General features: G+C 40.8%; 2 protein-coding genes and 1 long non-coding RNA gene across 3 annotated transcripts; all 3 read left to right on the forward strand.

The window, feature by feature from the left end:
- Positions 1-1,007: 1,007 nt before the first annotated feature.
- LOC117509984 (hemicentin-2-like) lies at positions 1,008-30,038 on the forward strand. Its single transcript, XM_034169592.1, has 11 exons — positions 1,008-1,160; positions 15,748-15,899; positions 18,671-18,824; positions 20,213-20,405; positions 20,850-20,944; positions 21,882-22,068; positions 26,659-26,756; positions 26,922-27,075; positions 27,208-27,326; positions 29,470-29,637; positions 29,905-30,038. The coding sequence occupies exons 1-11, from the start codon at positions 1,016-1,018 to the stop codon at positions 30,036-30,038; spliced, it is 1,599 nt and encodes a 532-aa protein (XP_034025483.1). The 5' UTR covers positions 1,008-1,015.
- Positions 30,039-34,009: 3,971 nt separating this feature from the next.
- On the forward strand, positions 34,010-34,690 carry LOC117509840. The gene is made up of 3 exons (XR_004560556.1): positions 34,010-34,039; positions 34,288-34,402; positions 34,485-34,690. It is a non-coding gene; the product is annotated as an uncharacterized LOC117509840 (long non-coding RNA).
- An 11-nt stretch (positions 34,691-34,701) lies between these two features.
- On the forward strand, positions 34,702-39,347 carry LOC117509839. Its single transcript, XM_034169482.1, has 5 exons — positions 34,702-35,694; positions 36,473-36,627; positions 36,739-36,808; positions 36,898-37,099; positions 38,812-39,347. The coding sequence occupies exons 1-5, from the start codon at positions 34,865-34,867 to the stop codon at positions 39,298-39,300; spliced, it is 1,746 nt and encodes a 581-aa protein (XP_034025373.1). The 5' UTR covers positions 34,702-34,864; the 3' UTR covers positions 39,301-39,347.
- The last annotated feature ends 26,255 nt before the right edge of the window (positions 39,348-65,602 follow it).

Consider the following 65,602-nt stretch of genomic DNA (forward strand, 5'->3'; position numbering starts at 1 on the left):
TTTGTTTTTGGAATGTATTTACACGGTATAACTGTGGATAATGGTGCGTCACATTCACCCACTGCAGTGCCCAGCAAGGTGCTCAGCTTTACATCTGGAACAACATGGACATTAAGTGCTCATTGTCACTGTAGTGAGGATAATAAGAGTAAGACAAGTGCTCTGTTTCGCCGTATCAAATGTAAACACCCTATCAAGGTGGGTAGTATACAGGCCCTGAGGCCTGTCAGGTTAGTAGTTATCCCCAGATATCACAGCATGATGCATATAAGAGTCTACAACTCCCCCTGGGTGAGAGACCAGACTATTACACGCTACCTGTCCAGCCAGTGGCGGTACTCATTTACAGCTGGGTGGACTGGTTTAGGTGAGTGAGGTAATTTTTCCAGTTCACTTGAAAAAGATTTCAAAGTTTTGACACATTTGCATTTTGATGATGACCTATGATTTGACTTTGACCTTAGACCTATGACCTTGACATGACTTGCACTGGAATAGGATGATCCATTGAGTGTATTTACCAAATTTTATTAAAATTGCTGTTTGCATTTTGAACATATTGCCAAGGACTATAGAAAATGACATGATTTGAGCTTGACCTTTCAACAATGACCTTGACACAACCTTTGTTTGGACATGATGCTCCACTGACATTATTCACCAAATTGGAGTGAAATTGCTCTTTGTGTTTTGAAGATATTGCCACGGAAAGTAGCTGATTGCGTCTGATGTGACCTTGACCTTTGACCTATGACCCAGAGATAAAGTGTGCCATGAGAGGAAGATCCACTGAAGTTAAGTCTGATCAAAATTAATCTTTGCATTTTGGAGATATTGGCACAGACAAACAAAGCAGATGGGCACACACGGGTATTAGAAAAGGTTGTTACCACTTTATGGTGAGGCTAGTGTTTGGGGACTGGGCAGTAGGAAATTAAAGACCAGGTGCAAACAGAGCACACAGGATATATAAGTTGTGATCATTTGCTGTGTGCCTTGTCAGCAGTGACCATGGATGAAGCCATGTGGTGGTATCATCATGCCTCTCAGGAAGCTCTGGAGTAGGACGGCTATCTCTTTCTCCATCTCGACGCTCCTCCAGATGACTTCCCAGCTGTGGTTTCTCATCCTCTGTAGCTTGACAGCTTCATCCCAGCTGAGTGAGTGAATAAACATTTCAGTGTTCCTGATATAAACCAATCCTGACACATTCACATGAGGGATGTCTGGTTTCACGTTAGTTGTGAATGACGTTAACCACATTGCTCTCTATAATGCTGCAAGCAAGTTCTTAATTAAATATAGTGAATATTAGAACACTGGTGAACAAGGCCTCGTGACATCACCAAGCTAAAGTCAGTATGGAGTCTGGATGTGCATGAGCATGTATGTTGCTTGTTCAACCAACACATTTTCACTCCCAAGTCGTCACATTTTTATATTTTATCAGTGCCACTTTGCATAACAATGTAAGGAGTTAGGTAGCTCTGTTGCATCATTTTGTGATCGGTGGGAAGACGGATTTTTTGACAGCTGCGTCATTTCTCTCTGACAGCACACGGAATGATCTGCTTCACTTCTGCAACATCAGGGAACATTCATTGATGTTTTGTTTATATTAAGTTTGTAGTTAAGGTGTCCCTGTCCATCACACAGTGACGGGGCTACCAGACTCATTATGTATTGACGTTTGGCCAGAATGAACCCTTTGCATCATAGATGACGTGGGTCTGAGAGTGCACTAGTTCAGCATATATTTGACCTAAAAAAAAATCCAGATCTGTGGAAGCGTGTTCATTCATCAGCCTTCCAATGACGTTGTTCCGGGGTGATGTTAAGTTAATAATTATTTTTAATCATCAGGGACCTATCTCTCTCTCTCTCTCTCTCTCTCTCTCTCTCTCTCTATATATATATATATATACATACATACATATATATATATATACATACATATATATATCAATCAATCAATCAATCAATCAATTTTTTATATAGCGCCAAATCACAACAAACAGTTGCCCCAAGGCGCTTTATATTGTAAGGCAAGGCCATACAATAATTATGTAAAACCCCAACGGTCAAAACGACCCCCTGTGAGCAAGCACTTGGCTACAGTGGGAAGGAAAAACTCCCTTTTAACAGGAAGAAACCTCCAGCAGAACCAGGCTCAGGGAGGGGCTGATGAGTTATACATACATACATATATATATATATATATATATATATATGTATATATATATATATATATATATTTATATTTATATATACGAGGTCGGTTAGAAAAGTATCCGACCTTATTATTTTTTTAAAAAACCATATGGATTTGAATCATGTGTGATTGCGTCAGACCAACTTGAACCCTCGTGCGCATGCGTGAGTTTTTTCACGCCTGTCGGTTGTGTCATTCGCCTGTGAGCAGGCTTTGAGTGAGGTGTGGTCCACCTCTCTCGTCTATTTTTTATTGCGAATAAATGTCTGAACGATTTGGATCTTTGCTGCATCAATTTTTTTCCAGAAACTGTGAGAGACCTCCAGGTGGACACGTTCAAAAAATTAATATGGCTTTCAGGGACGATTTTATGGGGATTAAACAGATTACGGGGTGTTACTGCCGCTTTAAGGATGGCCCACAACTGCTGAGAGTGCGGCGTGCTCCCAGCCCCCATCGACAGGCTGACACCCCGCTGGAACAACCAGATCATTTCCAATGTGAAAGCTTTGTTGATCCGGGACCTCGTCTGACTTTCACAAAAAGGCAGAAGATGTGGGCATCAGCACTTTTTCCGGCACATTCCACCGTTACAGGAGTTTTTTTCATGGAAAGAAAAGTGGAGGGACGTGCCACGGCTCCGTTCATTACGCGGGACAAAACCACTTCGGTGTTGGTCTCTCGGGACAGCTTTCAGGTGGATTTCAGACGGATTACGGTTGCTTTCCAGTCGTGTGAATATCCGATTGTGATTGTGCATGAGCTGGACATGCCAGAACATGTCCCGTGAGGCTTCATCACGGCTTGCTTTGCGCCGAGTGGCTGCACCGCGACGCACGGAACTCCTCCGCACGTCTGTCTTAATATGCCGGAAAAGTGCTGATGTCCACATCTTTTCACAATTCCTGTGCTAGTCAGATGACATACCGGATCAAGACAGCGTCCAGTTTAAAAATGAACGGCACATTTCACTGTTACAGGAGTTTTTGTCATGGAAAGAGAAGCTGCTCCACCGCGCGTCGTGGTGCAGCCGCTCGGCGCAAAGCAACACCGTAATGAAGCCTCATGCGCATGCGTGAGTTTTTTCATGCGTGTCGGTGATGTCATTTCCCTGTGGGCAGGCCTTGAGTGAGATGTGGTTCAGCCCTCTCGGCTGAATTCCTTTGTTTCACACGCTGCTCGAGACGGCGCGAGTTGCTTTATCAAAATTTTTTCTGGACCTGTGAGGAATATCCGAGTGGACACTATTCGAGAAATTTAGCTGGTTTTCGGTGAAAAGTTTAAAAGCTGATGAGAGATTATGGGGTGTTTCTGTCGCTGTAAGGACTTCCCACAGAGCAGGACATCCTGCAGCGCTTCCAGGCGCCGTCGTCGGTCTGTTTCGACCTGAAAACATCCTAATTTAAGGCTTAATTCACCCAGGACGTCGTGAGAGAACAGAGAAGATTCAGAAGAGGCTGGCATGAGGACTTTATGTGGACATTCCACTGTTTAAGGACATTTTGTAATGAAAGACGTGCGCGCAAATTCGCAGAGTCGTTTCCGTGACGACTCGGCGAATCTGTGTACACCGCGACAGGAAAAACACCTCCGTGTTGAAAACCATTTGTAAAATTCAGGCGGCTTTTGATGGCTTTCAACAAGTGAGTAACTGAGAAATTGTTTAACAGCTTGGGCATGTTCCAACTTGTCCGTTAAGGTTTCCAACGGAGGTGTTTTTCCTGTCGCAACCCCCCGCGGTCGGGTCCGACCTGACATGCGACTCTGCCCGCACGTTCTTTCATTACAAAATGTCCGTTAACAATGGAATGTCCGAATAAACTCCTCATGCCGACTTCTTCTGAAAGTTCTCTGTTCTCTGACGATTTCCTGGGTCAACAGAGCCTGAAATGTGGAAGTTTTCAACTTGAAACGGTGAGACGCTGCTGCCTCGAAGCGCAGATCGCCGTCAGGCGCCGTGGGCCGTCCTTAAAGCGACACTACCAGACCAAAATCTCTCATCAGCCGTTAAAATTTTTACCGAAAACCAGCTGAATTTATGGAATGGTGTCCACACAGTTGTGCCTTACAGCTTTTGAAAAAATTTTTATCAAACAAAGCAGCAGTCTCTGAGCCATTCCTAAACAATGAAAAATCGACAAGAGGGTGGGCCACTCCTCACTCAAAGACTGCCCACAGGCGAATGACGTAACCGACAGGCGTGAAAAAACTCTTGCATGCCCACGAGGGTTCAAGCATGTCTGATGTAATCACACGTGATTCAAATCCATATGGTTTTTGAAAAAAATAATAAGGTCGGATACTTTTCTAATAGACCTCATATATATATATATATATATATATATATATATATATATATATATATATATATATATATATTCTTCCGCTTTATCCAGAGTCGGGTCGCGGGGGCAGCAGCTCAAGCAAAGCCGCCCAGACCTCCCGATCCACACACACCTCCCCCAGCTCCTCCAGGGGAACCCCAAGGCATTCCCAAGCCAGCCGAGAGATGTAGTCCCTCCAGCATGTCCTGGGTCTTCCCCGGGACGTGCCCGGAACACCTCTCCAGCGAGGCGTCCAGGGGGCATTGTTGGGTATTTTCTCCTCCAAACATTCTTAAAACCTTTGATAAGACAAACAGAGTCAAGAAACACCAGTGAGACAGAAAGTCAAATTAATCACGTGCGGAGTGCAGCCAGGCTGTACACCAAGGCTACACTAAAGTCTGGCCTGTGCTCCCGCTCTTTTTATTAGAGAAGCCCTCATTACATCATAAAACTTGTCCTAAGGGGGGGGGGGGGACAACGCAAGACAAGTTTCTTCCCATAACAAACACATACGTCAATAAGTGCAGCTGTAAGGAAAAACAGTTTCTTTCTTTTACTCTTATCGTCGAAGGTCAGCACATCCCGTTCGTCTGTTGCAGTTATCAGCTGTTGTGCATCTGCCTGGAGTGTCCTGGTCTTCACACTAAGCATCACATCACAACAGTCAAAACAACCTTCAGTTCTTTTACTCCCAGTTCAGCCTGACCCCATCATGCTTCACTCCCAGTCGTTAGCGGCTACAAAAACAAGTTGTATAATAATAATAAGTACATCCAGCTCTTCATTCCCAGTTCAGATTGACCCCAGCATGCTAAAAACAAGGTTGAATAACACGTACATTCTCAGGGTTAGGTGCAAAACAGCACAATAACGTTTTCATAAGAAAGAAGACAAAGGTACAAATGTTTAACAGTGATAACACTCAACAAAAATATAAACGCAACACTTTTGGTTTTGCTCCCATTTTGTATGAGATGAACTCAAAGATCTAAAACTTTTTCCACATACACAATATCACCATTTCCCTCAAATATTGTTCACAAACCAGTCTAAATCTGTGATAGTGAGCACTTCTCCTTTGCTGAGATAATCCATCCCACCTCACAGGTGTGCCATACCAAGATGCTGATTAGACACCATGATTAGTGCACAGGTGTGCCTTAGACTGTCCACAATAAAAGGCCACTCTGAAAGGTGCAGTTTTGTTAAATGGGGGGGGGGATACCAGTCAGTATCTGGTGTGACCACCATTTGCCTCATGCAGTGCAACACATCTCCTTTGCATCATCCGTGAAGAGTACACCTCTCCAACGTGCCAAATGCCAGCAAATGTGAGCATTTGCCCACTCAAGTCGGTTACGACAACGAACTGGAGTCAGGCCGAGACCCCGATGAGGACAACGAGCATGCAGATGAGCTTCCCTGAGATGGTTTCTGACAGTTTGTGCAGAAATTCTTTGGTTATGCAAACCGACTGTTTCAGCAGCTGTCCGAGTGGCTGGTCTCAGACGATCTTGGAGGTGAACATGCTGGATGTGGAGGTCCTGGGCTGGTGTGGTTACACGTGGTCTGCGGTTGTGAGGCTGGTTGGATGTACTGCCAAATTCTCTGAAACGCCTTTGGAGACGGCTTATGGTAGAGACATGAACATTCAATACACGAGCAACAGCTCTGGTTGACATTCCTGCTGTCAGCATGTCAATTGCACGCTCCCTCAAATCTTGCAACATCTGTGGCATTGTGCTGTGTGATAAAACTGCACCTTTCAGAGTGGCCTTTTATTGTGGGCAGTCTAAGGCACACCTGTGCACTAATCATGGTGTCTAATCAGCATCTTGATATGGCACACCTGTGAGGTGGGATGGATTATCTCAGCAAAGGAGAAGTGCTCACTATCACAGATTTAGACTGGTTTGTGAACAATATTTGAGGGAAATGGTGACATTGTGTATGTGGAAAAAGTTTTAGATCTTTGAGTTCATCTCATACAAAATGGGAGCAAAACCAAAAGTGTTGCGTTTATATTTTTGTTGAGTATATATATAAAATCCTTAACATTTCCCACCTGTTTATCGCCTGTTAAACATATAGTAGTAGTTATCACCTAGCTTAGCACTTCTTTCTTGAGATTTTCACTAAGAGGTTCATCATGGTACGTAAAGCATCTATTTCAGTGTTTTGAGCTGTTACTATTTTTTCAGTTACATTCATGAACAGACCCAATCGATAATTCAGTGTTTCAATCATTAATGAATTTTTTTCTTTTTTTTTTTTTTTTCCCCACTCCTATCCAGGGGAACAATGAATGTGCTATTTTATCTCCTACAGACCACAATTTTTGGTCCTTTGGTACATCCGAGCCCCACATGTGATCATGTGGTAACACATCTGGGTATATCAATCTCCTCCGTCTGGTGCTGCCATTCTTCTCTGTGGAGGTCCTTGGCACTACCACATATGTATGGTCAGTCACCTGGGTAGGTGCACACACACCACCCCAATTTGGTGGGAGACTCATGTACAGTCTGGAACCACAAAGCCAATAGATGTCATCATACACCGGAGTACCATTTACAGGTGGTAGCAAAAACTTACTAACATAAGCACATGATTCATCCGTTACCCATGGACAGGAGCCTGTATAATTACATCCCCGTCCAATGTGAAGAAGATAAGTACCATCCACATATTATGTTTTGGTTAGGCTTAAATTATTTGATAAAACATACGTTTGGGTACACAGACGTTTCTTAATTTTACCTACAGTTTTATTCCCTGTCCCGTAAAAGCAAATTGGGAATGGCCGTTGTGATGACAAGTTAACGTGATGATATTTTTGCGTTTCCCTTCAGTCTAGCCAATGGAGCAGCACTTGGGCACGCTTGTACGTCCTCTGTTGAAATCCCTATCATATAAGTGGTTGCACTGAGGCAAGTGGTGTTAGAACTGCCCCCGAAATACAGTTTGATTATGCATCCGTATGATAAGACATTCTGTCACCCTAGCAGGGTACGGTTTAGCCGTCAGAGCTGGGTGTGTTGAGGATATAGGTATTTGCGAACAAACATAACAATTAGTAACGTAATTCCATAGCCAATAAATGAACATCTCTGTACCACAAATTAGTATGGTATATATGAGGGTGTCCATCTGTCTCATTCACATTATGAATAAACCTCTTCTGACGTTGCTTGCGTTGTTCTCTGGCTCGGTCCACAGTGAGCTGCAATTCTTGGGTCAACCACCAGGCCAGGAATCCGAGGAGCACGAAACACACTAAGATCACAACGCAACCGGCTACCCTACCAACAGTCCGGCAGCGGCGGCGCTGAGCACGCCGCTCCGGGGTCTGCTGTAGTTCAGTCATGATTGCTAGGATACAGTGTTGTTAACCACCTCACCTAATAGTGCAAGGATCTCCCTGCTTCACTGGCATTGAGACAATCTATTGCTAATTAAATAGACTCCCTTTGTAGCCAGACTTCCCCTTACACTGTGGAGGCAGCCAACACACGCTGTATCTTACAGTGATGTATCCACGTTGATCTCTCCGCTATCTTTACTGCAGTTGGTGTTGTTAACAGCACTTGGTATAGACCTTCCCAACGAGGACTGGACCAGTTCTTCCTCTTAATCACTCTGATGAACACCCAGTCTCCTGGCTAGACTACTGGAAGGCCGTCCTGTGGAAGATCAAAATTATTCGGCAGTAAATGTGTTTAAGTTATCTCTTTCTGTGTTAATGTCTTTTTCATAAAATTTGCTAATGTTTGTTCCTCATCTGCTGTTTTAGTATCCATGTCAAAATTGGTAGACGATATGGTCGTCCATAAAGTATCTCAAATGGTGTTAACCCTGATGGTGTTGGTGTTATTCTCATATACAATTTTACTAGGTCCAAACATTCAATCCAGGTTCGTTGTCTCTTCTATACATTTCCTTAATCTTATTTTTATTGTGCCCTTTGTCCTTTCCACTAATCCTGCACTGTGTGGATGATAAGCACAATGATTTTTGAGATTGACCTGTAGCGCTTCTCCTACGTATTGCATTATTGTATTAACAAAATGCGCTCCATTATCTGAATAAACTGTTTCTGGTATTCCAAATCGTGGAATGATGTCTTTGCACAATGCCTTAGCCACTGTAAGTGCATCTGCATGTTTTGTAGGGAACAATTCTACCCATTTTGAGAAGGCATCAATTATGACTAAACAAAATTCCTTCCCTTCATGTTTACTCAGCTGTATATAATCCATATGAATCACTTGAAAGGGATATTGTGGTGTTGGAAATTTGCCTCTTTGGGGTCTCAAATTGCCTTGTGAATTGTGTTTTGCACATGCCATGCATGCTCTACAATGCTGTTTTGCATATGCATCGAACCCATAAAGACAAAAAATAGATTGCAATTGCGATATCATACCCCCTGATGAGACATGCGTCACGCCATGGCTCATAATAGCCGCCCATTTAAACATATTTTTTGGCAATATGGGTTTCTTTTGTGGTCATACGTACAAATCATTTGCATACGTAGCTCCTTTATTTATCCACATCTGTTTTTCTCTTTCAGTTGCCTGCTGTTGCATGTCAGCAAGCAGTGTACGACCTAAATGCAAATCTGGAGTGGTTTCCTGTACAACAAAAATAGAAGAAGTTGCTGCTGCCTCTTTTGCTGCTCTGTCAGCAAAATCATTTCCTTGTGAAACTATATCAGAGCCTTTGGTGTGAGCCGCACATTTGCATATAGCAATTTGGTTAGGCAATCTCACAGCCTTCAGTAGTGCAGTTAGGAGAGTGGCATGAGTCACTGGCTTTCCAGATGATGTCACCATTCCACGCTCTTCCCACAGTTTTGCAAACACATACACTGTGCTGAAAGCGTACTGGCTGTCTGTATAAATTGATACAGCCGTACCTTTAAACAGATAGCAAGCTGCAGTTAAAGCAACTAATTCAGCTGCTTGTGCTGAAAATGACGATGGCAATGAAGCAGAATCCAATACCTCTGAATTTGTGACAACAGCATATCCAGATTGTGGTTGTCCATAAGCATTTTTAGTGGAAGAACCATCCACATACACAATTGTACTGTTTGGGATGGGTGTGTCCCGGAGGTCCGGGCGTGCTTTCGTACAGACTGTAGCTGCATCAAGACAATTGTGCGGCTCACCATCCTCAGGTAAAGGTATCAATGTGGACGGATTCAATGTTGTACAGCGCTCTACCGTAAGGTGTGGTTGTGATAATAGCAAGGACATGCACGAAAGATGTCTTGCTGGGGACAAAAGGCTCATGTTTGTCTGCAACAGAAGTGCAGAAACTGCATGTGGAACTTTCAATGTCAGCTGATGGAATAGAACAACATTACTGCTACTTTGAACAGCCATAGAGGCTGCAACAACAGCCTGTACACATGGTGGTAGAGCACTTGCCACTGCATCCAATTTAGATGAGTAGTAGGCAACTGGCCTTAATTTTGAGCCATACACTTGAACCAAAACACTAGTCATGAACTTATTCTTACAATCAACTGTTTGAATGAATGGTTTACTATAATCTGGTAGTGCCAAAACTGTGGATGACACTAATGTTTGTTTTACTTTTACAAAAGCTTCCTCAGCATCTTTGTTCCATTCCAACACAGTTGACATTGAAATATCATCCTTGTACATCAAATCAGAAAGTGGACTAGTCAACTCTGCATAGCAGGGAATCCATGCCCTGCAGTAATTAGTCAGTCCAAGAAATGACATCATCTGCTTTTTGGTTTGTGGTTTTGGAGCGTGCAAAATTGCTTCCTTCCTGTCAGACAGGATCATGCGCCCTGTGGCTGATAATTCATGTCCTAAATATTTTACTTTATCCCTACACAACTGAACTTTGTTTTTACTCACTTTTGTGGCCATTATCAAATAAGAAACATAATAATGCTACTGTGTCAGTTATGCAGTTTTCTCGTGTGTCAGAGGCAATCAAGATGTCATCAACATACACCAATAGTTGGCTATCTGCCGGTGGAACGAAATTGGCTAAACATGCTGACATGACTTGAGAATAAATAGTTGGACTCTCTGCGTAACCCTGCGGTAATCTGGTGAATGTATATCGTTGTCCTTTAAAGGTAAAAGCAAACCAGAATTGACTATCTGGGTGTACTGGCACAGAGAAAAATGCATTACTTATGTCAATTACTGAGAAACTATTAGAATTTGGTCTCAGCGAATTTAACAAGGTGTGTGGATCTGGAACGCATGGTGCTCTTTTAATCACAGCAGCATTTACTGCCTGCAGATCTTGAATCATTCTCCACCCCACTGAGGGCGGAGCCTTTTTTACAGGAAATATGGGTGTGTTACATGGTGAATCTGGACATGGCACTATTACTCCTGCTGTTAATAAATTCTCTACTACTGGCCTGATTCCTTCAATTGCATCAGGTTTCAATGGATACTGTCTTACACATGGTCTGTATTCTGTTTTTGGTCTTATAACTACAGGTTGTGCATTTTTTTATCAGTCCTACGTCTGAAGAACCTGTTGTCCACAATCCTGATGATACAGAAGAGAGAAGATCATCCTCTTCAGGACTCAACTGAAACACTCAGGATTGTGAAGTGGACACATCAATGTGTGTTCCAGCTGTCAGCACCAATGAGACATTAACTGGCACTTTATACAATTTAGTTGATGGGCTGAACTCCGTTCGTGGTCCAACTCTGCTCCAATCAGTGGCTGACAAAGCTGTTATGACTGTCAGTCCCAATTCTTGCCATTCTGTCAAATATGGCTTACAAAGTGACACATGCAAAGGCATACCTGTGAATCTCAATTTTGAAACATCTTCAGTGGCACCTGTTACTGTTATGACAGCTGTTGAGTTGCCATCATGAATCAAATCGGTCATTGTCAGCTTCACAGGTGAAACGTTTTTCAATTTGTTTTCATAGTCACCATCCGGACCTGGAGGATCTTTATGCCACATTGTGACATGCAGGTCAGGTGGTGACATCTGTTGTTCAGGATTTTTTAGTAGGGCTGTCGCTTGCAAGACGACATCTTTACCCCATCCTGCAGCATCTTCTTCTGAAATGTCAAATGTATAGTAACAGTGGAATGTGGGGTCATCGCTTTCTTCTCTTACCATGTTAACGCCTCCTGTGCGTTCAACAACTAATTTCCCTTGTTCCACAATTATGGACAAGCCCAATGCAGTCAATCCGTCTCGTCCTAAGAGGTTAACTGGACATTGTGGCATGTTCAACACTGACATAGTACATGTCAGGCCTAATGGATCTGTCAACGTTATGGGTTTAGTGATAGGGACGTCTGATGTTTGTCCATTTGCAGAGCGAACCCTAAAACTTTCGTTGCTCAATTGATGGACAGGTATGTTGTCATTACATGTGGTTCTACATGCTCCTGTATCACAAAGGAATGTCACTGGTCGTCCATTTACCAACAAAGTCACTTCTGGTTTTGGTACCAGATTTCCCAGTAAGGCACACAGATCCATATCACAATCAGACTGCCTATCTGATGTGGAATCATAGATTATGGATTCTAGTCATTGTGGATACTGTGGCTGCGGAGGATTATTCCGTTGTGGAATTCCTCCTGCTGCTCCATCAGTAGGTGGATTCGGACAGTTTCTATACATATGTCCCTCTCTCCCATAGTTCCAACAAATCAGGGGACCACATGGTGGCCCTCCCTGCCTGTGCTGCTGCCGCGGTTGCCATGGTCCTTGACGTTGTGGCTGTCCACCTTGTCTGTTTTGCCATGGCTTTTGGGGGCGTTTGCACTGCTTCTGCTGTCTTAAGTTACCCTGTTGGTAATATATTTCACCATCTCCGTGTGCTACATACACTCCTTTGTCGCTGTTTCCTGTCTTTTTCTGCTTTAAGACTTCTTCTGCATGACAACAGTGGGTGTGTGTTTCTTCCAATGTGCCTGTTGGCAGTCCAATCCAATGTTTCTGTATCCAAGCTTTTATATCCTTGTTGGAATGTTGGATCAGAGCGTTTTTCAATTGTTGTTCATACACAGGTGTTCCTGGCAATATGCCACTGTGGACCCTAAATACACTCTCAAATCTGCATCTAAACTCTGTCCATGGTTCTCCTTCTTTCTGTGTTGTCCTGGTAATTTCAGTGTAATTTATCTTTGGTCCTAACACACCTTTTGCACGTGTAATCATAGCTTCCACTCTTGTTTTCAAGACTAGATCATCATGTGTCAGTGGTACGCCTTGTTGGTCTGCAGGATTCCAGTCTCCGCGTATCTGACTCCATTTAGGGCCACATGCTTTCATCCACACCTGTTGGACTTCAGGTCCATTAAGGTGGTAAGAATTTCTAATGTTTTCTATATCCTGCATAAATCCCTCGATATCAACATGTGGCGATGGTATCATGTCGACTGCTGCTTTGATATCATCAGCATTCCATGTTCGATATACGAGCATGGTTGATCGATGTCCTGCTGTTCCTGCACGAGGATTTGGTACTTCTATCATAGGATAGGCACCTCCCTGGTCACTGTGTTCCACCATGGGAGGGGCTGTGGGCACTTTCGCTTGACTACGTGTTTGTGGTTTTTCTGGTTTTTCACTTTTTACCTTAGGTTTTACTGCTAAATCATACTGTGGTGGCGGTACATCGTCATCCTCTGGTAGAGGAGATAAAGGTGTTGTTGTCACCGACGATCCAGCCGGCGGTGGTTGTTGAGGCTGTTCTGGTTCTCTGTGCTGAATTATCACATCTTCTTCTGCCTTACCTACAGCTTTCTTTTTCCTTGCTTTCTCTAATTGTCGCTTCTCTGCTCCCTTCCGTCTGTTCTCTGCTTCCTCCTCCCAAAATGCCACTAAATCTGCCCCTACTTTCTGCATCTTTTTCTCATCACCTTTATGTTCCTGTTCTAACTCCTTCTTTAGCTTCTGTATACTGATCAGGTTCAGTCGTCCATCAAAGTCATGTTTATTTATCCAGGTCTCCAATTTCTTTGTTGCTTTTGGATTTTTTGCTTCCATAAATTTCCAGTCGTCAGTTGATAAATTTTCCTTATTTTTAGACGTCTTACCCCCCATTTTTATTATCCCTTGTTATAATTTGGACTTCAGACGGGGGCACACCTAGGGTGTTCTAAATCTGAAGTTTTCACTTTCTTTGGACGTGACAATTAATTTGCCGTCGTGTGGTTGATTCCTTTCACCTCCCCGTAGGAAGCGGAATCACTTGCCTCTGCATCCGCACACACGGTTGTCACTAACGTTGTCCAAAGTATTACACTTTCACACAGTTATTCTATTTACACTTACACAAAACACTATTTACACATAAAAACACTTTTTAATAATCGTACGCGTATTCTTAGGCCAGGGGAGCTCGCCCTCCCGTGAAATTTAACTAATGTCCTGCATTAGGGGACTCCGCCGTCCCTGCCAGATTTAACTGCTTTTTTACAGTGCACGTATTTCTACCCGGGATTTCCTTTACGTATTAAAACAGAGGAGTCCGTACCCTCCTTCTGGAATTTAACTACGGGCGTCCCTCGCAACCGTAGAGGAGTCCGCCCTCCTCGCGGATTTTAACTGCTTTACATTAACAGACGATTCCACGCCATCGCTTACGGAGTTTAACTGTTTTATGTGATCTGATCACCACTCACTCAGTACTGTTACAAAGAAATTCTACTCACTGACTCGACCTCCTGTCTGTCTTCTTCGGGAAAATCTCGTCAACCAGACGATGCCAACGGTGGTCGACAATTGCAGACACGATCAATCGATCGGACCTTGGCCAAGGATTTACGTCTGGACTTGGCGACCCCCGCCGGACACCTCCGGTGTTGTTGAGATCCCGGACGAGCCCCCAGTCAATGTTGGGTATTTTCTCCTCCAAACATTCTTAAAACCTTTGATAAGACAAACAGAGTCAAGAAACACCAATGAGACAGAAAGTCAAATTAATCACGCGCGGAGTGCAGCCAGGCTGTACACCAAGGCTACACTAAATTCTGGCCTGTGCTCCCGCTCTTTTTATTAGAGAAGCCCTCATTACATCATAAAACTTGTCCTAAGGGGGGGGGGGGGGGGGACAACGCGAGACAAGTTTCTTCCCGTAACAAACACATACGTCAATAAGTGCAGCTGTAAGGAAAAACAGTTTCTTTCTTTTACTCTTATCGTCGAAGGTCAGCACATCCCGTTCGTCTGTTGCAGTTATCAGCTGTTGTGCATCTGCCTGGAGTGTCCTGGTCTTCACACTAAGCATCACATCACAACAGTCAAAACAACCTTCAGTTCTTTTACTCCCAGTTCAGCCTGACCCCGTCATGCTTCACTCCCAGTCGTTAGCGGCTACAAAAACAAGTTGTATAATATTAATAAGTACATCCAGCTCTTCATTCCCAGTTCAGATTGACCCCAGCATGCTAAAAACAAGGTTGAATAACACGTACATTCTCAGGGTTAGGTGCAAAACAGCACAATAACGTTTTCATAAGAAAGAAGACAAAGGTACAAATGTTTAACAGTGATAACATATATATATATATATATAAAATCCTTAACAGGCATCCGGAAAAGATGCCCGAGCCATCTCAACTGACTCCATTCGATGTGGAGGAGCAGCGGCTCCACTCCGAGCTCCTCCCGAGTGACCGAGCTCCTCACCCTATCTCTAAAGGAGTGCCCAGCCACCCTGCGGAGGAAACTCATCTTGGCCACTTGTACTCGCGATCTTGTTCTTTCGGTCATGAGCCAAATCTCATGACCATAGGTGAGGATCAGAACATAGATCGATCTGTAAATCGAGAGCTTTGCCCCCCTACTCAGCTCTCTCTTCACCACAATGGCCTGATACAGCGACTGCATCACTGCAGATGCTGCACCGATCCGTCTATCGATCTCACGCTCCATCTGTCCCTCACTCGTGAACAAGACCCCGAGATACTTAAACTCCTCCACTTGAGGCAAGGACACTCCACCGACCTGAAGAGGGCAAAGCACCTTTTTCCGGTCGAGAACCATGGCCTCGGATTTGGAGGTGCTGATTTTCATCCTGGACGCTTCTATATGCATATATCATGGTCCCCAGAGGCTTAAGTTGCCAGTGTTTACCATACAGATAATGTAATTACTTTGCAATGCTTATTTTTAGGGTTATACTGATGTCCTTTTGCTGCATTTGCTATGTTTTCCAGGGTTAGAGGATGTTTTCTTTAGTCCTCAGGACCAGACAGTTATGGAAGGAGAAGGAGTGTTTCTCCAGTGTGTGTCCGGAGAAAGCTCACCTCCTGCAACCATCACCTGGCTCAAAGACGGCAACCCGGTCACAAGAGGCAGACAGATTCACGTAAGCAGTGTGTGTGTTGTTTTGAAATGCCATTCCCAATGCTCACAAAGCACTGTAAAACCTGATGAGTTAGTTGAACTCAAACCATCCTGCTTCCTACCATCATCCAGGTCAAGGAGAATTACCTGAATGAACTCAAAGAAGCCACTAAGCTTCTCCGGGTACTGGGCAAGTGACTGTACTGAATGTGCACATGCAACTAGTACACAGGCATGGCAAACGTGAAACTGTAGAATATTGTCCATGATGGAGCCTGTAATGTCTCAATTTTCAAGCAACTAGAAAACTCACATAATTTGCATTTCCACATTTTTGTCAAGCAATTAACGTTAGGTCTTCCTACAAGTCTGCTCGATAAACTTGTTTTGTCCACAGTTTTGTCCAAATGAACTTATATCAGTAGCCAAGCGGGAAAATGTATGGAACATGCTAAATGGAGTTAGCTCCCGCTTTACCCTCACCCCGATCCCAATACGCTTGTTCTGTTCTTTCAACAAAAAAACCCCAAAAACCTATACAAAGCTAGACAGCAACACATTTAAGTTACCTGTCAGGAATGCAGGCGAGAGTGAGCAACGTAGTCCTCGAGAATCACTGATGGCCGTGCCGTAAAGTCTCTGTTGGGAAAGTGTAGTGACACGGACCCACAACAGGGGGCGTAAATGAACGGACAATGGAAGGAGTCAAATTATAACACTTTACTGTTGTGAATGACACAACTAAACACAGCAGATTACAGAATGTGCAAAAGTCAATAAGGTGTCGTGTGGGCAGGCTCGACGATAGGAGACGCCCGTCTGGAAACGAACCGGAACCACATGATTCCCACTGCCACCGAACCCGAGGAATACTGGAGCCGCCAAGTCCCGAAGTCCCTAGGTGGCCACCTTCATGGCGTGTCGGATCTGGTACTGCTGGCAGAAAGCAAAGACAGTCAAGGGTGGGTGTGTGAACACCCAGTAACAATCCTGGTGGGAATTCCACCTCCACCTCTCACTCAATACTTGCAGCGATCCCTCAGAGGAAAAAGAGTGCCGTCTTGCACAGCCTCCACAAAAAGGACCGGTACTCCTGCAAACACTCACAATAAACTGATTTACAAAATATCACAAAAAGGCTGAGGATATTACCTCTGGTAGAAGATGATATCTCGGCAGTGTGGTGGAGGTGTCTTCCTGCTTTTATTCCAGATGTGGATTTGATGATTAGTGACAGTTGTCACGGATGATGGGTGACAGCTGTCACCACGGCTTGTTCCTGAGGCGGCAGCGCCCTCTCGTGCCTGAAGCCCGCACTTCAGGCAGGGCGCCCTCTGGTGGTGGGCCAGCAGTACCTCCTCTTCTGGCCGCCCACACAACAGTCTCCTCAGGTTGAAGTTGGTTGTTAGCGGTTGAGTTCGGTGCTCGACGAAGGCTCCGTCTTCACGTGGCCTGTGTCGACTGACAAATCCAAGTTGCTGGACAGGTCTAGGCAACAGAACTGTCTGGCAAACTGCTAGCAACGGTGAGGCACATCTATGCTCCGCACGGCCAAAGGCTACGATGCAACTGGTGTTTTCGATATATACATTTAATTTATCTTCGTCTTCCTCCCTCTTTAGAATGGCGGGTGGCAACCATCAACTTAGGTCCATACCGCCACCTACTCTATCGGATGTGTCAACGTTTAAATGATCTCATCAGGTCTTCTATTTATATTACGTGGCCTATGACGTAAATATACTGTACAATCGATCTCAAATTGTAAACTAATTTATACATTTTCATGAATTTACCATACAAGGTACATTATAGAAAACTACAAACTTTAAAGTTACATGCATTTTTTGTTTTAAAAATCAATTGTCTGAATTAAAATAGAGATAATTACTCTTACTAATAAAAGGACATGTTAATAAATCATTTAATATTTTTTAAATCTTATTTCATAAAATACACTGCAGAAATCAAATGTATTCAAATTGCAAAAAGTACTTTTTGACCTTTAATACAACTGCTATATACATCATACCAACGTATATCTTAAAAGCAGATGCCATTTCTCTTCACCTCACATTTTCAAACAGGCTGTACTGTCTTGTGAATACCTATCTTGTCAGATCTTGGACACTAAGTGGAGAAGGGCCTGGACCTGGATGGGAGACCATGAGCGAATACCGAGAGCCTGTGGTGTTTGGAGTGTCCGCTGGCTCAAGTGTGCAACAGCGCTTTTGCCAAACTACTAAGGGCAGCAGCAGCAACCCTTTCCCTGTTAAGCACTCTGGGTGACTTATGTCATGTTAAAAGCAATATAAAAAACACCAACAACAACAACAAAAAAAAAAACTAAAATGACAACAAAAGCCCATGCAAAGGACTTACAATTCATGTCACAGAGGTTCAAACTACTATATTAAAAATATGACAAATTTAATTAAAAAAATTATTAAATAAACAAAAATGACAGCAATAGAGTAAAAATGCTAATTTGCAGCCCACGAACAAGACACAATTTTTAAAATTGGTATGAACTTTAATAAGAACTTTAATTTAAATGAGTTAATGGAATGAACTGGAAATACTTAACCAAGACTTAATTTCTTCCAAAACTTTAAATGCACTCAAAGCATTTGAGTTGTTATAACAATATTTCATTTTTGAGTTTATTTAATTAATAGAAATGAGTGACTATAACTTTTTTCAAAGTTTGAATTGCGTTAACTTTATTAATTTAATAACATGTACTGTTTGGTTTTACAGTGAGATAAAGATGACAATATCTCCTTTATTCAGGGTGAGTATGGAGGTGGTCACCAGAAGAAGACTTCAGGAACTCTGCATCTTTTCAACACAACCCTAGAGGATGATGGGATATATATCTGTGTCACCTACAATCCTTTAATGGACATCAAAAAGGAGAGCAGGCCGGCTAAAATAACTGTGCAAGGTGAGTGTGTTTTTAGTAGAAGTAGTAGGTCAGAGGTCCTTAAAAAAAAACTTTAAAAAAATTACAATCTCCACAAATTTGTTTGGGAAAGCTAGATTGCAGTTTATTTACAGTGCAAGTTTTCATAAAACAAGTAATAACTTTTATTAAAATTTAAATATAAAAGTAAAATTTAAAAATGAATTGCTGAATTAACTGATTTAATGACAGTTCATTGGCTAATGTGTATTGTCACTATATTGGAAAAATATGTAATAAATAAGATACGAGAGGCAATTGAGAAGTTTTTGAGCCTGTCCCAGAAAAAGTAGGGCGTGGTTCTCCATTAATTGCATTCGGAGAAACCAACATTTCTCAAGAATGTGTGAAGTTTTCACTCACTGGGTGTAATTTCCCATGACCCAGTACCCAAATGCTATTTTTTTCTTTTGTCTCCTGCCGCATAAGAAAATTGGCGTTGTAGTTAATTTGGCTGTCATCATAATTTTATTACTTAGTGATGATCTACAACATCTTTGTTTTGTCAAGTGCACGTGTCAAGCAGTACACTTAAAACTACATCAGCTTTATGTTTATTTGTTTATTTGTATGCACAAATGAGTTATACAACGTGACCATTACTGGTTAATTTAACTAATTACCTCTGCCAAGGAGGTTATGTTTTCCGTCGCGTCCGTTTGTTTGTTTGTTGGTTTGTTAGCAGGATTACTCAAAAAATCCTCAATGGATTTCAATGAAATTTTTACCAGGGGTGTAGCTTGGCCTAACTTAGAAGTCATTACATTTTGGTAATGATCCGGAACACGGTCCGGATTCAGTAATTATTTAAGGATTCTTTATCATTGCAGGATAGGGCCAATTTCAACATTTTTGCATCTAACTTCATGAAGACGGGTCACAAAGGCTGAACAAAAATTAAGTTACGGCACAACAATAATTTTTTAGCATTTGTTTCTCCTCATTGAACAAACCTGTTGTTAGAAAATAAATAAAAAAAACTTGTGTAGTTCATGCAGTTTCTCTTTATAAATACATTTGCTGAAGATCTAAGAGTTTAACCACTGAATCTGAAACATGACAGTAGATGCGTGAAACGACATGGAATAAGTCTCTTTGCCAAAGGGTATTCCATGTGACATCAGTGACCCTATGGCCTTGGTGGAGTTTTGTGCTCTCTGAGTGCTTCTAGTTTATGATGGTTCTGGAATGTCTGGTCATTTTAAAGTTAACCTTCTGCCAACCCACTGTTTTAAAACAAATAAAAAACAAACACAATAAAATACCATATTTTTACCCACAACCTAAAGTGCATGCACGTATGCACGCTAACACACACAGACAGACAGAAACTGGTAAATGGGTTTCATGTGTGTCTATCTGCTCTACAGGGGTCCCAAAAAGGCTGCACATCCTTCATAGTCCTGAAAACATCACTGTTGCCGTGGGAACAAAGGCCTCCATGCACTGTGTAGTTCGTGGCTTCCCAGTTCCCATGGTGCATTGGTTCAAAGACGGCTACCTCCTGACCAATGGTTCTGCCTCATTCATTCTTCAGAACAATGACCAGCTGCTCATATTCAGGTTGAATAGCAAGCAAACAAAGAGGAATATTGATTTTATATTCTTGTTGTTTTTTCCAGGTTTTTACGTTATGATAAGCTGAGAATTATGCATTTTAAAATATATATTGTATATATTTTAATTTTAAGAGTACTGTTTTTTTTCTTTTGGTTTTAATTTGAGTTTGTTTAATAGTATGTTCGTTGTTCAGCACATTAAGTTTGTTTGTAGGTGTACTCATGTGGACGGGCAACAAAACGGAAAACAGAAGAAATGCTTAACGGGAAAAGCATGAAATTCACTTAAGCACTGCATGCATGGATGGATTTATACAGAAGCTTTGATGTCATAACCTCGACGTGGGGCGAACTTGTGGTTTTTCAAGCCTGGAAAACTTTAATGCGTTACAAGTGGATTTTTGTTGACAAACAAAATTTAAATTCTATTTTTGCTTGATTTTGTCAGGAATGTGACGAAGGGTGATGAGGGCTCCTATCACTGTGAAGCATCCAAACAGAAAGAGGCAGTCAGGTCACAGGCGGGCTTCCTCATTCCAGCTGGTACTGTATGCCAACATCTGTCATTAAGGTCTTTTTAAAACAAAAAATGTGCTTCATTGAGCCTACTTTGGAGAACATGGCGATCCATGTGGTTCTTGGTGCTGGTGTATTTTCTTACTGGTATTTTCAAAGCACACGTCACAGCTGCACAATCAGAATAAATCTTGCAAATTAACACTAGAAAAGTATATATATATGTGTGTTTATTCCTTTCAGTGTTAAATTTATGGTTTTGAAAGTTTTAATTTAACGCTGTCAGTGTTAAATTAACACTGACAGTTTTAAACTTAACACTGGAAAACTGTCAAAATGTGTCCACTCTTTCCATTATTAAATTAACACTGGCAGTTTTGTTATGAAATAGGTCAGATTTCCATATCATGAGAACCCAAAATGAAGTAAGGGATTTTGACAACTGTTTCTGCAAGTCTTTTTTTCTAATAGCCAACGCAGCTCATTAGTGTCAGCACATGAACTGTCCATGGTACTGATCAAATGCAACACATATTGATGCGATTTTCCCTATTTAAATGACATGATGTGTTGGAAAAACAAACAAACAAACAAACAAACAAACAAAAACATCCCGAGAAATGTAGCCAGGCTACAAATGTGTAATGCACTTGAACTGACTTCAAGAAATATCACAATCATTGATTTATCATTTCACAAAATTCCACTCAATCAGTTGTTGCACCTCTATGTTATTTTTTTGCAGTGTTAAACCAACAAAAAGACAAAAACAATAGTGAAAAGCAGCAGAAAGTTGCATTTTATTTAGATAATATTAATACAGCATAACACTGCTGCTCTATGCAGGCTAATGAGAGAAAATGATAAACTAAAGCTGGTAGCTATTTATTCTTACCAAATGAAGAAATGGACACAGAGATACACACTTCAGTGACACACACATGCACACATTTTGTTTTCTCAGAGATGGACTGGAGTTTCGTCCAGCAGCCCACAAACATGGTTGTGAGAAGAGGCGAGAATGTAACGGTCACCTGCAGGCCTCCTTACAGCAGACCCACAGCTCAGGTCTCCTGGTTCAAAAACAACCAACTTCTCCCTCCAGCAGCTCATGTGACTGTGCTGCACAGTGGAGATCTTTTCTTCAACAGGTCTGCGTATTTAAAAAAAAAAAGTTCATGTTACCTGGGAGTCTGTGCTTGTCTTCTGCTTTTATGTTCCTGGGTGGACCATTTGATTATTGCACCATTTGTTTCTTGGACCATTAGATCGTTGCACCATTTGACCGTTGCATCATTTAATAGTTGGGCAGCTTGTTTGTTGCATAATTTGATGGTTGCATCATTTGATTGTTGTATCACTTGATTTTTGTTTAATTTGTTGTTGCACCATTTGTTTGTTATGTTGTTACACAATTTGTTTGTTGGACCATTTGATTGTTGTGCCATTTTGAACCATTTCAACAACCAAATGGTACACAAACCATTTGATTTTTGGGCCATTTGTTTGTTGAACTATTTGTCTTTTGCTCCATTTGATTGTTCTTGACATAAAACCATCAACATGTTTATTAGACCCCATTCCTACCAGGCTGCTCAAGGAAGCCCTACCATTATTTAATGCTTCAATCTTAAATATGATCAATCTATCTTTATTAGTTGGCTATGTACCACAGGCTTTTAAGGTGGCAGTAATTAAACCATTACTTAAAAAGCCATCACTTGACCCAGCTATCTTAGCTAATTATAGGCCAATCTCCAACCTTCCTTTTCTCTCAAAAATTCTTGAAAGGGTAGTTGTAAAACAGCTAACTGATCATCTGCAGAGGAATGGTCTATTTGAAGAGTTTCAGTCAGGTTTTAGAATTCATCATAGTACAGAAACAGCATTAGTGAAGGTTACAAATGATCTTCTTATGGCCTCGGACAGTGGACTCATCTCTGTGCTTGTTCTGTTAGACCTCAGTGCTGCTTTTGATACAGTTGACCATAAAATTTTATTACAGAGATTAGAGCATGCCATAGGTATTAAAGGCACTGCGCTGCGGTGGTTTGAATCATATTTGTCTAATAGATTACAATTTGTTCATGTAAATGGGGAATCTTCTTCACAGACTAAAGTTAATTATGGAGTTCCACAAGGTTCTGTGCTAGGACCAATTTTATTCACTTTATATATGCTTCCCTTAGGCAGTATTATTAGACGGTATTGCTTAAATTTTCATTGTTACGCAGATGATATCCAGCTTTATCTATCCATGAAGCCAGAGGACACACACCAATTAGCTAAACTGCAGGATTGTCTTACAGACATAAAGACATGGATGACCTCTAATTTCCTGCTTTTAAACTCAGATAAAACTGAAGTTATTGTACTTGGCCCCACAAATCTTAGAAACATGGTGTCTAACCAGATCCTTACTCTGGATGGCATTACCCTGACCTCTAGTAATACTGTGAGAAATCTTGGAGTCATTTTTGATCAGGATATGTCATTCAAAGCGCATATTAAACAAATATGTAGGACTGCTTTTTGCATTTACGCAATATCTCTAAAATCAGAAAGGTCTTGTCTCAGAGTGATGCTGAAAAACTAATTCATGCATTTATTTCCTCTAGGCTGGACTATTGTAATTCATTATTATCAGGTTGTCCTAAAAGTTCCCTAAAAAGCCTTCAGTTAATTCAAAATGCTGCAGCTAGAGTACTGACGGGGACTAGAAGGAGAGAGCATATCTCACCCATATTGGCCTCTCTTCATTGGCTTCCTGTTAATTCTAGAATAGAATTTAAAATTCTTCTTCTTACTTATAAGGTTTTGAATAATCAGGTCCCATCTTATCTTAGGGACCTCGTAGTACCATATCACCCCAATAGAGCGCTTCGCTCTCAGACTGCAGGCTTACTTGTAGTTCCTAGGGTTTGTAAGAGTAGAATGGGAGGCAGAGCCTTCAGCTTTCAGGCTCCTCTCCTGTGGAACCAGCTCCCAATTCAGATCAGGGAGACAGACACCCTCTCTACTTTTAAGATTAGGCTTAAAACTTTCCTTTTTGCTAAAGCTTATAGTTAGGGCTGGATCAGGTGACCCTGAACCATCCCTTAGTTATGCTGCTATAGACGTAGACTGCTGGGGGGTTCCCATGATGCACTGTTTCTTTCTCTTTTTGCTCTGTATGCACCACTCTGCATTTAATCATTAGTGATCGATCTCTGCTCCCCTCCACAGCATGTCTTTTTCCTGGTTCTCTCCCTCAGCCCCAACCAGTCCCAGCAGAAGACTGCCCCTCCCTGAGCCTGGTTCTGCTGGAGGTTTCTTCCTGTTAAAAGGGAGTTTTTCCTTCCCACTGTAGCCAAGTGCTTGCTCACAGGGGGTCGTTTTGACCGTTGGGGTTTTACATAATTATTGTATGGCCTTGCCTTGCAATATAAAGCGCCTTGGGGCAACTGTTTGTTGTGATTTGGCGCTATATAAAAAAATTGATTGATTGATTGATTGATTGATTGATAAAACACAACATCCATAAAAGGACACACAGTCGCTCTGACAGGTGAAATAGTACAATGTTCAGAATGTTTTTGTGTTGTAGGAAGACAGAATATCAATGCTAAATGGAAATGGCAACATGTGTGACTGTTTAGTAATGTCTGAATAAACTCTCATCGCTTTGGCAAATGTTCTATCTATCTCTCTGTGTGTATGCGGTGTGTGTATTTCCTTCCATTTATTTATGGTGTATCCTTAATCCAAAATGGATGAAATTCATTTTGTTCCTCAAACGTCTACACATAATAACCCATAATGACAACGTGATTTTTTTCAGTTTTTTTTTGCAAATTTATTAAAAATAGAAAAACTAAGAAATCACATGTACATAAGTATTCACAGTAAAAGTAAAAGACCCTTCGGCTGCTCCCTTGTTTGCACTCGGGGTCGCCACAGCAAATCCAAGGTGGATCTGCATGTTGAATTGGCACAGGTTTTACGCCAGATGCCCTTCCTGACACAACTCCACATTACATGGAGAAATGTGGCGGAACCTTCTGCACTGAAACCAAGCGCATTAACCACTTGGCCACCACCCCCTACATAAGTATTCACAGTGTTTGCCATAAAACTCAAAACTGAGCTCAGGTGCATCCTGTTTCCACTGATCATCCGTGAGATGTTTCTACAGCTTAATTGGAGTCCACCTGGGGTAAATTCAGTTGATTGGACATGATTTGGAAAGACACACACCTGCATATAAGGTCCCACAGTTGACAGTGCATGTCAGAGCACAAACCAAGCATGAAGTCAAAGGAATTGTCTGTAGACCTCAGAGACAGGATTGTCTTGAGGCACAAATCTGGGGAAGGGTACAGATACATTTCTGCTGCATTGAAGGTCCCAGTGAGTACAGTGGCCTCCATAATCCATAAATGGAAGAAGTTCAGATCCACCAGGACTCTTCCTAGAGCTGGCCGCCTGTCTAAACTGAGTGATTGGGGGAGAAGGGCCTTAGTCAGGGAGGTGACCAAGCAACCAATGGTCACTCTGTCAGAGCTCCAACATTCTTCTGTGGAGAGAGGAAAATCTTCCAGAAGGACAACCATCTCCACCAATCAGTCCTGTATGGTAGAGTGGCTAGACGGAAGCCACTCCTTAGTAAAAGGCACAAGTTAGCCCACCTGGAGTTTGCCAAAAGACACCCAAAGGACTCTCAGGCCATGATAAACAAATTCTTTGGTCTGATGAGCCAAAGCTTGAACTCTTTGGCGTGAATGCCAGGAGCCATGTTTGGAGGAAACCAGGCACCATCCCTACAGTGAAGCATGGTGGTGGCAGCATCATGATGTGCGGAGGTTTTTCAGCAGCAGGAACTGGGATTGAGGGAAAGATGAATACACAATGTACAGAATGTACAGAGACATCCTGGATGAATACCTGCTCCAGAGCATTCTTGACCTCAGACTGGGGTTATGATCCAAATTTCAGCAGGACAATGACCCTGAACATACAGCCAAGATATCAAAGGAGTGGCTTCAGGACAACTCTGTGAATGTCCTTGGGTGGCCCAAGCAGAGCCCAGACTTGAATCACATTGAACATCTGTGGAGAGATCTGAAAATGGGTGTGCATCGACACTCCCCATCCAACCTGATGGAGCTTGAGAGGTGCTGCAAAAAGCAATGGGCAAAACTACCCAAAGATAAGCACTCCAAGCTTGTGGCATAATATTCAAGAAGACTTTGGCTGTAATTGCAGCCAAAGGTGCATCAACAAGGTATTGAACAAAGGGTGTGAATACTTATGTACATGTAAATAACAAAAAATCTTATTTTTTATTTTGAATAAATTTGTAAAAAAAAAAAAAAAGAAAAAAAAACTTTTTGATGTTGTTATTATGGGGTATTATGTGTAGACATCTGAGGAAAAAATGAATTTACTCCTTTTTGGAATAAGACTGTAACCAAAACGTGGAAAAACTGAAGGGCTGTAAATACTTTCCGGATGCACTGTATTACTTGATTATGCTGTTATGACATTGTTTTTTTCTTAATTAACAAATCATTACGTAAAATGTTGCTACTTGTGATATCCTCAAAAAACTGTCATGATTTTCAACTAGCAACAAAACTGCAGCTTTTGACTTCCAAAGAATTTGAAAGTTTCTCAAAGCTGCTGTAAGTAAAATGTTCAAGCATATGTGTGGGTATGGGATTTATAAGTTTTTTTTTTTATCATTGTTCTTTCATCTTCAGCATCCAAGAGAATGACAGCGGCATCTACTTCTGCAGGGCCTCAAACAGCCACCTTCAAAGACATCTCAGCTCGATAAGAGCAAGCGTTACTGTGCTGGGTATGTTATTATGATGAACCTTTCATTCCTGTGTCACTAAACGGTCAAACTGTTCACTACGTTTTGTTGTGGCTTAGTTAATGTTTTGTCCATTATCAATACTTTTCACTAACTGATGAGTCTTATCAGCTTTAACCGCTGTTGATCCTTTTCTCTTCTCGCCAGCGCCTCCATCAGTGAAGGTGTGGCCCCAGGTGCTAACGGTGCCAGTAGGGGCCCAGGTGGTGCTGGAGTGTCAGGTGTCGGGTCATCCTCCACCTTCCATCAGCTGGGTAAAGAGAGGCTGGTCCAAGAAGACCGGAGGCAGGATTGCTGTTGGGTAAGTGGTCGAATAATGTATTGAAAATGTTCCTTGGTGATGTCTTCTGGTTTTTTTTGTTTTGTTTTGTTTTTTTTGCTCTTTGGCAAAATCTCTATGGACTCATATGGCATTTACATTTTTCTCTCGCAGATTCCGAAATGCCTCCCTGCACATCCAGTCAGCCCGGAGCTACGACGAGGGGGAGTACGTGTGCGAGGCTTCCAACACACTGGGTCAAAGCCACAGCGCCGCACTGCTGAAAGTTGCTGGTAACCTTTTGAAGAACAATGCATCAACAGGTTTTCAAATCAGCAGTTACCACTTTAACTGACTTTAAACCAGATGAGGAAATTAATGAAATGTTACTTTGTTATACTAAAAACATTTTAAATGAATTTGCTGTGTGGTACAGAGGTTCATCAAAACGTATTCACATCGCTTCACTTATTCAACATTTTGTTACATTATAGCCTTACTCCAAAATGGGTCACATTCAATTTTTTCCTCAAAATTCTACACACAGTACCCCATAATGACAGATTTAGATTTAGTAATTACATAAGTATTCACAGCCTTTGCCATGAAGCTCAAAACTGAGCTCAGGTGCATCCTGTTTCCACTGATCATCCTTGAGATGTTTCTACAGCTTAACTGGAGTCCACCTGGTGTAAATTCAGTTGATTGGACATGATTTGGAAATACACACACCTGTCTAGATAAAAGGTCTCACAGTTGACAGTGCATGTCAGAGCACAAACCAAGCATTAAGTCAAAGGAATTGTCTGTAGACCTCCAAGGCATGATTGTCTTGAGGCACAAATCTGGGGAAGGGTACAGAAATATTTCTGCTGCTTTGAAGGTCCCAATAAGCACAGTGGCCTCCATCCCCTGTAATTGGAAGATGTTCGGATCCACCAGGACTCTTCCTAGACTTGGCCGCCCGTCTAAACTGAGCAATCGTGGGAGAAGGACCTTAGTCAGGGAGGTGACCAAGCAACCAATGGTCACTCTGTCAGAGCTCCAGCATTCTTCTGTGGCGAGAGGAGAACCTTCCAGAAGGACAACCATCTCTGCAGCAATCCACCAATCAGGCCTGTATGGTAAAGTGGCCAGACTCCTTGGTAAAAGCACATGGCAGCCTGCCTGGAGTTTGCCCATAGGCACCTGAAGGACTCTCAGACCATGAGAAACAAAATTCTCTGGTCTGATGAGACAAAGATTGAACTCTTTGGCGTGAACGTAAGGTGCTATTTTTGGAGGAAACCAAGCACCACCCATACAGTGAAGCATGGTGGGGATGGGGTGGGGTGGGGAAGCATCATGCTGTGGGGATGTTATCAGCTGCAACAACTGGTGCATGTGATTTCTTAGCTTTTGATTTTTTTAGTTAGTTTTTGAATTTACAGAAAAAAAATTCATGTTGTCATTATGGGGTTCTGTGAGTAGAAGTTTGAGGGGAAAAAAAGAATTTACTCCATTTTGGAGTAAGGCTGTAACATAAAATGTGGAAAAAATGAAGTGCTATGAATATTTTCCGGATGCATTGTACTTGTTATATACTCTTGTTTATGTGTAGGGTATAAGTACCAACTCAAATTGAAATTCTTCATGATTGATGTTCTATTTAAAGGTGTAGTCAATGATTTGTACCATTTAAGAAATGAAATAATTCTCTTTGGCATCACTATAATTAATAACTGTAATATAAAACATTCAATCAAAGAAACAAACAAAGCATAAACCATGCATAACAAAGGAGATGTTCATGGCAACAATGGCAGTAGTCATACAAATATGTAGTACGTGTGGGTAAAAGAACATATTCAGTTAGCATGAATATACGTACATGTGTGTAATGTCATCAATTTAAAGTTTCCAGTTCACCGAACCTGAATGTCTTTGGAAGCGGGAGGAAGCCAGAGCACCTGGAGAGAACATGCAAACTCTACACTTAAAGGACCAGGACGGAGAATAAAGAATTTCTCACTATATTTGCTCTAGACTCCCCCAAAACAAACACTATGCAGTAATATTACCACAAAAATAAAAAGTTATTAATGATAACTACAATTCAATATGAAGTAAATTTTGCAAGTTTTGTGAGAAATCAAAGGTGACCACTTTTAAATATGGATGCAAGTAAATGTTTGCTGTGTTTGAGCTTATTATTATTATTATTATTATTATTATTTTTATATTGTAGTTGTTTGCTTATTTTGACATTGAATGACTGTTATTTTGTCATTATGTGACAGCAGTTGACACTGTTCATTCTTCCAGGTTATAGAAGAGACAGAATTCAGACGAAACATCAATGCAACAGTGTACAAAATAGGAATTTTGTGCACGTGACTGCAAAACAGTTGTCTTCAATTTGTGCACAAAACTGACTGGTCATGCTCTCGTTCACAGTGAGTCCCATCATCGTGACCTCTGCAGGACAGCTGAGCAGCAGAATAGCGGCTTCAGCGGTCATGCCGTGTACGGCTGTCGGGGTTCAGCCCATCACATACACCTGGAGCAGGGGCACAGCAGAGACACGCTCCCCCATCGCAGCCACAGGGCGTACACACGTCGATGGTGAGTGCTTCAACGCATGTTTGTTTGTTGGGTTTAAGGATCCACTGGTCCCCAAACATAAATAAAAGCATGCATGGCAGGAGAACGCAAGAAATGAGTTCAGGAACTGTTGCTGAGGGATGTTTCAAAAATCTAGTCCTGCTTTTGTAAAACCAGAAGACATGACATCAGTGGAAGTGGTGGAAACACTGTTGGAGTTTTAGCTGCCCAGCCTAGATATCAATCCATAAATTTAACATAAGTGTTGTAATATTACTTTCCATGCAGAAGATGGCGCTCTGCATATATCCAGTGTGCAGTGGTCTGATGCTGGGGAATACTACTGTACTGCTCAGAACCGAGCAGGACGACATCAGAGACGCACTGTCCTCACCGTCACAGGTGTACTCACTCCACCATGAAGAATGAATACAGACATGATTTATTGTAACAGTGTGTTTACACTGTGTGTTGGACATCTTTGAAGGTTTAAGTCTTTCAAATATCCCACTTGTACTTTTCCAGTTGACATACACAGTTGTGGTGCAATAATAAACCGTGAAACCAAAAACTCACAATATGGTTTTTGGTTTCACAGTGTGCAGAGGCAAAAGTTCAAACATGTAAAACACGGCAAGGAGATAAAGTTGGATCTTATGCTGAGGTTTATAATTTACATTTACATTTCCAGTGTTAATATTTTAAATTTTCCAGGATGTCCCAAATTATTATAACTTCAAGAACATGTGCACGGTAGGGCTGCACGATACTGGAAAAAAAAAAAAAAAGATACTGCCATTTTTTGCCCATGGTGATTTATATATTGCGATATATTATTAATATCTTGCAAAATTTTTCAGGATACACTTAAAACACCCGAAAAAGCTGTAGTACATATGCCAGGTCTATATGTGGTGCTGTAATGCTTCCACTGTGGAAGTGTTTTGTGGAAGTTCCACAAAAAATGGAGAAGGGAGCATGTTTATAAGCAGTATAAGGAGCTAGTCAGTGTAGCAGTAGAAACTACAACTTTTGCAAACCAGCACACTGAGTAAAATAAAGCCTTTTAACAGAAGGAGGGGCTGCGGTGAACATCTGAAATATACTTATTATGTATTTAAATTGAAGCAGTGTGTGTTTGTGCATTTTCAAACACATGCTGTGTGTTAAGCTACTGGCTCATCTGGAGCTCATTGATGAAGTGAAAGGATGTGTGAATCAAGTTTACCTATTCAAAAAAATGCCTTTATGCAGATTTGGTCAGTTTTGATCAACAAGATGCACAGCAGGTTTATCAGTGGTGCTTTTGCAGAAAAGCTGCAGTCCACAGCCCAGTTTTTCATAGGCTGTGTTCATGTTCATCTTGTCCGCTGACTGGAATTTGCAGTTCATTTTGTTCATCAATATGTGTTGTCCCTTTTAAATAAATGAAATGAAATTAAATTGTTATTGCATTTCTGCGATAAAATTCTGGTGGCACTTTCCAAACAGCTAGCTACACACACACAAAAAAACAACAACAACATAACAGCAGCTTTAAAACAAGAGCAATCAGATTTCTGACATCTGTCAATCCGGATCCGGATCACCTCCAAAATTCTCTGGAGTCTTCCATGCTCTATCTATCTATCTATCTATCTCTGGTGCAAATTTGGTGAGAATCCGTGAAGTAGTTTTGACGTAATTCCTCAAAGTCTATATAAAGGGAAATCATGATCCGATCCGGATCACCTCCCAAATTCAGTGGAGCCTTCCATGCCCTACTATATATCTGTGGTGCAAATTTGGTGAGAATCCGTGAAGGTTTTGACGGAATCCTTCAAAGCCTGTAAAGTGAAACGTGATCCAGAATCCGGATCCGGATCACCTCCAAAATGTAATGGAGTCTTCCATGCCCTAATACAAGTATCTATCCGTGGTGAAATTTTTGTCAAAATCTGTGCAGTACTTTAGACGCTAAATTGCGTAAATAAAGACTTTTATTTTGACCTATGCTGAAAACTGTTATCAGCAGAAGATGCCCTTGTTTTAGAAGATGTCTTTTGGAAATACTTTAATTCCTTATTGTGGAAATTATTCGTGAATAAGCTCAGCGTTTTTAAAGAAGTCCCTCTGTGTTATAATGTGGTGCTCTGGGTGCATTGTTTTCGGGCACCAAAACAAGTTGCGAAGGAGCCGCCTGATTTTTTGTTTGTTTGTTTTCAGCTGAGAACGGAGCTCTGTGTTGATGTGTATAGGGGAGCACATTCACATTACCGGGATCCTTTGTTCAATAAATTCAACATCTTTGACATGTTTTGTTGGTACTCATGAAGAATGAAAGTGGATTATCACTTGGCAGAGAAAACGTGCATGCTTAATTTAATTATGCCACATCGCAAGTCCTGCTATGTAACAACTGCAAATGTGCATATGGCGATAGCAGTATTCAAAACCTATATCGTGCAGCCCTATGCGCTGGTTAGTCTATATGAGCATTATACCATCACGTATTGTGAAGGCCTTGCGTCCGTCTGTCTGTCCGTCTGTCTGTGCTCAGCATAAGTCCCGGGTCTTCAGTTTCACAGGGAGCATTCTTGAGACATAGACCTTGGACAAGTTCAAATATGGCTAACCTTGACCTATTTTAAGAGGTCAAAAGGTCACATTCTGTTTCCTGTTTTTATACTCATACAGCCAAAGGTATTTTAGCATTGTGTTATATTTAATTATTGTTTCTATAGTGCAGCAGATAAGAGAATATTTAGAGTGGAATCCTGCAAATGGTGATAAAAGCATCAAACTTGGCAGAAACAGTCCTCAGACACTCCTCTTTTGAAAAAACCAATTGGCCACTTGAATTTTCAGTTGGCGTTCAGGTAGAGGTCAATTGAAGAATTACACAGGAGTCAAAATTAAAAGATGCTCCAATCATATTGAAACCTATGCCACATTAATTGCCTGATCATAAAGATTCCAAAAAGGTATAGTTTGGATGGTCTGTAACTGAATTCTATGGAGTTATGGGATAAAAACAGCAAGAATGGTGACAAAGGTCAGTGTCAGTTTGTACAGGGGTCAAAAGTTAAAGTTGCTCCAATTTTGGTAAAAAGTGATGCAAATTACTAGTTGAGTTAACACGGTTTTAAAAAGGATTCGTTTGGACCATGTATCATCCTTACTTATCATGTTATGGGGTAACATGTCACATGTCATAGAATCCAATAGACATAGACCTCGTTTGACCTTTACTTTGGAGACCAAGCATTCAACAATGTCAAAACTATTACATTTATTAATCCTATTAGCTCAACCAATAATTTCTTGTTTTGGTTGACACGCTTCTGCAACATCGCGTGGCGGTCGGGGACAGTACCTCTGGATTGGCAGGGACCGGAGGGTGTGTTCCAACTATAGGGGGATCACACTCCTCAGCCTCCCCGGTAAGGTCAATTCCAAAGTACTGGAGAGGAGAATTTGACCAATAGTCTAACTTCGGATTCAGGAGGAGCAGTGTGGTTTTCGTCCTGGTCGTGGCACACTGGACCAGCTCTACACCCTCCATTGGGTGCTCGAGGGTTCATGGGAGTTCGCCCAACCAGTCCACATGTGCTTTGTGGATGTGTGGAGTGCTCCGGGAGTACAGGGTCCGGGGTCCTTTGCTAAGGGCTATCCACTCCCTGTACGACCGCAGCAGGAGCTTGGTTCGCATTGCCGGTAGTAAGTCAAACCTGTTTCCAATGCACGTTGGCCTCCACCAGGGCTGCCCTTTGTCACCGGTTCTGTTCATTACCTTTATGGACAGAATTTCTAGGAGCAGCCAGGGTGTAGAGGGGGTCCAGTTTGGGAACCACAGAATCTCATCTCTGCTGTTTGCGGACGATGTGGTTCTGTTGGCTTCGTCAAATCAGGACCTTCAGCGTGCACTGGGGCGGTTTGGATGGATGGATGTAATTCTTCAATTGACCCCTACCTGAACACCAGTTGAAAAGTCAAGTGGCCAATTGTTTTTTTTTTTTTTTTCAAAAGTGTCTAAGGAGTATTTCTGCCAAATTTGATGCTTTTATCACCATTTGCACGATTGTTTCAGTTATCTGCTGCACTATTAGCACAGTATGGCTCCCATTCATATCCATAAATCTAATATATAAATACAGCAAAGCAATGATTGAACTGACCTTACTTAATCTGGTTAATGACACATAAACAAAAGATTTTTGGGCCTATGCACTTTCTGATAGGTTTTAATTGTAGCTGTTCAAGCATCACCTCTGTGAGGACACAGCCAGTGGTCATCAAGTATTCAGAGTTTTAGACCAGTACGTATATTTTGATTGCACCAATCCAAGCTGAATCTCATTGCTGATTTTCCTTCCTGCTATCTTCTGTTTGAAAAGCTGAAGATCATCCAGCAGACAAGCAGACAAGATTGATTTTGTCTGCTGTAAGTAATGTGTAGTGAGTCTGTACTTGTGATAAAAAAGACTTTTGCTGATAAAATGAACATGTTCTTTTAGTCCAGAACATGTGTTTTTTTATGTGTACGTGTGTGATTTTAAACTGTGATTGTGTTGACTTGTCAGTGCGTGCTTAATCATTCCTCTGATACTTCTTATGTGACTGAAATTTTCTCCCTATATGATTGTTTTTATGCAGTAAAAGCTGTTTACATTTGTTTATGTCCTGAAACAGAAGAACAGCATGAGCAAAGCGTGGTCAAATTCTCATTCCAGAGAGCTTGTGGCTGAGCAAAATTCTAAAACAACCCATAATCCACTTGTGCAAACGCAACAAATGAAGGTCCTATGTATGTGCTTTGATCGACAATTAAATTCTATCTGTTCATGAAATAAGTTTGTGTTTTAATGCTATTTTTTCCCCCCACTCAGGCTCCACTTTATATTGTAATGCTACAGCAAAAAGCGAAGCATCATCTTCAAGAGCAGCAGCTCTTGAACTAAAGATTCCATCACTGTCTTTGGAGCCTCAAACACAACACCTGAACCTCCCCAACGACAATCCAGCACGGCCCTTAATCACACAGATTACACCGCCCATGCTGCCGCCTCCTCCCCATCCAAACTTCCAGTCTGCAGCTACCAGTGTTCCTTCTGTAACGTACAGTCAGGCATCAGTCACTCGTCACATTTTGGGGTCAAGCACCCCGTTTGCACTCATACACAGTCAGTCCTATTTGACAGCAAAGGCACCACGTTCACATTTGCAGCATCCTTTTGTACATTCTGCGCCTCATTCAAAGCAGCCTAATATGTTTGCCGCATCTCAATCAAGTCACAACTCAGAAACAATTGCTGACACAGCTTCGTCTCAATCACAAGCGCAGCTTCCAGTTGCTCGCTTTTCCAGTTTTCCCCCTCTTAGTCAAGCACAGAATCCCATGACCAACAACCAGACAACTTCTTCAGGTTCAGTCGCTGTTTCATCTACTTCAGATTTGTCTCTAAAGCAGCAACACCAGACAGTTACCAAAAGTCACTTATCCCAATTCCACAATGACCAATCCTCAACTCAAACATCTCAAGCCAAAGTGGAAAACTCAAGCCAACATATGGACCAGGAACCTTATTCACAGCATTTGCCAACGCTTTCAAAAATATCTAAAAGTGATCCTCAAGAAACCTCTACCCAAACTCCTTTTTCCAAGGTAAATTTTCAGCAATCCACCATTCTGTTCTATCTTCCTTCTTCACAGCCCACGCTTTCTTCAAGTGTTGAGTCTAAACAACCAAAAACTCATGATCAGGTCTCTTCCATGCAGACTGACCCAACTGTAACTTGGGCTACACTTGCTCAAAACCAACCTCGATTATATCCAACCCAACCTCCACAGTTTAACTTGCAGCCACCTCAACAAGAACCCCCTCCACACCAACACAGGGAGCCACTTCCTGATCAGATGTTTGAGCTTTCCACGTTTGACTCTGAGGTGCATGTTGATCATCAGGTCACTGTGTCCAATCAAGTGCAACTAAATGACAGCCAGCAAGGACACCGAGTTAAATCAGCAAACAACACAGAACTTATCGATGAGCTAAAGAGGAACACCTCCCAATCACCGATGGTCAGCAATGATCCCAGGTAGGTAAAAGAAAAACACAAGGGGTGATGGATCTTTGAAACCACTAGGTAGCAGTACAAATGGACATGATGACATTAATGGCTACAGCAGTCTATTTGACTGCAATGAGCTTGACCTTTACCCAAATTATTCACCTCGATAAATCAACAAAAGGACCTGTAGGGAGTAGATCAACAAACAAACAAGAATACATGACTTTGACATCAGTGATTGAACTTTGGCAAATATGACCTTGCTGGGCAATTCCTTGACCCATCTCCATATGTGTGCCCGGTTTGGTGCAATTCAGACTGAAAATATAATAGCTTAAAAAAACACTTTATTTTTTACCTTTGACTTCCAATGATCTTGATCCCAATGATGGACCTTTGGCAAATTTGACCTTTCTGGATTAATTCTGAGCAATTCTGGAACCCACTCCATATGAGTACCAAGTTTGTTGCAAATCAGAGTGAAAAAGTCCATTTTGATCTTTGGTCCTAATGATCTTAACCTTTGCCAAAACAAACCCTACTCAGGCAATTCTACCAGTTCAACTTATGCACACAGTAGGTTTGGCGGAAACTGGTTGAAGCACCTTAGAGAAGTAGTGGAACAAATATACGCACAAACAAACGTTTCTGAAAGTACAGTGTGATTACTGTGTTTGTGCAGTGTTGGGTAAGACAACAACAACATCCAAACCATTGTCTAAAGGATAATTTTCATAAAGAAATAACATTTCCCACCTATTTCTCCTGGAGTATGACAGTAGGAATTTTACATTTCTCTGTCTAGGGACATGAAGGAGGCTCCTTCCTGGCTGCCGGTTTTGGAGAAACATGACATCCCCATTGTGGTGGGAGTTGGTTTATCTCTGGCCTTCATCTTCATCACCGTTACCTTCTATTCAGTGGTCCAAAAGAACGACTCTGCGCCCACAAGCCGATCAGGTCCGACATCTGCAGCTGCTCTCTTAATTTGATACCACTGCACCTACTGTAATGTTCTGAACATTACAAGTGATGTTTTATGATTACCATCTAAATTAATTTTCCCCACAGCTCAGAGAAATTTAGGTGTCCCTGTGAGACACACTGAATGTCGAGCTACAGGGCGAACATATGAAAACAGGTGATTTTACAGCAGCTCAAAGTGAATTCATGCTTTCACCACTTTGAAAATGACACATGGAACTGGAGATTGTGATGTGATTTGTGCAGAGCATTTGAAGATGATGACTGTGTGGCAGTGATTGAACAGAGCCCCAACACATCAGACACACGTGCCAGACCTCCTGGCCTCAGTCTGGTCACGGTACAGGTGGAACCCACATCAGATGACCTTCAAGAGGACATCCAACCCACTCTGGACAACTGCTCAGTGTCTGTTGAGACTTATCCTGAGCCCATACTGGACACAAAGGTTTGATAACAGAATGTGCAATTAACAAGATAAATTTGTATTTGTTTAAACCTGATCTTTCAGATTTTTTTTTTTTTTTTGTGGTATTATAGGGCAGTCTGGGTAAGGACCTATTACATTTTGTGCATATTTTGCCCCACTGAACACTGTTGGCGACCATCATTTCAGAAACAGATTGATTTTGTCCCCATTCACTATGAGGAAAATGTGCAAAAACAGCCTGTTCATTTTGAATAGTTATTTTAATGCTGTTATAGTAAGGTTCAACAAATAATTCAATAGCATATATTGGAAATGTACATGCGGGTAATTTTAAATGCCTACAATTGATAAGATTAATAAGGGGTACAATCGTATTGTTTTATTTAAAGTTTATATAATTCTGGCTTATTGAGGATCAAGTTGAATATTGTTACTATTTTTATGATTTATCTGGTGAGTTTTTTTTTGTGTTTTTTTTGGGTCCTTGTTCTATCCTAGTTCCTTGTGGTTTTTGTTGTAAAGAACTTTGCAATATTTGTTTGTTGGGTACCTTACCTGTAAAAATTATTATCGTTGTTGTCGTTGTTGTTGTCTTATATATTTTCCTGCTGTGTTTAGTTTCCCAACACACAGTGCAGCTGAATATGAAATTATTTGGTCCATCTTTAAATGCAACAGACAAATGCATCATTAACAACACTTTTTTTGGATTGTTTTAAAATGTTTACAATCAATCATGATCCACAGATGACAATTCTGTTCTTTTCTGGTACCACCAGGTTAAAGGTTGCATATGTACAATACATTCATTGATCTCAAGATACCAAACACATACCTCAGCTATAGAGTGTTTTGACGTGACGCCACGGACCTGGAAGCGGCCATCTCAGCAGTACGCTGCCATCCATTCTGTTTATACTTGCATCTGTTTTTAGCGTTCAGATTGAGTTATTATCATATCGTCGTCTCCTACAGTCATCAGACAGAGAGCCAACCTGCATTGCTATAGATTACTGAAGGTGATCAGGAATCAGGGCGAAGTGTCAGAACGTGAAAGGTGATTTTCTACAATATGACCTCTTTAATAATTATCTTATTGAATTTGATACCATTTTATTTTAAAATATGTCCATTGAACATTAAAATCTGGGTTACAAACCATAACTCAAACATTTTTTAAATGTTTCCAGTAGGAAACATTAACGACGAAGAACAACAAAGATAATCCGTGCACTGTGGATGTGCTGAAACGTTACTTTTCCATTTGTCCTTCATGATCTGTGACACTTTTTTCTGTAACCCAGCCACAAACAAACTGGTTATAGACATCCAAGCTTTGTAGTTTTTTAAGTCCATTGAAAGGTGCAGGTGAAAATAATAAATAATTCACGATGTCCACGTACATAACAGCAGATGACGGGATTTCACACGATCTTCATCACCAGTTAACGTCATCTTCATTTTTGCACCTTTTTCCATCAGACAGGGTAGAATGTATGCTTTCCCTACCTACTGTTTACTCGCCAATGCTGCCGCCATGGCCAAAACAGTTAGAGCGCTAAAAATTCTGATGTCCGTGAAAACACAAGTTTGATGCTAACATAGCATGCTAAAATGCATGGGCAAAGGAAAATTACAAGCATGCTAATATAACTATAGTAATTTAGGGTTGTTATTAATTCATCATTAAGCCATGATTTGTACAGTAAGTGTAATCGTCACTGTTTCAGGTGGATTCGTCCATGGATGAGAAGGGCTGCAGTTTGTCACAGCCTAGCATCCAGCTGCACGCCGCAGAGGACTGGACCATCAGTGCAGGAGACAACTACAGTCCGTGCCATGTCTCCTTACCTCCTCCATCCACGTTGCCATCATGTTCTCCTTCCCCCTCTCCCCCATCCAGATGTGTGGAGGGTGTACACTCCTCATTAACCCTGCAGGTGGCTGAGCCGTGTGGAGCACCGCTTCACCACAACATCAGCATCTCACACGCCAATCCTCCCCTACAACTCTCTCACCACGTCTCTTTGGGGCTAACCACGGTTGCCGTGGACATCCATTTTTACCCAGTGGCCACTGTATCGATGGCACTGAGTACTAGCACTCGTATCACTTCAGTGTCCAGTTCCGCTTCAGTGGCTGCACCGTTGTTCAGCCCCCTGTTGTCTAACAGCCAGGAGACTGACCAATCAGATGGCACATTACCTCACACAAAATAGCGACAGAGTGATCCCCACACATATATCTTATCAAACTGGTGGACAACTCATTTCCCCAGCAACAGCAAGTCATTACCATCTATTTGATATACAATACTGCACAAATGAGAAACACTTTTCATGAAGGGATTTTCTGTAAAATTAATTTCTAATAATTAATATTTACAGTCAGCTCCCTAAGTACAACCCCAATTTCAATGAAGTTGGGACGTTGTGTAAAATGTAAATAGAAAGAATATAATGATTTGCAAATCCTCTTCAACCTATATTCAATTGAATACACCACAAAGACAAGATATTTAATGTTCAAACTGATAAACGTTATTGTTTTTGTGCAAATATTTGCTCATTTTGAAATGGATGCCTGCAACACGTTTCAAAAAAGCTGAGACAGTGGTATGTTTACCACTGTGTTACATCACCTTTCCGTCTAACAACACTCAAAAAGCGTTTGGGAACTGAGGACACAAATTGTTGAAGCTTTGTAGGTGGAATTCTTTCTCATTCTTGCTTGATGTACGACTTCAGTTGTTCAACAGTCCGGGGTCTCCGTTGTCGTATTTTGCGCTTCATAATGCGCCACACATTTTCAGTGGGCAACAGGTCTGGACTGCAGACAGGACAGTCTAGTACCCGCACTCTTTTACTATGAAGCCACGCTGTTGTAACACGTGCAGAATGTGGCTTGGTATTGTCTTGCTGATAGAAGCAGGGACGTCCCTGAAAAAGCATGACACTCACCTGTTTCCAATTAACCTGTTCACCTGTGGAATATTCCAAACAGGTGTTCTTTGAGCATTCATCAACTTTGCCACTCTTTCGTTGCCCCTGTCCCAGCTTTTTTATTTGCACAAAAACAAAAAAGTTTATCAGTTTGAACATTAAATATCTTGTTTTTGTGGTGTATTCAATTGAATATAGGTTGAAGAGGATTTGCAAATTTACATTTCATACAATGTTCCAACTTCTTTGGAATTGGGGTTGTATTTGAAGAGTGACACAGCTTTCCTAGTTTTTACTCTGTACAGCACCACAGTAATGTTGAAATGGTACATTCAAGATGTGCTGGCAGTGTAGACCTTCAATTTAAATTTTTGTTTTAAAAGGGTTTAACAAAAATCACACATTAACCATTAAGGAATTGCAGCTATTTTATACACAGTCCCTCCATTGTTAATGAAGAGGAACAAGTAAGTCCTGTATAGGTTCGTAAGCCCGTTGGTGTTGTTGCTTTTCTCCAGAATCTCTAGTGTGAAGTGAATGGGATGCCAGTCCAACACAGGTTACTTCTCCAGCCATGGCTGGTACCCATTCACAGCTGGGTGGACTGAGTCAATTGCAGATAAACTGACTTGTCCAAGGACACAGACAGGATGCGTGACCGGGAGTTTTTACCATGTCTACACATCGGTAACCCAGTATACCTGCTGGAAGGAAAGTTGTCTGGAACTGATGGACATCAATAAGTGCTGCACTTCTCTTGAGATGTTGTGCTATATCTGTACTGCAGCCTCCTTCACGTGCTGCGTGTTTGTAGGTCTTTGTATCTTCAGTTTTGTCTTCAGTAAGTGAAAAGCACTCTCTGTTGAGTTGAGATCAGATGACTGACTTGGCCATTAAAGAATATTGCATTTCTTTGCCTTGAGAAGCTCTTGGGTTGCTTTGATAGTTATGTTTTGTGTGTTTTGGGCTATTGTCTATCTGCACTGCAAAGCCCTGTCCTGTTTGGTAGCAATTGGCTATCTATGAGCAGATACTATAGGCCAGAACTCTTGAGAATTCATTATGCTATTTCCATCAGCAACCTCCAGTGAACCAGTTCTCTTGGCAGCAGTACATGCCCATGCTTTAATGCCACCCTCACTATGTGTGAAGTGGAACTTCACATCATGAGCTGTTCCTTTCCTTCTCCATGCTCGTCTCTTCTCATTATTCTGCTTAAAGATAATCTTGGGTTCTTCTGTCTACAGCATTCTGTTGAACTGAGAAGCCTTTTTTTTTGCATGTTTTCTGGCATACATTGCATCTGGAAAGTAGTAACAGCACTTCAGTTTTTCCACATTTTGTTATGTTACAGGTGTGTGTGGATCGGGAGGTCTGGGCGGCTTTGCTTGAGCTGCTGCTCCCGCGACCCGACTCTGGATAAAGTGGAAGAAAATGGATGGATGGATGGATGGATGTTATGTTACAGCCTTATTCCAAAATAGATGAAATTATTTTTTTCCTCAAACGTCTACACACAGTACCCCATAATGACAATGTAAAAAAAGTTTTTTGAGATTTTTTGCAAATTTATTGAAAAAAAAAACTAACAAATCACATGTACATAAGTATTCACACCCTTTGCTCAATACTTTATTGATACACCTTTGGCAACAATTACAGCCTCAAGTCTTCTTGAATATGATGCCACAAGCTTGGTGCACATATCTTTGGGCAGTTTTGCCCATTTTCCAGCACCTCCTAAGCGTCATCAGGTTGGATCAGTGTGCACTAACACCATCAACAAATTCCAAATTCAAGGATTCAAAGGATTCAAAAGGAGTTTATTGTCATATGCACATAGGAACATGTTCCCTACACAATGAAATGTGTTTACTGCATTTTTACCCATCCTAATTGCCAGTTAGGAGCAGAGGTTGCCTTTTTTGGCGCCCGGGGACCAGCTCCAGATGTATATCCCTGCCCTAGGTCACGAGCAGGGCTGAGCAAACCTTGACTGGCCTCATGACACACTTAACAAACAACAACACACATAAGCCGGTCCAGTACATGAACACATATAAAAGCACACACAAGGAAAGAATTGGGAAAAGAAAAACCTCCATTGCTGCTGTGTTGAACTCACACAGCACCACTGGAGAGCAAAAAAAAACAAAAACCCATAGCACAGAAAAACAGTCATAACAAAAAACAAATCACAACAGACGACAGACGAGACTTGGATGTGTCCAGTGTCCAGACAGACAGAAATGAGGGTATATCTTTTGGAAGGATGGTGTTCCATCCCTGCAGCAGTTCCAGAGATTTGTACAATTAATACCAAGACTTTGTGAAGCTGTTCTGGTGGCATGTGGTGGGTTAACACTTTTGTAAGTTAAGTAGGCTTTTCCTTTAGTTTGTCACACTTCTGGATACAGCCACTTTTACATGTCCAGTACATCTACTGCTGCTTTGGCCAGTATGGCATACTATGCCACAGGGGCGTGCTGGGAACATTTTTCAGCCCGGGAGTTTCATATCCAACCGGCAAACAAACCGCCAGCACACAGAGATAATAAGAGTTCTGCTGTGGCATTTCAATCCAGCATTTATGTGCTGACTGTGAAAATTAGGTGGCTTATAATAGAAAGTAAAAGTTAGTTAGTTAAAACAAGAACGGTATTGTTAACTCACCAGTACACCACCTAAGCAGTGAAGTCCCACACTGTAAGTAGCTGGAAGAGGTGGTACAGTGGTCCCTCGCTATAACGCGGTTCACCTTTCGCAGCCTCGCAGTTTCGCAGATTTTTTTTGGTGCAATTTTGCATGCTTTTTTCTTTTTTAAACAGTGCATTGTGTTCTGCGTCCTTATCAGGCGGGCTGGTCGCGGCACCTGTCGCGGCACCCGTTGGCATCATCATGATTGCTCTCACTGCCTCCGATTCGCTTACTGAGTCTGCGGGCTCGGTAAGCGCAGCAGCGGGCCACTCACACCGCCCCCTCTCTGCTGTGCAGAGTTGCGGCCAAAATCTGGCAACAGGTCCAGAGACTACCCTCGCTGTTTTAATGCGGATGTTGACCGCAGCCGCAGAGCTCCGTGGCCACCGAGAGAGGACTTGGATTCTTTGCGGGTCCCGCATCCGTACCTCCGGAGGCAGTGAGTGAAGGGAGAGCACGCGCATTGTATCTGCGTGTGTCTGTTTATAATCTTCTCTCCCAGAAGAAAAAAGAGAGCATTTACACAGGAGAGAAAAGTGAGTAAATGTTAATGCCTGTTTGAGAAAAGTGTATAAATTGTGCAGTGAGGGGTTTTACAGCCTTAAAACATCTATAATAATTGTAAAAAATAGCGCTGACTACTTCGCGGATTTCGCTTATCGCAGGTTATTTTTAGAATGTAACTCCCGCGATAAACGAGGGACCACCAAATGTTGATACGGCTGACATCCGGGCATCAACAGGCATGTAGCCTGTTGATGCCTGGCCCTATTTACCATTTCCCTCTTCGCTCTGTCTTCTTGAAAAAATATCTGTGAGCTTTGTACACTTGGCAGCATCTTCCTCCAAAGCATTTCTTTTTCTTAATCTAGCTTTTTTTTAGCTCCACTTGGCTTTTTTCTGTCCATCTTTTCACTCACGGGTAGCGCAAGTCCCATCTGAGCACACAGGGCCTGATTGGACTGAACTAACTGTAATGAATGATAGGGGTGTTAAACGTGTAATGGTATGTCCCTGCCTTAGGCTTTGGAAAAGATAACAGCGTTGCAAAAGAAGCAGTTTTAAGTTATTTTCTTGTGAATTTTCGTGATTGTAAAACATTTATAACACTTAATGTCTTCTCTTTAAGATACAGCAGCCCAAGTGTCTTGCTGTGTAGCCTAAAGGTAGTGGTGGTCATATAACACCCCCTCACAACGGCCCCAGGTTGGACCAGCCCACCGGGAAAACTCCCGACTCTCCCGATTACCCAGCACGCGGTAACTACGCCAAGACGACACATTCATGTATCCAAAACTTCACACACCTGTAGACAATGAAGGTCCAGGTATTAGATTGTAGTCAGTGATGTCAACCATGCAAAGGTTCATAAAGCACTGGTAATTTAGGTTAGCATTTGATATGCTTTTTTTCTATTTTGCGTCAAATAATCAGAACAGCAGAGTGCACTTTCTTTGATGACCAAATTGGAAACACTGTAGGTGAGAAGCCACGTGATGGATCAGAATTACAGATGATCAGCACATGAGGGATGGTTAAAAAGGCTACTTCCCCCAAGTCCTATGAACATTTCAAATGAGAAGAAACCAATGACACATTTCATTTGATGTACAGTGTTGGATTAACTCATTGTGTTGGTGTGGTCCATGTTATCTTTTTAAAGAATGTTCTAAATTTAGACTATACTTTCTTCATTTCTTCATATACCTGCCGCCTTGTTCTGGCAGTATCAACGCAATGAAAAGCTTATCTTTTATGAACATTTTAATCTTCACCATAACACATGAAGTGTCATGTAAATGTCAGGTGTTTTTTTATGTAGGAGTCATTTCAGTGATTTATTTATTTATTCGCTGTAATTGGTTATAAGGACATAACTGAGGTGTACAGTACTGCCTTCTTTCGAGAAACAGCCAAGGATATAGTTTACTTTGTCAGGAAATATTGCAATCTGCAATGTCTGTACACAACCTAATGATCTGCACATCCAATGCCTTGACTGTTACATCTTTTTCAGACCAAAGGATGGTAAGATGGACTTTACAAATAAATGTTATACAATAAAAAATAAACCTGTCAGTAACATTTTTAAGTAAATAATTTAAAATTGTCATGTTTTATGAATCATTCCATAATCACAATAATGTTTTAGTGGTCTTTATAATATCCACAACACACCAGACAACACATACGAGGTCTGTCCGAAAAGTAACGGACCTTTTTATTTTTTTCAAAAACTATATGGATTTGAATCATGTGCGCTTGCATCAGCCAAGCTTGAACCTTCCTGCGCATGCGTGAGTTTTTCACGCCTGTCGGTTGCGTCATTCACCTGTGGGCAGGCTTTGAGTGAGCACTGGTCCAGCCCCCTCATCGGATTTTCATTTTCAGGGAAATGGCTGAGCAACTGTTTTTTCAGAAACTGTGTGAGACAGCCAGGTGGAAACCATTCGCAAAATTCAGATGGCTTTCGGTGAAGATTCTATCGGAGTCACACAGATTAAGGACCATTACAACCAGATTAAAGATGGCCCACAGCGGCTGAGGGCGCGCCGCACTCCGAGCGGCCATCGACAGGCTGAAATGACCAGATCATTTCCAAAGTGAAGGCTGTATTGATCCGGGACGTCATGTGACTACCAGAGAAATCGCAGAAAATGTGGACATCAGTACTTTTGCGGCACATTCCACTGTTACAGGAGATTTTGTAATGAAAGACGTGCGGAGGAATTCGCACGCCGGGACGGAGCCGCTCATGGCACACAACAAACACCGTGTTGGAAACCATTTGGAAGATTCAGACGGCTTTTGGTGGCTTTTCAGTAGAGTGAGTATCCGAGAAATTGTGTAACAGCTGGGCATGCCACAACATGTCCTGTGAGACTTCCAACACGGAGGTGTTTGTTGTTCAGTATACTTCACTATATCAGAAACATGGATCAACGCAGATAAAGGAATGGATTTTGAACTGGATGAATTCCGGAGCACAGCGGTGTTCTGCTGTATCTGTTAGCTGTTTGAACTGAGCTGTTTGAGTTCTTTGAATTAACAGTCTTTTTCAAGACTTTTTTACTTTTTTTTACTTTTTCACCGTGCTCCAACGCCTAAAGAAGACCTCTAACGGTCGAAGCATCGCGACGGAGCTCTTTTATCAGCTAACCTTCATCAGCGTTGGCAAGCTAACTAGCTTGCTAACGCTTTCGTTTTTATTTTTATTTTATTTTTAGCACTGTTGTCGTGCTGCTCCACAGCCTGCCTAGTGGATTTTTATTTTATTTTAGCACTGTTGTCGTGCGTTACCTGTGCTGCTCCACAGCCTGTCCAGTGGATTTTTATTTTATTTTTTAGCACTGTTGTCGTGTGTTACCTGTGCTGCTCCACAGCCTGTCCAGTGGATTTTTATTTTATTTTTAGCACTGTTGTCGTGTGTTACCTGTGCTGCTCCACAGCCTGTTCAGTGGATTTTTGTTTTGTTTTTTGGCACTGTTGTCGTGTGTTACCTGTGCTGCTCCACAGCCTGTCCAGTGGATTTTTATTTTATTTTTAGCACTGTTGTCGTGTGTTACCTGTGCTGCTCCACAGCCTGTTCAGTGGATTTTTATTTTATTTTTTAGCACTGTTGTCGTGCGTTACCTGTGCTGTTCCACAGCCTGTCCAGTGGATTTTTATTTTATTTTTTACCACTGTTGTCGTGTGTTACCTGTGCTGCTCCACAGCCTGTTCAGTGGATTTTTGTTTTGTTTTTTGGCACTGTTGTCGTGTGTTACCTGTGCTGCTCCACAGCCTGTCCAGTGGATTTTTATTTTATTTTTTACCACTGTTGTCGTGTGTTACCTGTGCTGCTCCGCAGCCTGTCCAGTGGATTTTTATTTTATTATTTTTTTTTATTTTTTTTATTTTTTTTTTAGCACTGTTGTCGTGCGTTACCTGTGCTGCTCCACAGCCTGTCCAGTGGATTTTTATTTTATTTTTTAGCACTGTTGTCGTGCGTTACCTGTGCTGCTCCACAGCCTGTCCAGTGGATTTTGATTTTTATTTTATTTTTTTGGGCGCTGTTGTCGTGCGTTACCTGTGCTGCTCCACAGCCTGTCCAGTGGATTTTTATTTAGCGCTGTTGTCGTGCGTTACCTGTGCTGCTCCACAGCCTGTCTAGTGGATTTTTATTTTGTTTTAGCACTGTTGTCGTGCGTTGCCTGTGCTGCTCCACAGCCTGTCCAGTGGATTTTTATTTTTATTTTATTTTTTAGCACTGTTGTTGTGCGTTACCTGTGCTGCTCCACAGCCTGTCCAGTGGATTTTTATTTTTATTTTATTTTATTTTTTAGCACTGTTGTTGTGCGTTACCTGTGCTGCTCCACAGCCTGTCTAGTGGATTTTTATTTTATTTTAGCACTGTTGTCGTGCGTTACCTGTGCTGCTCCACAGCCTGTCTAGTGGATTTTTATTTTGTTTTACCACTGTTGTCGTGCGTTGCCTGTGCTGCTCCACAGCCTGTCCAGTGGATTTTGATTTTGATTTTATTTTTTTTTGGCACTGTTGTCATGTGTTACCTGTGCTGCTCCACAGCCTGTCTAGTGGATTTTTATTTTATTTTTTACCACTGTTGTCGTGTGTTACCTGTGCTGCTCCGCAACCTGTCCAGTGGATTTTTATTTTATTATTTTATTTTATTTATTTATTTATTTATTTTTATCACTGTTGTCGTGCGTTACCTGTGCTGCTCCACAGCCTGTCCAGTGGATTTTTATTTTATTATTTTATTTTATTTATTTATTTATTTATTTATTTATTTTTATCACTGTTGTCGTGCGTTACCTGTGCTGCTCCACAGCCTGTCCAGTGGATTTTTATTTTATTTTTTAGCACTGTTGTCGTGCGTTACCTGTGCTGCTCCACAGCCTGTCCAGTGGATTTTGATTTTGATTTTATTTTTTTGGGCGCTGTTGTCGTGCGCTACCTGTGCTGCTCCACAGCCTGTCCAGTGGATTTTGATTTTTATTTTATTTTTTTGGGCGCTGTTGTCGTGCGTTACCTGTGCTGCTCCACAGCCTGTCTAGTGGATTTTTATTTTGTTTTAGCACTGTTGTCGTGCGTTGCCTGTGCTGCTCCACAGCCTGTCCAGTGGATTTTTATTTTTATTTTATTTTATTTTTTAGCACTGTTGTTGTGCGTTACCTGTGCTGCTCCACAGCCTGTCCAGTGGATTTTTCTTTTGTTTTAGCACTGTTGTTGTGCGTTACCTGTGCTGCTCCACAGCCTGTCTAGTGGATTTTTATTTTGTTTTAGCACTGTTGTCGTGCGTTACCTGTGCTGCTCCACAGCCTGTCTAGTGGATTTTTATTTTGTTTTAGCACTGTTGTCGTGCGTTACCTGTGCTGCTCCACAGCCTGTCTAGTGTCGGATTCCCTGTTTGGGAATCCGCTAGCTTAGCGTAGCTACTAGCTCTTAGCCGTTTTAGCATGGCGGCTTCTCCTGTCTCTCCCGTACTTTTCTGCTCTGGGTGTGAAATGTTTAGTTATTCCTCGGCCTCTTTTAGCAGTAACGGTACATGTAAAAAGTGCAGCTTATTCGTAGCTTTGGAGGCCAGGCTGGGCGAATTGGAGGCTCGGCTCTGCACCGTGGAAAATTCTACAGCTAGCCAGGCCCCTGTAGTCGGTGCGGACCAAGGTAGCTTAGCCGCCGTTAGTTCCCCCCTGGCAGACCCCGTGCAGTCGGGAAGGCAGGCTGACTGGGTGACTGTGAGGAGGAAGCGTAGCCCTAAACAGAAGCCCCGTGTACACCGTCAACCCGTTCACATCTCTAACCGTTTTTCCCCACTCGACGATACACTCGCCGAGGATCAAACTCTGGTTATTGGCGACTCTGTTTTGAGAAATGTGAAGTTAGCGACACCAGCAACCATTGTCAATTGTCTTCCGGGGGCCAGAGCAGGCGACATCGAAGGACATTTGAAATTGCTGGCTAAGGCTAAGCGTAAATTTGGTAAGATTGTAATTCACGTCGGCAGTAATGACACTCGGTTACGCCAATCGGAGGTCACTAAAATTAACATTGAATCGGTGTGTAACTTTGCAAAAACAATGTCGGACTCTGTTGTTTTTCTCTGGGCCCCTCCCCAATCAGACCGGGAGTGACATGTTTAGCCGCATGTTCTCCTTGAATTGCTGGCTGTCTGAGTGGTGTCCAAAAAATGAGGTGGGCTTCATTGATAATTGGCAAAGCTTCTGGGGAAAACCTGGTCTTGTTAGGAGAGACGGCATCCATCCCACTTTAGAGGGAGCAGCTCTCATTTCTAGAAATCTGGCCAATTTTTTGGGATCCTCCAAACTGTGACTGTCTAGCGTTGGGACCAGGAGGCAGAGCTGTGGTCTTATACACCTCTCTGCAGCTTCTCTCCCCCTGCCATCCCCCTATTACCCCATCCCCGTAGAGACGGTGCCTGCTCCCAGACCACCAATAACTAGCAAAAATCTATTTAAGCATAAAAATTCAAAAAGAAAAAATAATATAGCACCTTCAATTGCACCACAGACTAAAACAGTTAAATGTGGTCTATTAAACATTAGATCTCTTTCTTCTAAGTCCCTGTTGGTAAATGATATAATAATTGATCAACGTATTGATTTATTCTGCCTAACAGAAACTTGGTTACAGCAGGATGAATATGTTAGTTTAAATGAGTCAACACCCCCGAGTCACACTAACTGTCAGAATGCTCGTAGCACGGGCCGGGGCGGAGGATTAGCAGCAATCTTCCATTCCAGCTTATTAATTAATCAAAAACCTAGACAGAGCTTTAATTCATTTGAAAGCTTGTCTCTTAGTCTTGTCCATCCAAATTGGAAGTCCCAAAAACCAGTTTTATTTGTTATTATCTATCGTCCACCTGGTCGTTACTGTGAGTTTCTCTGTGAATTTTCAGACCTTTTGTCTGACTTAGTGCTTAGCTCAGATAAGATAATTATAGTGGGCGATTTTAACATCCACACAGATGCTGAGAATGACAGCCTCAACACTGCATTTAATCTATTATTAGACTCTATCGGCTTTGCTCAAAAGTAAATGAGTCCACCCACCACTTTAATCATATTTTAGATCTTGTTCTGACTTATGGTATGGAAATAGAAGACTTAACAGTATTCCCTGAAAACTCCCTTTTGTCTGATCATTTTTTAATAACATTTACATTTACCCTGATGGACTACCCTGCAGTGGGGAATAAGTTTCATTACACTAGAAGTCTTTCAGAAAGCGCTGTAACTAGGTTTAAGGATATGATTCCTTCTTTATGTTCTCTAATGTCATATACCAACACAGAGCAGAGTAGCTACCTAAACTCTGTAAGGGAGTTAGAGTATCTTGTCAATAGTTTTACATCTTCATTGAAGACAACTTTGGATGCTGTAGCTCCTCTGAAAAAGAGAGCTTTAAATCAGAAGTGTCTGACTCCGTGGTATAACTCACAAACTCGTAGCTTAAAGCAGATAACCCGTAAGTTGGAGAGGAAATGGCGTCTCACTAATTTAGAAGATCTTCACTTAGCCTGGAAAAAGAGTTTGTTGCTCTATAAGAAAGCCCTTCGTGAAGCTAGGACATCTTTCTACTCATCACTAATTGAAGAAAATAAGAACAACCCCAGGTTTCTTTTCAGCACTGTAGCCAGGCTGACAAAGAGTCAGAGCTCTATTGAGCTGAGTATTCCATTAACTTTAACTAGTAATGACTTCATGACTTTCTTTGCTAACAAAATTTTGACTATTAGAGAAAAAATTACTCATAACCATCCCAAAGATGTATCGTTATCTTTGGCTGCTTTCAGTGATGCCGGTATTTGGTTAGACTCTTTCTCTCCGATTGTTCTGTCTGAGTTATTTTCATTAGTTACTTCATCCAAACCATCAACATGCTTATTAGACCCCATTCCTGCCAGGCTGCTCAAGGAAGTCCTACCATTATTTAATGCTTCAATCTTAAATATGATCAATCTATCTTTGTTAGTTGGTTATGTACCACAGGCCTTAAGGTGGCAGTAATTAAACCATTACTTAAAAGCCATCACTTGACCCAGCTATCTTAGCTAATTATAGGCCAATCTCCAACCTTCCTTTTCTCTCAAAGATTCTTGAGAGGGTAGTTGTAAAACAGCTAACTGATCACCTGCAGAGGAATGGTCTATTTGAAGAGTTTCAGTCAGGTTTTAGAATTCATCATAGTACAGAAACAGCATTAGTGAAGGTTACAATGATCTTCTTATGGCTTCGGACAGTGGACTTATCTCTGTGCTTGTTCTGTTGGACCTCAGTGCTGCTTTTGATACTGTTGACCATAAAATTTTATTACAGAGATTAGAGCATGTCATAGGTATTAAAGGCATTGCGCTGCGGTGGTTTGAATCATATTTGTCTAATAGATTACAGTTTGTTCATGTAAATGGGGAATCTTCTTCACAGACTAAAGTTAATTATGGAGTTCCACAAGGTTCTGTGCTAGGACCAATTTTATTCACTTTATACATGCTTCCCTTGGGCAGTATTATTAGACGGTATTGCTTAAATTTTCATTGTTACGCAGATGATACCCAGCTTTATCTATCCATGAAGCCAGAGGATACGCACCAATTAGCTAAACTGCAGGATTGTCTTACAGACATAAAGACATGGATGACCTCTAATTTCCTGCTTTTAAACTCAGATAAAACTGAAGTTATTGTACTTGGCCCCACAAATCTTAGAAGCATGGTGTCTAACCAGATCGTTACTCTGGATGGCATTTCCCTGATCTCTAGTAATACTGTGAGAAATCTTGGAGTTATTTTTGATCAGGATATGTCATTCAAAGCGCATATTAAACAAATATGTAGGACTGCCTTTTTGCATTTACGCAATATCTCTAAAATCAGAAAGGTCTTGTCTCAGAGTGATGCTGAAAAACTAATTCATGCATTTGTTTCCTCTAGGCTGGACTATTGTAATTCATTATTATCAGGTTGTCCTAAAAGTTCCCTAAAAAGCCTTCAGTTGGTTCAGAATGCTGCAGCTAGAGTACTGACGGGGACTAGCAGGAGAGAGCATATCTCACCCGTGTTGGCCTCCCTTCATTGGCTTCCTGTTAATGCTAGAATAGAATTTAAAATTCTTCTTCTTACTTATAAGGTTTTGAATAATCAGGTCCCATCTTATCTTAGGGACCTCATAGTACCATATTACCCCATTAGAGCGCTTCGCTCTCAGACTGCGGGCTTACTTGTAGTTCCTAGGGTTTGTAAGAGTAGAATGGGAGGCAGAGCCTTCAGCTTTCAGGCTCCTCTCCTGTGGAACCAGCTCCCAATTCAGATCAGGGAGACAGATACCCTCTCTACTTTTAAGATTAGGCTTAAAACTTTCCTTTTCGCTAAGGCTTATAGTTAGGGCTGGATCGGGTGACCCTGGACCATCCCTTGGTTATGTTGCTTTAGACGTAGACTGTGTTTCATAATTATTGTATGGCCTTGCCTTGCAATGTGGAGCGCCTTGGGGCAACTGTTTGTTGTGATTTGGCGCTATACAAGAAAAAAGTTGATTGATTGATTGAGGAGGATTGGCTGTGTATGTGAATAAGAACATGGATTATAAAGTAGTAGAAAATATGACAGTTGTGATTGATAACTTATTAGAATGTATAGCTATTGAAATATGTGAAGGAAAAAATAAAAATGTAATAGTCAGCTGTATATATAGAGCACCAGGGTCTAGTATTGAAGCATTCACTGACTGGATGGGAGAAATGTTCTCAAAAACCAATCAAAAAGTTGTCTTCATTTGTGGTGACTTAAATATTGATCTGCTTAATCCGAACAGGCATAAAATAACAGATGAATTTATCAATACAATGTACAGCATGAGTCTATATCCAAAAATCACTAGGCCAAGTAGAATTACATCGCATTGTGCCACGTTAATCGATAATATATTCCACTAAAACAATATATTGAAAACAATACAGTGAATGGATTACTAATCAGTGACATCAGTGACCACTTACCAGTTTTCATTGTTTATAATAGAAATCACTGGAGGAATCAGCCAGAGGAAAAACTAAAATACAGGTGAGAGCGGACAGAGGAAAAGATGAATACACTGAAGTATGATTTACAGGCGCAAAACTGGGAAGACGTATACAGTGAAGGTGATGTTGATAGAGCATATGGAGCTTTTTAAAAAATATTTACATCACTATATGAAAAAAATTGTCCAATAAAACAATACGGTAGAAAACAAAAATTCAAAGATCAGCCATGGTTGACGAAAGGATTACAAAATACATGTAAAAAGAAAAAATACTCTATATAAAGAATTCATAAAACTAAGGACTAAGGAGGCAGAAAATAGATATAAGAAATATAAAAATAAGTTAACTAATATTATAAGGGTATGTAGGAAGGAATGCTATAGTAAGATATTATATAATAACAAAAATAATATCAAAGGAATATGGTATATATTAAATAGCATTATTAAAAATGGTACAAAACAGCAGAGCTATCCTCAATATTTAATTGGTAACAATATCAGAAAGGAAAATATGGATGAGGTGGTTAATGGCTTTAATAATTTTTTTGTAGATGTTGGACCTAACTTGGCAGAAAAGATTCCTGATTCATTGTTATCTGAGGACTGGAATGATAATCTTATAGAGAGGAATCCCTGTTCAATGTTCCTCACAGCAGTGGCAGAAAAAGAAATCATAGATATTGTTAACAATTGCAAATACAAAACATCTACTGATTTAAATGAAATTGACATGATAGTTGTAAAACAGGTCATTGAAGGGATTTCAGAACCATTAACATATATTTGTAATTTGTCATTTCAAACCGGTAAATTTCCCAATGAAATGAAAATAGCCAAAGTTGTACCGCTGTATAAGACTGGGGATAGACACCACTTCACAAATTATAGGCCTGTTTCTTTGCTTCCACAATTTTCCAAAATATTTGAAAATGATTCAACAATAGATTAGATAAATTTATAAACAAACATAAATTACTTATTGACAGTCAATATGGATTTAGAGCAAATAGTTCAACATCACTGGCATTAATAGAATCAGTTGAGGAGATCACAAATGCCATAGATCATAAATTACATTCAGTTGGAATATTCATAGACCTTAAAAAAGCTTTTGACACAATCAATCATGATATATTAATCAATAAACTTGAACGGTATGGGATCAGGGGATTAGTGTTGCACTGGGTGAGAAGTTATTTGAGTAACAGAAAACAATTTATGAAGTTGGGGGATGATCCATACATCATCATGCTTGGACATTGCTTGTGATGTCCCACAGGGGTCAGTAGTGGGTCCGAAACTCTTTTTACTTTATATAAATTATATTTTTAATGTGTCCAAGATATTAAAATTTGTATTATTTGCAGATGACACAAGTATTTTTTTGTTCTGGGGGGGATTTGCAGAAACTACTAAGGAACATCACTACAGAAATGGGAAAGCTGAAAATGTGGTTTGACAGAAATAAATTATCATTAAACTTAAGTAAAACAAAATATACGTTATTTGGCAATTGTAATAAAGACATACAAGTACAGTTACAAGTACAGGGGGTGGATATTGAAAGAGTATATGAAACTAAGTTTCTTGGGGTGATAATTGATGATAAAATAAACTGGAAGTCTCGTATACAACATATACAGAGCAAACTGTCAAGAAGCATTTCAGTTCTGAACAAAGTTAAATACATTCTGGACCACACCTCACTCCGCATTCTCTATTGCTCACTGATCTTACCATATTTACACTATTGTGCAGAGGTCTGGGGCAATAATTATAAATGTACAACACAACCATTATTCATACTGCAGAAAAGAGCTATAAGAATAATTTATAATACTGGTTATAGAGACCACACAAATTCACTATTCTTAAAATCAAAAATATTTTAATTTACTGATCTGGTTCATTTTCAATCAGTACAAATCGTGTATAAAGCAATAAACAATTTACTTCCTGGAAACATTAAAAACATGTTCTTTAATAGAGTAGGGGATCATAATCTGAGGGGGGAGTTTAACTTAAAACATCAGTGAGCACGTACAACATTAAAAGGTTTTTGTATTTCTGTTTGTGGAGTGAGGATGTGGAACAGACTGAGGGTGGAGCTCAAGCAATGTCCAAGCATGAACCAGTTTAAGCTGTTATGTGTCGACGCGGGTTGAGGAGCGGACCTGCGTCTGACGGAACCCAGCGCTAAAATAACCAGAAAGCAGTTCCAATAACAAAACAATTTATTTTTCCACCCTTTGGTGCATAACAAAGTGTAAAAACAAAAGCTGCGTCAGTCTGGCGGAGTGAAGGATGGCACGCTCTCCAGTGCCCAAAAGGATCGAAGCCCGGCGCTTCTGGACCCACGTTCACCGCCAAACACCCCCCAGGTGGACACGACAAACCGACTCTCTCTGATGTGTGCTGACAGCATGTGTCCCTCACCCTTCCTCCTTCACAGGCACGAGGTGTCAAACCCAGGCGCGGTCCTCAGCGTCTCACAAACGAACATCACAAGGTCGAGTTCCCGGCAATTCTGCTTGAATCACACATGACTTAAATGCAGAACGCCATCTCATTATCTGCTTCAGCTGAAAGTCTTTAAGGTTGCACGTGAGCACCATCCACAGGTGCTGCACATCATGTTGATGAGGGTGAAGGACTCTTCTGCCAGCACCTTCTCCACAGACAATAAATCAGTTTGCATACCACCTGGAGAGCAAAGAAAAGAAAAGAACACCAAAACGTCCAGCCACACCCCCCCAACACACAACATAAGCAGCGGTATAGGTACATGGTTTTTTCTAGGTATAAGGAGGAGAAAGGGTGTTGAGGGTTAGGGTGTTTTGTTGATCATTGTTTAGTTGTGTGCACTTTGTTTTTCTATTTTGTAAATATGTAGTATAAAATCACACGCATTGCATATGTATGTAGGTATGTGTGTATGTAGGTGTGTGTATATATGTATATATGTATGTATCTACACTAGAGATGTTTATGATGATGGGACTTGAGTTTGTGTTGTGTTAAATGTGTTTGTAGCATGGCCCAAGCAGAGGGTCACCTCTTAGAGTCTGGTCTGCTTGAGGTTTCTTCCTCAGTACATTGGAGGGAGTCTTTCCTTACCACTGTAACCTGTGTGCTTGTTCTGGGGGTTGTAATGAGTACGTATATATGTATGTTTTATGTATATAAGGGCTGGGCGTTTATAAGCTTTGCTTCTGCTCACCCCCTTTTGGTCACACGTCACGGTGGAATTGTCTTGTGTATCAGGTTTTTTTTTTGTTACTGTTGAGTTTGTGTGCCAAGTAAATTCATTCATTCATTCATTCATTCATTCATCATGAAGAAGCTGTATTTTTTTTTTTTTTTTGATGAAACCAAAAATACACATTACCTAAGATGCTGCTGATTATTATGATGACATGAGCGAGGAACAAACTGAAGATAGTTTTTCTGGAAATGCCCTGATACGTAAGACGGTAGGTAAGATGTTTCTGCTGCTTATCTGGAAATTCTTCAAATGAGGCGTGCAGCTTCAAATGAAACCTCTTCCTGTATTTGTTAAACAGCTGCAGTCGGCTCGTGCAGCTCTGGACTTTTTGATGACCATCTCTTCCACAGTGAGCACAACCTCATGAGAATTGTGACTTCCACCTATCTGAAAGATACTTAACCATTAATGTCAACTGTCTTCATTCTCAGAAATCAATATTTCTAAAAGTAGTATATTCAATTTCAATTTTCATTGAGACATGTTAAAAATGAAACAAAAAGGCAAGTGAAAAATACATTGACATAACAAATCAAACAGCATTTTGGAGCTTATATACAACCCCAGTTCCAACGAAGTTGGGACGTTGTGTAAAATGTAAATAAAAACAGAATACAATGATTTGCAAATCCTCTTCAACCTATATTCATTTGAATACACCACAAAGACAAGTTATTTAATGTTCAAACTGATAAACTTTATTGTTTTTGTGCAAGTATTTGCTCATTTTGAAATGGATGCCTGCAACAAGTTTCAAAAAAACTGGGACAGTGGTATGTTTACCACTGTGTTACATCACCTTCTAACAACACTCAATAAGTGTTTGGGAACTGAGGACACTAATTGTTGAAGCTTTGTAGGTAGAATTCTAACTCGTTTGAGCATCTGATTCTCCGCTCTGCTCAGGATATTACACAGTGCCAAGGTAAGAAGAATAAAAATCAGTCGTATTACTTTGTCACTGTATATAGGCCTCCTGGCCCATATTCTGAATTCTTAGATGAATTTGGTGCGTTCATCTTTAACTTGTCAACTAGTGTAGATAACATTCTGATCATTGGTGACTTTAACATTCATATAAATAAGACTTCTGATCTCCTCTGCAAATCATTTATGGAAATTGTGGATGCATTAGGATTCGGCAATGCATTCAGGATTCGACGCACATAGTGGAAATACCCTGGATCTGGTTCTCGCACGTGGTATTGCTGTCACGAATAATGACTTCATGCCTCTTACATCAGTGGTGTCGGATCACTCACTTATTAAGTTTACCGTTTCGCTGCCGTGTTTAGTGGAACAACAACTTTATATATCATTACAGCGATGCATCAACTCCTCAACTAAGACTGAACTCGAAGCTAGACTGCCTGATGTCTTAGCTTCACATTTGACAAATACCCAGTCAGTAGACAGACTTGTGGATAGTTTAAACTCAGTGCTCAAAACTACACTTGACATGATTGCACCACCTGTGTTAAAACCACGCTCCCCCAAATCACAGTCACCTTGGTTCAATGATTATCTGCGTGACCTTAAGCATAAAGCAAGAGGTCTAGAACGGAAATGGCGTTGTTCAAAATTAGAAGTATTTCACCTTGCGTGGCATGATGCTGTCTTAGACTATAAGCATTCATTATTGGCTACAAAGCGGACTTACTACTCTGATTTGATCAACAAAAACAAGCATAACTGAAAGTTCTTGTTCGACATGGTGGCAACACTTTAGAACACTGAACAATGGATGTTGATAATTGCATTCGGGACTCTCACGCCAATCCAGCAGGGGGCGGTAAATAATCTATATATTAAAAGTGTGCTTGCATGCATGATTTTATTTAGTAAATTCAATGTAAGTACATAACATAATTGTAAATATGTTAAAAATACATGTATGACATTAAAAAGTGCCATTTAAAAATCCAATGACAAAAGAGAAGTAATAATATATAATATAATAATAATATAAATAATATACTCAACAAAAATATAAACGCAACACTTTTGGTTTTGCTCCCATTTTGTATGAGATGAACTCAAAGATCTAAAACTTTTTCCACATATACAATATTACCATTTCTCTCAAATATTGTTCACAAACCAGTCTGAATCTGTGATAGTGAGCACTTCTCCTTTGTTGAGATAATCCATCCCACCTCACAGGTGTGCCATATCAAGATGCTGATTAGACACCATGATTAGTGCACAGGTGTGCCTTAGACTGCCCACAATAAAAGGCCACTCTGAAAGGTGCAGTTTTATCACACAGCACAATGCCACAGATGTCGCAAGATTTGAGGGAGCGTGCAATTGGCATGCTGACAGCAGGAATGTCAACCAGAGCTGTTGCTCGTGTATTGAATGTTCATTTCTCTACCATAAGCCGTCTCCAAAGGCGTTTCAGAGAATTTGGCAGTACATCCAACCAGCCTCACAACCGCAGACCACGTGTAACCACACCAGCCCAGGACCTCCACATCCAGCATGTTCACCTCCAAGATCATCTGAGACCATCCACTCGGACAGCTGCTGGAACAATCGGTTTGCATAACCAAAGAATTTCTGCACAAACTGTCAGAAACTGTCTCAGGGAAGCTCATCTGCATGCTCGTCGTCCTCATCGGGGTCTCGACCTGACTCCAGTTCGTCGTTGTAACCGATTTGAGTGGGCAAATGCTCACATTTGCTGCCGTTTGGCACGTTGGAGAGGTGTTCTCTTCACGGATGATGCGAAGGAGATGTGTTGCACTGCATGAGGCAAATGGTGGTCACACCAGATACTGACTGGTATCCCCCCCAATAAAACAAAACTGCACCTTTCAGAGTGGCCTTTTATTGTGGGCAGTCTAAGGCACACCTGTGCACTAATCATGGTGTCTAATCAGCATCTTGATATGGCACACCTGTGAGGTGGGATGGATTATCTCAGCAAAGGAGAAGTGCTCAATATCACAGATTTAGACTGGTTTGTGCACAGTATTTGAGGGAAATGGTGATATTGTGTATGTGGAAAAAGTTTTAGATCGTTGAGTTCATCTCATACAAAATGGGAGCAAAACCAAAAGTGTTGCGTTTATATTTTTGTTGAGTATAATTTATATATTATATATGTATACAACAACAACAACAATAATAATCATAATAATAATAATAATAATAATAATAATATAAATACATTGGAGCTGGGACTTCAGCGAGGCTGGTTGCATCTCCTCCTCCTCTCTCCTTTCCTCTGTGTTTCTCTATCTCTCCTCCAAACGTCAAAGTCCCAACTTCACCAGACTGTGAATTCTTCAAACTATATTAGAATAACCAAAACACTTTATTGCCTTCTGTGAGATAAACATTACATTTTTTTTTAATTAAATACACTCCAAAGAAAAAAAACAATCAAAACAATAACAGCTTGTACTGTAGTTTAATAAAGTTATCCCTTGTAACAGCTTGACAGAAGACCCCGATGCAGAGAACTACAATGAAGGTACACTCTAAAAAAGGAACTGCTGTCTCAGTGGGAAAAATTGATGTCACAATTTGTGTAGATTTTTTTAAAAGTTATTTAAAGAATCTAGGCAAATTACTGGATCACTGTTCTTGTTGAGACAGCAGTTAATTTTTTTATAGTGTGGGTGAAAAGCTGGTTTATTATAGTCAATGCTGGCGGGCTTCATGAAAGCACACAATAGAATCAGTCATGAGTCTGTAAAGATGCAGATGTGAAGACTGGTTGCTGGCTGTCCCCTGCTTCCCGTGCCAGGGCTGAAAAGGTGGCAGGCAGGCACACACTACTAAAGCCGGGCAGAAATACTGACTGTGCAGTGCTGGAGATTCTTGTATTTAACAGCCAATGAAGTGCGGCTGTTAGTTTGTTTTCTTTCCTGTCCAGTTGTTCTTTAATAAACCCTCAATAATCCATGTCTGTAAGTATTACTTACCTTATTTGGTAATGGTCACCCAAAGCCAGGCATAAATGGTGATGATGCTGAGTGCATCTTTGAGCCCTGAGGAACCCCGTTTCCTATCATGCAATGGGACAGAAGCTGACAGAAATGTTAATGGCCAAATATCATATTCATAATCCACAGCTAAAACAAACAAACAGCAAAACAATTTACCTTCTGTGAAGAGTTTAAATATTACATTTTTTTAAATTAATTACTCTCCAAAGCAAAAAGGCAAAAAAACAAACAAAAACAAAAAAAAACAAAACAATAACAGCTAGTGTTACTTTAAATGTTTTTATGTAGATCAACTCTACCTAGCTTGAAATGTTTAACGGTTTTATGTTCTTGTTCTAGACTGTTCATCTCTTTAATTATTCTTATTATTTAACATTGATTATTTAAAAAAAACTTAAAGGGTTGTATATTTAAAGGGTGGCTATTTATATGTGATTGTGGTTTGCCACTTAAATGCATTTTCAACAAAAGAAAAAAATGCTCACTGTTGGAAGAGTGGGCGTTCATGTTCATAACGGATAAAGGTGGGTTGTCAAAGGAAGGTTCAGGTACATTAACATCGGTTGTGAACAGAAGTTATATGCCTGTTGTGATGGGACCAAAGGTATTTTGTTTGTTTTAGCAGATCATGTACATCTTGAGAACAAACATATCAGAAATCATATTCGAGTTCTTTGACAAGATTTACAGCTTGAATGAATGAAATTTTGTCAACAAAATGGCCAAAAATAATCAATAAATGAAATAAATGTAATATCTCTACACATATTCCATTTAGTCAAATAATGTGCACATTATAGACACACCACTTTATGTTAACTGGCCAAGTTATTAATTATACTAATAGTTGATTTATGTGCAGTAAACCACAATACATGTACGTTTTCTACTATTTCCCAGAAATATTAATATTTAATTCTTTGAGCCTCACCAAATATATTCTTTTTGTTGATGCTTTTTTGTTTGTTTGTTTATTTTGTGTCACACATGCTTTTTTTTTAAAGAAACTGTGTAAGTATTACCTTATTTGGTGATAGTTTCCTAAAGCCATTGCTAGGACCAGTTGTTAGTTATGCTAATACATTAAATGTGATTATGCTAATTGTATTAGCATCCCTATAGGATTTTCAGTGTTAAATTATCATTCATGTTTATTGTTTTTAACAGTAATAGCAAATAGTGTTTATTTCCACACCAGCTGATTGTTCAGTGTTTTTGTGTGAGAAGGTGGCAAATGTCTATTATTTCTATTTATACTTATATGTTTCAGTTTCACAATAAACAATAAGCATTCTAATTGAAGAAGTTGTCTCCTGGATGTTGATTTGACCTCTATATCCATTTGCCAAGCTGTCAATCATCTCTAGGTTATAGTGAGGGCAGAATGCAGTCCACAGACAACTATGTCCTTGAGGGGAGCAGCAGAGGAATTTTCCACTAAAACAGGCCATTACAGATGTGTGTAAAAACAAAACATAACACCACTCATAGTATAATTTAACACAAAGTTGTAGCTGCTGGTAAACCTCCTGGTGATATCACAGCAAAAACAGGTCAAAGATTGTGATCAGAGCTGCCAACCTTTTCAGTGCAAGTGGTATACCTCATCTGAATCCCCTCAACACATTACTACATGATTGTTAACTTTTGTTTCAATAATCAAAAAGATACTGCAGAGTCCTGAGGTGCTTCTGTTCCCATCATGCAGTGGGACTGTGTTCTCTGAGAAGGTAGCACCATAGTGGAGTTGGTCCTCTTGGCCTTCAGTTCAGACCTGCCCCTGTGTTAATGCACCCCTGACTCCAATTTCTTTTGATTCACTGCTTTGGTCCATATGTGGTATAAAACAGTTTTAATTTAACTGTGTGGTGAACTTTGTTCCACAACATTTTTTTTTAAGAAGAAAACAACTGTATTGTTGTCTGGTGCTGTGGTGGACCTCCACGGCAAGGATTCAGAAGCTTACACAGACATGTTCTTTCCCGCAAATAAATACATAAATGAATTGATTTAAAAAATATATAAATACATTAATTTTTTTCTTTATGTATTCTTTAATAAATATATTTATACATTTGGATATTTATTTATACTTTTGTACTTGTTTTTTTATACATTTATGTTTTTATTTTGTCTTAATTCATGTTTGGGCCTTTGAAGGACATATATATATATATATATAAAGAAATTATCTCAATCTGCATTGAGTTACTCGCACCTGGCAACTCAGCTGCATTGAATTGCCAGGTGCGAGTCTTTGAAACTTTCCACTGAGACATTTTGCAGCCAGACTTATGGGAGATTTTTGGCTCTTGAAGTAACTGCTCTGTATAATTTCATGCATACTTCTGCAATTTCTGGACTCACTTTAAGTAAAATCTTGACCAAAACACATTTAGCTAATTTGTTTTTGGCAACCTGTGATTGCAAAGGTCTCATTGACACTTCAGTTTGTTCTTTGACTATATCTCCGATGTCAGTGTAGGAAAAGAATCCACTGCTCTTTCATGATGTCTGAATGGTGTCACTGGTCAGATGTTTACATACACTCATCATGGGCATGAAGGTCGTGGTAATTTTGGGCTTTTAATGATGTCTTTTTATCTGTCCTTTTGTCAGGTGGAACGACTGTAAGTATACATCACTAACAGGGCCGTATATAGGAATGTGAAAGGGGGGGGTTCAATCCTTGAGTTGGGGGTCCAGTGGCCGCAGGGCCCCCGGTGGGGTCGAGGGGCAATGCCCTCGTGGGGGCTCAGGGGCAAAGCCCCCAAAGCAGAAGCTTTTTGAGGATTCGAGGGGTAAAAAGCTACATAAATTTCATTTGAAACCCAAAATGTATCATTTTAGGAAATACATTTTTATATACAAATAGTCCTTGCTTGGGATTGGATCAGTTGCCATAAGAACCACCCAGGAAGAACCAAGATAACATTAATGCAAACTTTATACCTGCCTGTCGGTTGCGAATGACGCAACAGACAGGCGTGAAAAAAGTCACGCATGCGCACGAAGGTTCAAGCTTGGCTGATGCAAGCGCACATGATTCAAATCCATATAGTTTTTTGGCAAAAAATAGAAAGGTTGGATAGTTTTCTAACAGACCTCATATTTAGCGTATTAATATTCGCGTTTACATATGAATATGTACGTATATGTACGTTATGTATTAAAATAGCGGTATTAATTTGGCGACCTTGTTTAACTCGCAAAATTTGCATAATAATCCCACGCGAATATTTGCACCTTTACAGTATTTGCAACAGGAAGGAGAAGCTCCCTTATTTCTCAGCTTATACATACAAACATGTTTTTACAAACCAGACAAGTGTAATTGTGTGTCTACATGGGTATTTACAAGCCTACTAATCTGTTTGATATCAGAGGAGGATAGGGACCCAGGGAGCAAAAAATTCTAAACCCCATGGGAAAAGTTTATCTAGCAGTTCCCCCTTTCATCACTTAAGGGATTACTCTGGCAGAGGAAATTGAAACTTGAGGGTGTGTGATAATAGCTGTGTAACAGTTAGTGCTTGTTGCTTATTATCAATGAAAAGAAAATACATAACGTTGCTATCCAGATCAGAAAAAAATCAGCAGAAAAAAATCAGCAGAATTCTTGGGGGTGGGGTCGGTTGAACCCCCTGAACCCCCTCTATATACGGGCATGACTAATGACTTCAAAAAACAAGAACTGGGTGCACAAGTTTGAATTTATTTAGGATCTTCTCTAATCCACACATGGTCAAAATTATACTTACATGCTCAAATATAGACATACACCTCCACTAACATTTGTCTAAAAGTCCCTGAGCAAGCTGCACCTCGACCAGACAGTTTTGTTAGCCATCAGCAAGCGCCTGGCATAATTCTGCTTGATATTTGATCACTGTTCTCGGCGGAATTGGTAGAGTTCATTTAAATTGGTTGGTTTCCTGGAACAAACTCTGCTTTTTAAAGTGTAATCCACAAATTTTCAGTAGGATTGAGGTCGGATCTTTGGGTAGCCCTTTCCAGAAGCTTACTGTTATAGCCTGTGTGTTTTGGATCATTGTCCTGTTGGAACACCAATTATTTTCAGGTTTCACTGTGTAGCTGTTGACTGGAGGTGACGGTGAAGAATTTGGAAGTAGTCCTCCGTCTTCATTATTCCATCCACTTTGTGCAGTGCACCAGTCCCAGAGCACGATGATACCACCACCATGCTTTACAGTTGGTACAGTGCTCTCAGGTCTGAAAGCCTCACCTTTACTCTTCCAAACATACCTCTTGTCATTATGGCAAAATAGCTGAATCTTTTATTGTATGACCACAAAACCTTTCTCAAGAAGGCATTTGACTTGTCCGTGTGGACAGCTGCAAATTTCCGTCTAGCTTGAAGATGTTGACTTTGAAGTTGGGGCTTCTTTCTTCATTTTAGTCCACGTTGATGTAAAACTTGCTTCACTGTGGACATGCTGGTGTTCCAGCAGTTTCCAGTTCATTCAACCCAATCTCACACCATTTCATGATGGCATCACAAAAGGTATATTAATCTATGGTTCGTAATACTGTCACGAAAAGTGCCATGTGACTCATTTCGTGACTGGAGCACAAAATAAAAGTGTGAGACTGGGCTGGGCAGGCCTGAGTCTAGGTGGTTCCTGGGTTGTTCTGAACATCCTAACCTTTTCCCTCTCATCTGAGGGTGACAGTTTGGGTCTTCTTCTAGACTTGGCAAGTGGTGATACATCTGACTAACTTGTCCTTGTGTACAGTTGTTTGAACAGTGGTTACACGTGGTCTGCGGTTGTGAGGCTGGTTGGATGTACTGCCAAATTCTCTGAAACAACTTTGGAGACGGCTTATGGTAGAGACATGAACATTCAATACACAAGCAACAGCTCTGGTTGACATTCCTGCTGTCAGCATGCCAACTGCACGCTCCCTCAAATCTTGCGACATCTGTGGCTTGTGCTGTGTGATAAACTGCACCTTTCAGAGTGGCCTTTTATTGTGGGCAGTCTAAGGCACACCTGTGCACTAATCATGGTGTCTAATCAGCATCTTGATATGGCACACCTGTGAGGTGGGATGGATTATCTCAGCAAAGGAGAAGTGCTCACTATCACAGATTTAGACTGGTTTGTGAACAGTATTTGAGAGAAATGGTGATATTGTGTATGTGGAAAAAGTTTTAGATCTTTGAGTTCATCTCATACAAAATGGGAGCAAAACCAAAAGTGTTGCGTTTATATTTTTGTTGAGTGTATATATTTGAGCTTGTATGTATAATTTTGACCCTGTGCAGATTAGAGAAAATCCAAAATAAATTCAAACTTGTGCACCCAATTCTTGTTTTTTAAAGTCATTAATGATGTATGCTGTACAGTCTTTCCACCCTGCCAAAACAACAGTTCAGAGACATAATTTAAAGCCCCAAATTACCATTCATGCCCATGATGAGTGTAAATGTCTGTCCAAAACAAACAGTATTACTAATACATATTTGTACAGGCCCCAAGGTCCATCTGCCTTGGGGCCTGTATCAGACTTACTTATATTCTTCCAAATATTTATCCAAATATGAAACTGCATCTGCAAACAGTTCCTTGCAGTTGTAGCACTGG

This window comes from Thalassophryne amazonica, chromosome 5 (genome assembly GCF_902500255.1).
Source record: "Thalassophryne amazonica chromosome 5, fThaAma1.1, whole genome shotgun sequence".
NCBI classification, from domain to species: Eukaryota; Metazoa; Chordata; class Actinopteri; order Batrachoidiformes; family Batrachoididae; genus Thalassophryne; species Thalassophryne amazonica.

Coding starts and splice junctions, on each gene's coding strand:
- LOC117509984 (XM_034169592.1), top strand. CDS start 1,016: ATGAAGCCATGTGGTGGTATCATCATGCCTCTCAGGAAGCTCTGGAGT. Junction 22,069..26,658: donor GGAGATCTTTTCTTCAACAG/GTCTGCGTATTT, acceptor TTTCATCTTCAG/CATCCAAGAGAATGACAGCG. Junction 26,757..26,921: donor AGCAAGCGTTACTGTGCTGG/GTATGTTATTAT, acceptor TCTTCTCGCCAG/CGCCTCCATCAGTGAAGGTG.
- LOC117509839 (XM_034169482.1), top strand. CDS start 34,865: ATGTTTGCCGCATCTCAATCAAGTCACAACTCAGAAACAATTGCTGAC. Junction 35,695..36,472: donor ATGGTCAGCAATGATCCCAG/GTAGGTAAAAGA, acceptor TTCTCTGTCTAG/GGACATGAAGGAGGCTCCTT. Junction 36,809..36,897: donor GGGCGAACATATGAAAACAG/GTGATTTTACAG, acceptor TGATTTGTGCAG/AGCATTTGAAGATGATGACT.